This window comes from Monodon monoceros, unplaced genomic scaffold (assembly GCF_005190385.1).
Source record: "Monodon monoceros isolate NGI ecotype Baffin Bay Population unplaced genomic scaffold, NGI_Narwhal_1 Super_Scaffold_21, whole genome shotgun sequence".
Classification (NCBI taxonomy): Eukaryota; Metazoa; Chordata; class Mammalia; order Artiodactyla; family Monodontidae; genus Monodon; species Monodon monoceros.
This window is the reverse complement of record NW_021703778.1, coordinates 117,464,690-117,536,778: the sequence shown is the minus strand read 5'-3', so window position 1 is coordinate 117,536,778 and position 72,089 is coordinate 117,464,690.

Genomic DNA, 72,089 nt, shown 5'->3' with positions numbered 1-72,089 from the left:
ATATTTGTTTTTCTATTTCTGATTTACTTCACTCTGTATGACACTCTCTAGATCCATCCACGTCTCTACAAATGACACAATTTCGTTCCATTTTATGGCTGAGTAATATTCCATTGTATATATGTACCACATCTTCTTTATCCATTCATCTGTCAATGGGCATTTAGGTTGCTTTCATGACCTGGCTATTGTAAATAGTGCTGCAATGAACATTGGGGTGCATGTGTCTTTCTGAGTTGTGGTTTTCTCTGGGTATATGAGTAGTGGGATTGCTGGGTCATATGGTAATTCTATTTTTAGTTTTTTTAAGGAACCTCCATACTGTTCTCCATAGTGGCTGTATCAATTTACATTCCCACCAACAGTGTAAGAGGGTGCCCTTTTCTCCACACCCTCTCCAGCATTTGTCATTTGTAGATTTTCTTATGATGCCCATTCTAACTGGTGTGAGGTGATATCTCATTGTAGTTTTGATTTGCATTTCTCTAATAATTAGTGATGTTGAGCAGGTTTTCATGTGCTTCTTGACCATCTGTATGTTTTCTTTAGAGAAATGTCTATTTAGGTCTTCTGACTATTTTTGGATTGGGTTGTTTGTTTTTTTAATATTGAGCTGCATGAACTGTTTATATATTTTGGAGATTAATCCTTTGTCCATTGATTCATTTGCAATTATTTTCTCCCATTCTGAGGGGTGTCTTTTCATCTTGTTTATGGTTTCCTTTGCTGTGCAGAAGATTTTAATTTCATTAGGTCCCATTTGTTTATTTTTGTTTTTATTTCCATTACTCTAGGAGGTGGACCAAAAAAGAGCTTGCTGTGATTTATGTCAAAGAGTGTTCTTCCTATGTTTTCCTCTAAGAATTTTATAGTGTCCAATCTTACATTTAGGTCTCTAATCCATTTTGAGTTTATTTCTGTGTATGGTGTTAGGGAGTGTTCTAATTTCATTCTTTTACATGCAGCTGTCCAGTTTTCCCAGCTCCATTTAAAACTGTTTTCCCAGCACTCCCAAAACTATGTTGAATAATAGTGGTGAGAGTGGGCAAACTTTCCTTATTCCTGATCTTAGAGGAAATGGTTTCAGTTTTTTAACATTGAGGATGATAGCGGCTGTGGGTTTGTCATATATGGCCTTTATTCTGTTGAGGTAAGTTCCCTCAATGCCTACTTTCTGGAGGGTTTTTAATCATAAATGGGTGTTGAATTTTGTCGAAAGCTTTTTCTGCATCTATTGAGAGGATCATATGGTTTTTCTTCTTCAGTTTGTTAATGTGGTGGTGTATCACATTGATTGATTTGTGTATATTGAAGAATCCTTGCATCCCTGGTATAAATCCCTCTTGATCATGGTGTGTGATCTTTTAATGTGTTGTTGGATACTGTTTGCTAGTATATTGTTGAGGATTTTTGCATCTATATTCATCATTGATATTGGTCTGTAATTTTATTTTTTTGTAGTATCTTTGTCTGGTTTTGGTATCAGCGTGATAGTGGCCTCATAGAATGAGTTTGGGAGTGTTCCTTCCTTTGCAATTTTTTGGAAGAACTTGAGAAGGATCAGTGTTAGCCCTTCTCTAAATGTTTGATAGAAGTCACCTGTGAAGCCATCTGGTCCTGGACTTTTGTTTATTGGAAAATTTTTCATCACAGTTTCAATTTCATTACTTATGATTGATTTGTTCATATTTTCTATTTCTTCCTGGTTCAGTCTTGGAAGGTTATACCTTTCTCAGAATTTGTCCATTTCTTCCAGGCTGTCCATTTTATTTGCATAGAGTTGCTTGCAGTAGTCTCTTAGGATGCTTTGTATTTCAGGGATGTCTGTTGTAACTTCTCCTTTTTCATTTCTAATTTTATTGATTTGAGTCCTCTCCCTCTTTTTCTTGATTAGTCTGGCTAATGGTTTATCAATTTTGTTTATCTTCTCAAAGAACCAGCTTTAATTTTATTGATCTTTGCTATTGTTTTCTTTGTTTCTATTTCATTTATTTGAGCACTATCTTTCTTGATGATTACATTTCGAACAGATGGGAACCAGGTCTTTCTGAAAGACCTTCCTGGGTCTTAAAGCTGGCAAGAGGCTTATCAAGCTTTTAAACTATCATACATTTCAAAGAGCCAGAGAAAGACCTTAAGTTACAAGTTTTGTTTTAAGTGCTTTTTAAAAAAAGTGCTTTTAAGAAAAGGGAAAACAGGGCTTCCCTGGTGGCGCAGTGGTTGAGGGTCCGCCTGCCGATGCAGGGGTCACGGGTTCATACCCCGATCTAGGAAAATCCTACATTCCACAGAGCAGCTGGGCCGGTGAGCCATGGCCGCTGAGCCTGCGCGTCTGGAACCTGTGCTCCGCAACGGGAAAGGCCACAACAGTGAGAGGCCCGCTTACTGAAAAAAAAAAAAAAGAAAAGGGAAAACAGGAGTCCCTGCCTTATTTTCAATAGGGAGAATTTAGCTCTTATATTTAATTTTATTTGCCCTTCAAGTAGTTATCATTATCATTATTTTACACTTAAGAAACTCAAGCTTAAAATATCTAAATAATATACCCATCTCTACAGTTAACAAGTAACAGAGCTAATTTAATTGTCTGTATTAATTAGAAGTCTTTTACATGAAGGTAACAGAATCTCCTGTAAACTAAAGGGTATAAAAAGCAAATTTCATCATTAGGACATAAAGATTTATCACAAAACAATGGATATTTTCTTCCCCTTACACCCCCCAAAAAACTGAACAGATTCAAGACCTTCACTTTATCTCATGCCTCTTTTCTCTCTTCACATTTGTTTAATTCTTTATTCTGGATAATGGAGGTTTTTTTTCCCCTAAGCAAAGAGGTGGAAAATGTGGCTAACTCCTCAGTTCAACTATTAATAGCCCAGTCATCAGAGAGGCTGCTCTCCCTATGTTGCACTGTCCTTAATTCTCAGTCCTAAGGAAGGAAATAACTGGAGCACCTTGGGCATTAGCTGAAGTGGATGGTATTCTGTGATCTTCTAATCTCCCTGGGCTGAGGATGGTTTTCCCCAGGTACTAAGAGTCCTGCTGGTTGGCAGCCCTGTGTGGGATCTGATGAAAAGGGCTGCCTTACTCAAATCGTGACCCATTATGGGAACGGCCTGAATCCAAGATTAGTAGAGGTGAGGGTGTAAAGGCCTGGCCCCCCTCATTCCATATCCAGGAACATTCTAAAATCATATGCAGGCCTTCAAAGCTTTGCAGGTGAAGAGCTGAGTCCTTCACGTGATGGTATCTTCTTTCTCTTCCCAATTCTGCTTCTTCGTCTTCACCCACAGGGATCGATTACAGAAGCTCTTCCTAATAAACTTGGCACAAAAACATCCAACACAGAGTTGACAAAAATTCTCTCCTTAACTAACCTTTTAGTCAGAATCCTCTGAATCCTATTTTTGACTAGACCTCACCCTTGACTTCTGTCCTTGGCCTGTTAACCCAGTTTTAGCTATAATTCTGCCAGGTCAATGTAGCTAAAAACCCCCAACCTTGATACATATGATCAAATTCCTCATCCTCTCACTCTCAATATCTTATCAACCTTGCCTGCCCTCAGCAAGAGTCTTGTTAGGTCAGCTTAAGACAGAATAATCCTAAAGACAGATTTTTAAAATTGGACTTTATCTAGTAAAAGATTAAATGTTTACAAATCCAAGAGTGACATAATCAGAACCATGCTTCTAGCTTATTATATAAGTGGCATATGTAAAATGGCCCATATGAAGGAACAGTTTCATGATATACACCTACACACACACATACACACACACTTATATGAATATGTGGATATATACATATGTAGATTTTTAAAATTTATGGTGAACACATTCTGATATTAGAGTATTTAGATCCATAGAGCAAAATTATCCTAAATAGTTAAAAACTGAAATTGATGGTGATAAAATTCGATGACCTTAGTCTGATTTCACCAGTTGTACATGTGTATGTGTGTATGTGTATCAGTGTCTACATGCATTCTCTATGTAAATTTTTTATTGTGGTATAAAAACACAACATGAAAGTACCATCTTAATAATGCTGTATTGTGCACTTAAAAATCTGTTAACTATATGTAAAATGTTGCATAGCAGATCTCTAGAATTTATTCATGTTGCATAACTGAAACTTTATGCCCATGAATAGCAAGACCCCATGTCCCATTTCCCCCAGTCCTTGACAATTACCACTGTATCTATAAATTTGACTATTTTAGATACTTCACATAAGTGGAATCATACAGTGTTTGTTCTTCTGTCACTAGCTTATTTTGCTTAGCATAATATCTTCCTTGTCCACGCATATTGTCACATATTTCAGGATTTCCTTTTTTAAGGGTGAAAAATATTTTAGTATATGTGTGTGTGTGTGTATAATTTTACATTTTCCTTATCCATTTATCCACTGATGGAAACATAGGCTGTTTCCACAACTTGGCTATTTTGAGTAGTGTTGCAATGAACATGGGGCTGTTAATATCTCTGAGAGATCCTGATTAATTCCTTTAGAACCTGAATTGGGATTGCTGTTTCATAAGGTAGTTTTATTCACAGTGGCTGTATCATTTTGTATTCCCATTAAAGGTTTACAAGTGTTCTAATATCTCCAATTCCTCACCAACTCTTACTATCTTTTTTTTTTTTTGACAACATTCATCCTAACAGATGAACAGATGAAGTGGTATCACATTGTGGTTCTGACTGCATTTCCCTGAGTAATAGTTGTATTGACCATCTTTTATTATACCTATTGGCCTTTTGTACGTCTTCCTTGGAAAAATGTCTTTTCAGTTCCTTTGCCCATTTTTAAAATTGGGTTATTAGATTTTTTTCTGCTATTGAGTTGTACAAGTACATCATATATTTTGCAAATTAACCATTTATTAGATATATGTTTTGCAAATATTTTCTCTCTTTGCTTTGTATTCTGATTTCTTTTTCTGTGCAGAAGCATTTTTAAGCTTGATACAATCACACATATTTTGCTTCAGTTGCCTGTGATTTTGGTGTCATAGACATGAAATCATTGCCAAGAGCAATGCCATGAAATATTTCCCTTATGTTTTCTTCTAGGAGTTTTACTGTTTCAGGCCTTATGTTTAAGCATTTAATCCATTGTGTTGATTTTGTGTATGGTGTAAGATGAGGGTCCAAAAAAGATTTTTTTTGCACATGAATATCCAGTTTTCCAACACACTCTGTTGATGAGAATATTCTTTCCCCATTGTGCATTCTTTAGCTAGATTAACTAAGAAAAAAAAAAGAGATAAGACTCAATAAATAAAATCAGATTTTTAAAAAACTGATGTCATAGAAATAGAAGGGATTATAGAAGACTACTCTGAACAACTATGCCAACAAACTGGATAACCTCCTAGAATAGATAAATTCTTAGAAACATACAACCTACCAAGATTAAATCATGAATAACTAGAAAATCTGAAAGACTTACAACTAGTAAGTAATCCAAAATCTTCCAACAAAGAATATTCCAGGATCTGATGGCTTTGTGGGTAAATTCTATCAAACATTTAAAAAGGAAATAATGACTATCTTTTTAAAAATCTTCCAAAAATTTTAAAAGAACACTTCCAAACTCATTTCATGAGGCCAAAATGACCCTGATATCAAAGCCATATAAAGACACCACAAGGAAATAAAAACTATAGGTCAATATTCTGAATGAATATAGATCAAAAATTCCTCCACAAAATACCAGTAAACTAAATTCAACAGCACATTAAAAGGGTCATATACCTTTTAAGTAGAATTTATCCCTGAGATACAATGTTGATTCAACACACACAAATCAATTTTGTAATACATTAATAGAAAACAGGATAAAATCACATAATCAACTCAATAGATGCAGAAAAAGCATTTGAAAAAATATAACAACATTTCATGATAAAAACTCTCAACAACTCGGAATAAAGGAATACTGTCTTGAGATAATAAAAGCCGTATATGAAAAGCCTAAAACCAACATCATGCTTAGCAATGTAAAGCTGAAAGCATTTCCTCCAGTTTTAAGAACATAACAAAGATACCCATTCCCATCACTTCTATTCAACTTAGCATGGGAAATACCAGCCAGAGCAATTAGGCAAGAAAAAGATATAAAAGGCATCCAAATCAGAAAGGAAAGTATAAAATTGTCCTTGTTTGTAGGTGACTTGATCTTATATATAGACACCCTAAATAATCCCCAGCACCCCCCCAAAGAAAAAACTGTTAGAACTAATAAACAAATTCAGTAAAGTAGCAGGATAAAAAAAAATTAACATACAAAAATTGTTTGCATTTCTATACCAACAATGAGCTATCCGAAAAAGAAATTGGGAAAATCATCCCTTTTATGGTAGCAACAAATAGAATAAAATAGGAATAAACTTTATAAAGGAAGTGAAAGATGTACACTGAAAACTACAAAATATAGATGAAAGAATTTAAAGAAGGTACAAAAATACGGAAAGACATCCTAGAGTTCCAGTCCAAGATGGTAACATTGGAGGCTCCTTAACTCACTTTGTCCCATGTACACAGCAAATATACAGCCACACATGGATAAACAATCTCTATAAGAAATCCAGAAACTACCTGAGCAACTGCTGTGCATCAGGTAAACAAGAAATACCCACATCCAGTTGGGTAGGAAGGGCGAGACACATTCTTCCAATGAACCCCACCCCTAACCTAGTTGTGAGGGAACTCAAAACTCCAAGCTTCTCCCTGAGGAGCATAGGTTTTAGACCCATAATCTAGAACCACAGTTTTTAAGATTTCCACCTGAGAGATGGGCCCCTAAAACACCTAGCTCTGACAACCAAAGCGGCTTGTGTCCAAGAGGCCCACAAGGCTATAGAAAACAGTGAAATACTTCTTAACAGGCTATCAGGGACTTACTGTAGTTATCAACCCAGGGCTCAGCACAGAGGGAGAAGACAAAAACTCCCACCTGGGCTTCCCTGGTGGTACAGTGGTTAAGAATCTGCCTGCCAATGCAGGGGACACGGGTTCAAGCCCTGGTCCAGGAAGATCCCACATGCTGCAGAGCAACTAAGCCCATGTGTCACAACTACTGAGCATGAGTTCTAGAGCCCACAAGCCAAAACTACTGAGCCCAAGTGCCACAACTACTGAAGCCTGCACACCTAGAGCCCATGCTCTGTAACAAGAGAAGCCACTACAATGAGAAGCCCGCTCACTGCAACAAAGAGTAGCCCCTGCTCGCCGCAACTAGAGAAAAGCCTGCACATCAACAAAGACCCAAGGCAACCAAAAATAAAAATAAATTAATTAATTGAAAAAACTCCCATCTTTCAGTCTTTCCCTAAAAGTGGCCTATCTCTATACTTTAAAAGCTATTACCTGAGAGTGTGGCATCTTATTTTGTACAAATTTAGGGGTTGACTACAATCTTCCTCAGAGACTGGAAAGGCCTATGGATGTACTTTTCACATTCTTCCTCTGGCCTGCTCCAGGTGCTGATATCATCCTGGAAGGAGACTGTCCACACCAAGCCTGGCACCCTGACATTTGTGGCTCCTGTCTATAGGATGCACCCCTTAATCATCTGGCTCTAGTGGGCAACAGGGCTTGCATTTGTTGGTCCCATGGGATTATGGCAAAAAAGAAAGTTCTAAACCAGCTATCACCTCAGGGTTCAGTGCAGAGGCAGCAGTCAGAAATGCTCATCTCCTGGTCTTTTCCTCCTAAAAGAGACCTCCTTGCACACATTAAAAGCAGCTGCATGAGGGAAATGCTTCCAATTTTGCACACACCTAGGTTCTGACTGCCTTCCTCTCCAGAGATGGGAAGCTGGTGCTGTCTCCATGTTCTCCCTCTGGTCTGATAAATGTTACCAGGATCCCCCGGAAGAAATCTGTGCACACTTCTGGCACCCCAGCTTTTGTGACTGCCATCTAGAGAATGCACTCCTCAATCACCTGGCTTTGCTGGCCAGAGGGGCTTGTGTTCACTGGTACCACAAGTCTGTAAAAACAAACAGTTCTTAACTAACTCTTCCCCCATGGTTCAGCACAGAAGGAACAGACAGAAACTTCCATCTTCCAGTCTTTTCCTGAAAAAGACCTATTTGCATACTTTGAATCCTGTTGCCTGAGGGCGTGGCTTCTAATTTAGTACAGATCTAGGGACTGACTATGATTTTCCTTGGTTGCCCGGGAAGCAAGCAGACACCCTCTCCACACTCACCTTGTAGCCTTCTTCAAATCACCTACATTTCCACAGGAGTTTGTGTATGCATCTGTTGCTTATCATTTGCAGCTGCTACCCAAGGGAAAGACCCCTGGCTCTAATGGCAGTGAGACTGCATTAGCTTGTCTAACAAGACTTTAGCAAACAAATAAAGAAAAATTCTGAACAAGCAAGGGCTCATTACAAAAGGGACAGAAACACCCATCTCCCAGTCTTCCCTTGAAAGATTTCTTTGTATACTTTAAAAGCTGCTGCTTAAGGGTCTGGCTTCCAATGAAGCTGTAACAAGGGGCTGATGAGAAACTCCCCTTTGGGACACTGACAGGTCTTAGCACACCCTCAACTACTCAGAGTCACTAAAAACAAAGCAGTGACTTGGACAATCACATAGATTTGAGAGACAACAAAGAGATCAGGTCAGGCTGAACAGTAAGGTATATCTCCTATATAAAGCCACTCTGTTAAAAAAAGGAGAGTTGCTGTTTTATCTAATGACCAGAAACCAATACAGAGAATCAAGGAAAATGAAGAAATAGAGGACAATGATCCTAACAAATAAAATAAGATTAAATTCTAGAAAAAGACTTCAATGAAACAGAAATAAGTAATTTACCTTGATAAAGAGTTCAAAATAATGGTCATAAAGATGCTCACTGATATCAGGAGAACACTGCATGAACAAAGTGAGATTTCAACAAAGAAGCAGAAAATATAAGAAAGTATATTAATAGTTGAAGAATACAATAACTAAAAAATTCAATAAAGGGGTCCAACATAATAAATTACGTGGAAGAAAAGATCACCAAACACAGACAGGGCAGTGGACTTTATCTGCTCAGAAAAGAAAAAAATATGAATAAAAAAGAGTAAAGATAAAGTAAGGGACTTTGAGATATCAACAAACAGGCCAATATATGCATTACAGATAAAAGAGAAGAAGAGAGATAAAAGGGAGCAGAGATTACTCAAATAAGTAATGGCCGAAAACTTCCCTAGCCTGGAGAAAGAGATATCCAGATCAAGGATAACCAGAGTTACAATTAAGATGAATCTAAAGGTACACACACCAAGACACATTACAATGATATTGCCAAAATATAAAGACAAGGAGAGAATCTTAAAAGCAGCAAGAGAAAAAACACTTGTTACATACAAGGGAACCCCATTAAGACTATCAGCAAATTTTTCAACAGAAACTTTGCAGGCCAGAGGGAGTGTCATGATATATTTAAAGGACTGAAATGCAAACAACCAAACAAACAAACAAACAAAAAATACCACTGCCAAGCAAGAATACTCTTCCCAGTAAACCTATCTTTCAGCATTAAAAAATAGGTAAGGAATTTTCCTAATCATAGTTGAAGGATGTTATCGCCATGATGCCAGCCTTACAAGAAATGTTAAAGACAGGTATTCGACCTGAAATAAAAGACATGGATTAGTAGCAAGAAAACATACGAAAGTGTAAATCTCACTAATAAAGTAAATGCATAGTGAAATTCAGAATACCTCAATTCTGTAATGGTGGTGGGAGCTGATGCTCAGGCTTCGGAGGTTAGATCCCAGGGAGAGGACTGGGGTTGGCTGCGTGAACAGAGACTGAAGGGGGCTAGTGTGCCAAGCTAACTTGGAGGGAGTCCAGGAAAAAGTCTGGAACTGCCTAAGAGTCAAGAGACCATTGTTTCGAGGTGCACAAGGAGAGGAGATTCAGAGTACCACCTAAATGAGCTCCGGAGATGAGCGTGTGCCGGGGCTATCAGCACAGACACCAGAGATGGGCATGAAATGCTAAGGCTGCTGCTACAGCCACCAAGAAGCCTGTGTGCAAGCACAGGTAACTATCAACACCTCCCCTCCCGGGAGCCTGTGCAGTCCACCACTGCCAGGGTCCCATGATCCAGGGACAACTTCCCTGGGAGAACACATGTCATGCCTCAGGCTGTGGCAAAGTCATGCTGGTCTCTGCTGGCGCAGGCGCACCCTGCATTCCATACACCTCCTTCCCCCTCGGCCTGAGTGAGCCAGAGATGCCTAATCAGCTACTCCTTTAACCCGCTCCTTTCTGGGTGAAGAACAGATGCCATAGGGCGACCTACATGCCAAGGCCAGGGAAAATCCAAAGCTGAATCCCAGGAGCTGTGCAAACAAAGAAGAGAAAGGAACATTTCTCCATGCAGCTTCAGGAGAAGTGGAGTAAATCTCCACAATCAACTTGATGTACCTTGCACCTGTGGAATACCTGAATAGACAAATAATCATCCCAAAATTGAGGCAGTGGACATTGGGAGCAACTGTAGACTTGGGGTTTGCCTTATACGACTGATTAGTTTCTGATTTTTTATGTTTATATTAGTATAGTTTTAGCCCTTGTTATCATTTGTGGATTTGGTTATTGGTTCAGTAGCTCTCTTCTTGTTTTTTATTACTTTTTCATTTTAATAATTTTTTATTTTAATAACTTTATTTTATTTAATTAATTAATATTTTTCTCTTCATTCTTCTTTTCTACCTTTTCTTCTGAGCTGTGGGACAGCCAGGGTCCTGGTGCTCCAACCAGGTGTCAGGCCTGAGACTCTGAGGTGGGAAAACTGAGCTCAGGACACTGGACCACCAGAGACCTCCCAGCCCCATGTAATATCAATCAGTGAGAGTGCTCCCAGAGGTCTCCATCTCAACACTAAGACCCAGATCAACTCAAAGACCAGAAGGCTACAGTGCTGTACACCCCATGGCATACAACTAGCAAGATAGCAACACAACCTCATCCATTAGCAGAGAGGCTGGCTAAAATCATAATCAGTTCACAGACATCCCAAAACAAACCACCAGATGCAGTACTGCTCACCAGAAAGACAAGATCCACAAGAACACAGGCACCAGTTCCCTCCACCAGCAAGCCTACACAACCCACTGAAGCAACCTTACCCACTGGGTGCAGACACCAAAGGCAATGGGAACTATGAACATGCAGCCTGCGAAAAGAAGACCCCAAACACAGTAAGTTAAGCAAAATGAGAAGACAGAGAAATACACAGCAGTTGAATGAGCAAGGTAAAAACCCACCAGACCAAACAAATGAAGAGGAAATGGGCAGTCTACCTGAAAAAGAATTCAGAGTAATGATAGTAAAGATGATCCAAATCTTGGAAACAGAATGGAGAAAATACAAGAAACATTTAACAAGGACCTAGAAGAACTAAAGAGCAAAGAAACAATGATGAACAACACAATAAATGAAATTAAAAATTCTCTAGAGGGAATCAATAGCAGAATAACTGAGGCAGAAGAACGGATAAGTGATCTGGAAGATAAAAAAAATGGAAATAACTACTGCAGAGAAGAATAAAGAAAAAAGAATGAAAAGAATTGAGGATAGTCTAAGAGACCTCTGGGACAACATTAAAAGCACCAACATTTGAATTATAGGGGTCCCAGAAAAAGAATAGAAAAAGAAAGGGACTGAGAAAATATCTGAAGAGATTTTAGTTGAAATCTTCCCTAATAAGGGAAAGGAAATAGTCAATCAAGTCCAGAATGTGCAGAGAGTCCCATACAGGAAAAATCCAAGGAGAAACACTTGTCAAGACACATATTAATCAAACTATCAAAAATTAAATAAAAAGGAAATTATTAAAAGTATCAAGGGAAAAGCAACAATTAATATACAAGGGAATCCCCATAAGGTTAACAGTTGATACTTCAGCAGAAATTCTGCAAGGCAGAAGGGAGTGGTAGGACATATTTAAAGTAATGAAAGGGAAAAACCTACAACCAAGATTACTGTACCCAGCAAGGATCTCATTCAAATTCAATGGAGCAATTAAAACCTTTACAGACAAGCGAAAGCTAAGAGAATTCAGCACCACCAAGCCAGCTTTACAACAAATGCTAAAGGAACTTCTCTAGGCAGGAAACACAAGAGAAGAAAAGACCTACAATAAGAAACCCAAAACAATTAAGAAAATGGTAATAGGAACATATATATTGATAATTACCTTAAATGTAAATGGTTAAATGCTCCAACCAAAAGATATAGACGGGCTCAATGGATACAAAAACAAGACCCATATATATGCTGTCTACAGGAGACCCATTTCAGACCTAGGGACACATACAGACTGAAAGTGAGGGGATGGAAAAAGATACTCCATGCAAATGGAAAACAAAAGAAAGCTGAGGTAGCAATTGTCATATCAGACAAAATTGACTTTAAAATAAAGACTATTACAAGAGACAAAAAAGAACACTACTTAATGATCAAGGGATCAATCCAAGAAGAAGGTATAACAGTTGTAAATATTTATGCACCCAACATAGGAGCACTTCACCTCAATATATAAGGCAAATGCTAACAGCCATAAAAGGGGAAATGACCATAACACAATAATGGTAGGAGACTTTAACACACCACATTCACTAATGGACAGATCAACCAAAATGAAAATAAATAAAGAAACACCAGTTTTAAATGACACATTAAACAAGATGGACTTAACTGATATTTATAGGACAATCCATCCAAAAACAACTGAATACACTTACTTCTCAAGTACTCATGGAACATTCTCCAGGAGAGATCATATCTTTGGTCACAAAGCAAGCCTTGGTAAATTTAAGAAAATTGAAGTTGTAACAAGTATCTTTCCTGACCACAATGCTATGAGACTAGTATCAATTACAGGAAAATATCTATAAAAAATACAAACACATGGAGGCTAAATAATATACTACTAAATAACCAAGAGATCATTGAAGAAATCAAAGAGGAAATCAAAAAATATCTAGAAAAAATGATGATGAAAACACGACAACCCAAAACCTATGGGATGCAGCAAAAGAAGTTCTCAGAGGGAAGTTTATAGCAATAAAATCCTACCCCAAGAAACAAGAAAAATCTCAAAAAACAACCTAACATTACACCTAAAGCAATTAGAGAAAAAACAAAAAAAAATCCCAAAGTTAGCAGAAGAAATCATAAAGATCTAATCAGAAATAAATGAAAAAGAAATGAAGGTAACAGTAGCAAATATCAATAAAAACAAAAGCTGGTTCTTTGAGAAGATAAACAAAATTGATAAACCATTAGCCAGACTCATCAAGAAAAAAAGGAAGAAGACTCAAATCAACAGAATTAGAAATGATAAAGGAGAAGTAACAACTGACATGGCAGAAATACAAAGGATCATGAGAGATTCCTACAAGCACGTATATGCCAATAAAATGGACAACCTGGAAGAAATGGACAAATTCATAGACAAGCACAACCTTCCAGGACTGAACCAGGAAGAAATAGAAAATATAAACAGACCGATCACAAGCACTGAAATTGAGACTGTGATTAAAAATCTTCCAATGAACAAGAGCCCTGGACCAGATGGCTTCACAGTTGAATTCTATCAAACATTTAGAGAAGAGCTAACACTTATCCATCTCAAACTCTTCCAAAATATAGCAGAGGAGCGAACACTCCCCAACTCATTCTACGAGGCCACTATCACCGTGATACCAAAACAAGACAAAGATGTCACAAAAAAAGAAAACTACAGGCCAATATCACTAATGAACATATATGCAAAATCTTCAACAAAATACTAGCAAACAGAGTCCAACAGCACAGTAAAGAATCATACACCATGATCAAGTGGGGGTATCCCAGGAATGAAACAGTATTCAAAATACGCACCGATCAATGTGATACAACATATTAATAAACTGAAGGGTAAAAACCATGTGATCCTCTCAATATGTGCAGAAAAAGCTCTGAACAAAATTCAACACCCATTTATGATAAAAACTCTCCAGAAAGTAGGCATAGAGGGAACTTACCTCAACATAATACCATATATGGTATGGTATTATGGTATTATTACCATATATGACCATGTATGACAAACCCACAGCCAACATCATTCTCAATGGTGAAAAATTGAAACCATTACCACTAAAATCAGAAACAAGACAAGGTTGCCCACTCTCACCACTATTATTCAACGTATTTTTGGAAGTTTTAGCCACAACAATCAGAGAAAAAAAGAAATAAAAGGAATACAAATTGGAAAAGAAGTAAAGCTTCATCTGTTTGCAGATGACATGATATATACACAGAGAATCCCAAAGATGCTAGAAGAAAACTACTAGAGCTAATCATTGAATTTGGTAAAGTAGCAGGATACAAAGTTAATGCACAGAAATCTCTTGCATTCCTATACACTAATGATGAAAAATCTGAAAGGGCAATTAAGGAAACACTCCCATTTACCAAAGAATAAAATATGTAGGAATAAACCTACCTAGGGAGACAAAATACATGTATGCAGAAAACTATAAGACACTGATGAAAGAAATAAAGATGATACAAACAGATGGAGAGACATACCATGTTCTTGGATGGGCAGAATCAACATTGTGAAAATGACTATACTACCCAAAGCAATTTACAGTTTCAATGCAATCCCAATGAAACTACTAATGTCATTTTTCACAGAACTAGAACAAAAATTTTCACAATTTGTATGGAAAGACAAAAGACCTCGAAGAGCCAAAGCTATCTTGAGAAAGAAAAACACACCTGAAGGAATCAGGTTCTCTGACTTCAGACTACACTACAAAGCTACAGTAATCAAGACAGTATAGTACTGGCACAAAAACAGAAATATAGATCAATGGAACAGGATAAAATGCCCAGAGATAAACCCACATACATATGGTGACCTTATCTTTGATAAAGGAGGCAAGAATATACAACGGAGGAAAGACAGCCTCCTCAATAAATGGTGCTGAGAAAACTGGACAGCTACCTGTAAAAGAATGAAATTAAAACACTTCCTAACAGCATACACAAAAATAAATTCAAAATGGATTAAAGACCTTAATATAAGGCCAGATAGTATAAAACTCTTAGAGGAAAACACTCTATGACATAAATCACAGCAAGACCTTTTTGATCCACCTCCTAGAGAAATGGAAATAAAAACAAAAATAAACAAATGGGACCTAATGAAACTTAAAATCTTTTTCAAAACAAAGAAAATCAAAAACAAAACGAGAAGACAGCCCTCAGAATGAAAGAAAATATTTGCAAACGAAGCAACTGCCAAAGGATTAATGTCAAAATATACAAGCAGCTCATGCAGCTCAATATCAAAAACTAAACAATTCAACCCAAAAACGGTCAGAAGACGTAAATAGACATGTCTCCAAAGAAGATATACTGATTGCCAATAAAAACTGAAAGGATGTCCAACATCACTAATCATTAGAGAATTGCAAATCAAAACTACAATAAGATATCACCTCACACCAGTCAGAGAGGACGTCATCAAGAAATCTACAAACAGTAAATGTTGGAGAGGGTGTGGAGAAAAGGGAACCCTCTTACACTGTTGGTGGGAATGTAAATTGATACAGCCACTGTGGAAAACAGTATGGTGGTTCCTTAAAAACTAAAAATGGAAATACCATATGACCCAGCAATCCCACTACTAGGCATATACCCTGAGAAAACCATAATTCAAAAAGAGTCATGTACCACAATGTTCATTGCAGCACTATTTACAATAATCAGGACATGGAAACAACCTAAGTGTCCATCGACAGACGAATGGATAAAGAAGATGTGGTACATATATACAATGGGATATTACTCAGTTATAAAAAGAAATGAACTTGAGTTATTTGTATTGAGGTGGATGGACCTAGAGTTTGTCATACAGAGTGAAAATAAGTCAGAAAGAGCAAAATAAATACCGTATGCTGAAACATATATATGGAATATAAAAAAAAAAAAAAGGTTCTTAAGAACCTAGGGGCAGGACAGGAATAAAGATGCAGACATAGAGAATGGACTTGAGGACACGGGGATGGGGAAGAGTAAGCTGGGCCGAAGTGAGAGAGTGTCATGGACATATATACACTACCAAATGTAAAATATATAGCTAGTGGGAAGCAGCCGCATACCACAGAGAAATCATCTCCGTGCTTTGTGACCACCTAGAGGGGTGAGATAGGGAGGGTGGGAGGGAGACACAAGGGAGAGGAGATATGGGGATATATATGTATACATATAGCTGATTCACTTTGTTAAACAGCAGAAACTAATACAACATTGTAAAGCAATTATACTCCAATAAAGATGGTAAAAAAAAAATACACAGAGTGGCTGATGGATATAAAAAGAAGACCCAATTATATATTGTCTACAAAAGATTCACTTCAGCTCTAAGGACACACTGGACTAAAAGTGAAGGGATGGAAAAGATATTCCAAGCAAATGGAAACCAAAAGAAAGCTGAGATAGCTATAACTGTATCATTCAAAATAGATTTAGAGTCAAAGGCTATAATAAGAGACAAAGAAGGGCATTACATAATGATAAAGTAGTGAGTCCAACAAGAGAATATAACATTTGTAAATATGTATGTACCCAACACTGGAAAAATCAAATATATAGAGCAAATATTAACAAACCTGAAGGAAGAAGTAGACAGGAATACAGTAGTGGTAGGAGACTTCAATACCAAACTTTCAGTACTGTATAGGTCCCCAAACAGAAAATCAATAAGGAAACATTGGACTTCAACAGTACATTAGACCAGATGGACTTAATAGACATTAAAGTACACCCCATCCAACAGTAGCAGAATATACATTCTTCTCAAGTGCAAATCGATCATTCTCCAAGAGAGCTCATCTTTTAGGCCATCAAACAAGGTTTAATAATTTAAGAATACTTAAATCATATCAAGTATCTTTTCTGAACATAACTGTATGAAGCTAGAAATTAATTACAAGAAGGAAAACTGAAAATTCATAGATATGTGGAGATTAAACAACATTCTACCAAACCATCAATGGATGAAAAAACAAATTAAAAGAAAAATCACAAATATTTTTGATACAAATGAAAATGGAATTATAGTTTATAAAACCTAAATATTAAAAGACAACACTAAAATTAGAAAATCATTAAAGTGAATGACATATCAAATGTGCTGCTTCAAACTTATGGGGTACAGGTAAAGCTATACACACAGGGATATTTATAGCATTAAAGAAATAGAGGTATCCCTTGCTTTCCCAAAGTCTGCCTTAACCTACTTAGCTTTTATGTAATACGTATATTAGTAACAACTTTTTTCATAAAAGTGACAATCCTGTTTGAATTTCTTTCTACGAAAACAGATACTAATATGGAGCTTTCCTAATAACCAAGGAGCATAACGCAAACTTTCAGAAAGAGGGGATACTTTTCACTTTACACCTTTTCAGCTTACCAAACATTTCATGGGAGCACTCTACTTTCTAATAGTGGGGGAAACCTGTGTATTAGAAAAGAAGGCTTAACTCAGTGGAATAAATGTGCACCTCAATAAGCTGGTAAACAACTCTTAATGCATTATAAATATATAAATTAGAACAAAAAAAATAAGAATAAAAGAAATTAATAAAATTGAAAGCAAATGTCTCTTAAAGAAAATCATTTTAGTTACAACTAAATCTTTAAAAATATTTTTAAAATATTATAATAAGCTTTGTGAATACTGGTCACTAATAAAAAAAGGAACAAATGGCCATGTGATGAGTTAAAAAAAGGGATATCACTCTAGATTCCAAAGAAATTACATTGATAAGAAGAATATCTTTTAAAAAATTTTATGCTGATTTAACAACTTTGGTAAAATTCTACTTGCCAAACTGACATGAGACAAATTTAAAACCTGAAGGGCCATTTATGTAATAAAAGTGTATAGAAAAGTATGGGTTTTATTATGACTTATTATGTGAATCATAATTTACTAGTGAATTCTTCAAAGAATAGAGAATAGAAAATGATAGAACACTCCCAGTTAATTTATTAGATCAGCATAAATTTGATCTTAAATCCTGAAAATGCCAATTGGAAAACAATATAACAAAGACTGTAACAAGTTTCTCTATCTCCTGACCATAAATAAAAATAAACAGCATCTAAGCCCAATATAAGCAAACTGAATCCAGCAATACATCAAATGCATAACACATCTTGATTCAGTTACATTTTATCAAGGAAGGCTCAATTTATTTAATATTTTAAAATGCATTGTAATAATATATAGAATTAACAGAATAAAGGAGAACAATCAAGATTATCCCATGGTTATTTTATTTCTGATTATTTAAGAGTTATTTGATAAACACTTTCCATTTATGATTTTAAAAGCTTTAATCTGACCAGGAATATAAGGGAAATTATTCAGTCTCCTTTAAAATAATCTACAAAGACCTTAGAGCAAATATCTTTTATTTCTGAAATATTTGAAAGCTATCTTTGTGAAATCATAAAAGAAGGATGCTCAAGATCATGATTTTCATGAAATACTTTGCTAGAATAATAAATAATAATTGATGAATCATGTTCTAAAACTCTAAAAAGAAACTTTTGATATTGTTGAGATTAAAGAAAATGTGAATCTAAGTAGGGAATATGCCATGCTCATGGGTTTAAAGAAACACTATTGTAAAGCTGTCACTTCTCTCTGTATGAATATACAGATTCAGTGTGATCCCACCAAGATGTTGTTGATAATGTTCTGGGTTATTTTAGTGAAAATTGACAATATACTTCTAACATATATATGGAAATGTAAAGAGCCAAGAAGAGCCAAGGCAAGTATGGAAAAATCAAAGTTGGAGTAATCACGTATCAGAAATCTAGTACTATTATCAAACTACAGCAAGTAAAACAGTGTTGTAATAATAAAAGGAGGTACAGAAAGATCAATGCAACAAACTGTAGAATTCTGAAATAAACACACAAATATGTAGTCAACTGATTTGTATGTAAGCTGATGCTACAGAGCAGTGGGACAAAATTTTTTTCAATTAGTTCTGATTTAATTGGATATCCAGCTGGATAAAAATGAAGCTTGAATCTTACCTATGCCATATTAAAAAAATAAATTCCAGATGATGTTTTAACTATGAAAGATAACACAAAATCTTCCAGAAGATAATGATGAATACGTTCATTAACTTGAGGAGGGAAAACATCATTTAAACATGATGCAAAATTTATCTGCAATAAGAAGAAAAACCAGTAAATTGGAATACTGAATTATAAAGTTCTCTGTTAGTTAAAGAAGACCCCGACAGGGCTTCCCTGGTGGCGCAGTGGTTGAGAGTCCGCCTGCCGATGCAGGGGACACGGGTTCGTTCCCCGGTCCGGGAAGATCCCACATGCTGCGGAGCGGCTGGGCCCATGAGCCGTGGCCGCTGAACCTGTGCGTCCGGAGCCTGTGCTCCACAACGGGAGAGGCCACAACAGTGAGAGGCCTGCGTACCGGGAAAAAAAAAAAAAAAAAAAGACCCCGAGAAGGTTGAAAAGATAAGCCACAGTGCAGGATAAGTCTTTTGCAATACACATGGCCAACAAAAGCCTCAACATAAACAAATGTGCAAAAGACTAACAGGCCAGGAGGATATCTAGATGACTAACTTTATTAGTGATAATTAGTGATTAGAGAAATATAAATTAAACCATAGTGAGACACCCCTACTTACCCACTAGAATGGCAAAAAATTTTAAAGAGTGGTAAAAACCAAGTATTGTTGAGACTACGGAGAAGCAATTTTTTTGTATACTGCTGCTGGCAGTACAATTTGTTACAACCACTTTGGAAAAATTGCTTGGCAATATATATTAAACTTTAATACATACATATGCTATTACCCAGCAGTTCTCCTTTTGAAATATACCTTACAGAAATTGTTTACATGTGCACAACTTATCTACTGTGGTAGAAATCAAAACAGCTGTTACTTTTTAGAGGAAGACTTAAAAGAATTATTCTGGTGTCCAGTTGATATTCTATTTGTTGGGTGATAGTTATTTACTTTGTAACAATTCATTATACATTTGTCAAGAAAAAGGAGATTAAAACTTAAGAGACATTAAATAAATGCCGTGTGTGGAATTTGGGTCATAATTTGAACAAATCAGCTATTAAACATTTATTAGATAATCAGGGTAACTAGAATGATAACTAAATTTAAATATAGTAAAGAGATGTTAATTTTTAGAGAGTGAGAAGTGTACTATGTACTTTTAAGGTTTTTTTTTTAAACTTTTGGAGAGCATACTAAAATAATTCAGGTTGAAATCATGTGATGCTTGCATTTTCCAAAGTAATTCAGTTGAGGAGTTGGAGTGGGAGGGGGTAGAGAGGACAAAAGATAGGCCAAGAGTTGGTAATTGATGAAACTTCTTATTTATTTATTTAAAAACTTTATTTATTTAAAAACTTACTCTTATTTACAAGGAAGTTCATTATCACTCTATAATTTTATATGTTATTTTAAATATATCATAATAAATTAAAAACAAAACAAATATGAAGAAATGACATCAACAACAATAAAACTAAATTTTGGTAAATTATAATCTCAAATTTGTGCCTATCAGGAAAGTTTCCTAGGTAGAATTTTCCAAATGGAAAATTTACACTTGAGGGATTCTTTTTATTCTTATGGCTGTATTTCATACTTAATTCCATGTTTATTTTTTGGATATACTCAATATTTGTATAGAGTTAGGGTAGTCTGACAGACATACTGAAGAAGTTTGATATGCCAGTCAATAGTCTGTAGGCTTTGATTCAGACACTACTGCAGCCACCTTAAAGGGAGGAGTAAAAACTACTATTTTGTCAAGTCTCAAAGCAATGCATTCAAATATCATTAGCACTGGCTACAACAACTACCTGGCTACAGCAACTACCTGGCATATATTCCCTCGACTCTCGAGAAAAGGCATTCACAACTCAGGTTAGGCATTTAATCTTTTTATAGCAGCTCCAGAGACAGGGAACACTAAAGTGTGTTGTAATATTTTCTAAACCTCAGCCGCAAAAGCTGTCAAACCAGCATCCCTATGAGGATTCAGTTTACAGATAATCCTAACATGAATGGCAGATGCGTAGCCTCCCTTTGTGTCTCACTTGTTTAGTTGGGAACAACAGACCACCAATGTGAAAAATCATGAGAGAAAAATTCAAACTCTTATTTTGAACCAATAGATACAGAAAGGTACAATTACTTGAAACTGAAAAATGGGCAGATTTAGATTATGAAAGACAGATTGCTGATCCCTGAGAGAGAGATAAACAAAGCAGTGAAGTTCTTAAAAAAGAAAGACAGTGGGGAGAACCAGCAGAACTGGCCTTTGTTAGCAGAAGAGAGATTTCAGTAACTAGAGTAAAGAAGCAGATTATAAGAATAGATATATTTAAGACTGTGGAATTAATGGTGTGAAGATAATTTTCCATCTAGTTGCTTTTCTTTCCTCAATGATTTGTGAGGCTGAGAGTAACACAGACTGATAAAGTACCACACTGTACAGATTGTTTGCTTTCCCCCCTTCCCACTTCAGTCACTACTTAATGTATCTCAGAGTATGAGCTGTAACTCTAAGTTTGCAGGAAAAAAATGATGGGTGATATTCATATTAGGGTTGTAGGTAGGCTGTGCAGTGGAAAAGGCTTTATACTGCAAAAATCAATGCATCAGTAAGTTTTATTCTGTACGTTTTGCCTAAAAATGCAGAAGAACATTTTAAGACTACAAGTGCTGAGATAAACTAAAGGCAGGTGGCTTAGGGGTTCTGAAAATTACAGCACATACTATTGAAAAAACTGAAGGTTTATTTTTACAGGAATTTAGATCAAAAGAGAATGCAAGAACACTTTCATGAAAGAATATCTTTGTTCTAGCTGCCCTCATAGAGGTAACATTATCAGCCAGTGATGTGCGTTCAGTTGTATCAATTCACTGTTTGTATTGACATATATCTTCTTAAAAGTAGATAGAAATAAAATAACAACTATATTCAACATAAATAATTCATAAGCTTAAATCCAAATTTTTTCACCTAATCATTGGTTTAATCATTGGATTTTAGTTCAGCAAGTGACAGAGGAAATTTAGTCTGCCTTCTCATTAAACAGACGAAGAAACAAGGGTCGAGATGAGTGAATTTTACAGGTGCACAAAAGTAAAAGATGAAGTCTGAGGTCTAAGATTTTTTGAGCCTCACACTCATGTTCACTCCCAAACTACAATATTTAGTTCTAAAATGGAAAGAGAGGAAATGTATAGAGTTAAGACATTTTTATTCAATCTTCACCAGGAATCAAAACGTCTGGTGTTGTTCTTACTTGTTCTGCTCTAGTTTTGTACATCTTACAGAAGAGGAGAAACTCTTTTTTTAAAATAGTTTTATTGAGGTATACTTGATATACAAAGAAGTACAGCATATACTTAATGTGTACAATTTGATGAGTTTAGATATATGCAAACTCCTACGATATCATCATCACAATCAAGGTAATAGACCTAGCAATCATTTCCAAAAGTTCCCTGTATCTCTCTTATATTGTATATGGTAAGAACCCTCTTAATAGATCTTTAAGAACATAATACAGTATTGTTAAATACATGCAAAATGTTGTACAGCAGATGTCTAGAATTTATTCATCACGATAACTGAAACTGAAACACCCATTGAACGATGACTCCCTGTTTATTCCTACCCCAGCCCCTGAGTTCAACCTCTCTGCTTCTGAGTCTACTTTAGATACCTCATATAAATGGAATTATGAAGTATTTGTCCTTCTGTAACTTGCTTATTTCACTTAGCATAAAGTCCTCCAGGTTCATAATTGGTCCTACTTACTTAACTTTGCTCTTTCAAGTTCAATATAACATATTGTACAAATAAGGGTTATATTACACAACTAAATATTTGGATATATTACATAAGAATAATTGAAAAACTTCTTTAAAATATCCACATTTGTTTTACATCAGAATTGAAGTGTTTCAGTTGATAGTATTTCATTTTTGGAAAACACAATTTAATTCGAATTCTTACATCAATATTTCTAGCTTTTGTATAACATCCAAATACACTTTCAAAAAAATTCCCAAACTTCACGAATTTGATACTCTGTACCCTTTTAATATGTTTCTCTTTGCAAGTTTGTACTTATTATTTAGCTTATAAAAGTGAATCAATCATAGAAGAAAGACATAAACTATCACACTATTGAGATTTCAGGAAACTTAAATGCTTCACAAACAAGAAGTAATGAACTAAATTTCACAAGAAGTAGACTCTGCTAGAATTTCATTATCTTTTTGAAAAATACTTTTCTGTCTTCAGGGAGGAAAAAAGCATATTAGAAAAAAAAGCATTATGCTAAGTGAAATAAGACAGGTAGACAGACAAGTACCTTATGATCTCTCTTATAGCTGGAATCTAAATTTTAAAAAAAGGTCATAGATACAGATTGGTGGATACAAGAGGGAGAGTGGGGAGTGGGAGGTGGGAGAAATGAGCAAACTGGGTTTTTGGTTATTGTTTATCTCAACTGAATAAAATTTTAAAATATATGTATTAGTAAGCAGTGTCATAAGAATGACAAGATCAATTATAGAAATGGCAAGTATGGAACGAATTCCAGAACTTCCATTACTTCCAACAAATATTTATTCCCAGCACATTCAATGTGCCAGGCACTCTATCAGGTTTTGGGGACACAACAGTGAATAAAACAGAAGTTCTTTTTCCATAATGATTATTATATAGAGGAGGAAGAGAGACAATAATCAAAAATTAACTAAAATTATGGCTCCCCCAAACATATTAAGCATAATAAATTATTTCTTTACTCAATGGACACAGTACATAGTATTTAATCAGATAGCATTTGTAGTTAAATCATTGTAACACAATAAAATGCTTGAGCCTAGGTAACCTGCAGTTCTGACAAACATAGTCCTGCAGGTTTTCAGCATCCTTCAAATATACCTGGGTCCCGGCTATAGTGTTACATCATCAGGTGGCAGTTGTCCATTCCAGTTTAAATACTGATTGGGAAGACTCTGAGTGAGGTTACCTTATAATATATTCTTAAAGCATGAAAAATTTTTATGATGAAAAGTGGTACTATTAATAATTTTTTACCAAGACAACTAACATAATCCAGGATGCTATACAAATCTACCATCACTCTAATTCTTTCCTGAGATTGACTAGTATATCTAGAATAGCTGGTGTGATTCCAGAAATCTCTAAATCTCTTCAAGATGGGAAACCTATTTTGAGAGCCCTATCCCAGGAGATTAGGCCAGAGGAGTTTGGGGGCTATGGGGACTCAACAGATTTCCAAGGAAAGGTTGCCTGTCATTTTCCAGGTGGGTCTGTTTATTCTATTCATCAGTCCTCCACTTCGAAAACAGAGCTTCCCTGGTGGCCACAGTGGTTAAGAATCTGCCTGCCAATGCAGGGGACATAGGTTTGAGCTCCGGTCTGGGAAGATTCCACATGCCATGGAGCAACTAAGCCTGTGTGCCACAACTACTGAGCCTGTGCTCTAGAGCTCAGAAGCCACAACTACTGAACCCGTGTGCCACAACTACTACTATAAATAAATAAGTAAAAATTTGAAAAACCAAAAAAAAGAGAAAACAGACAAAAGTCAGTTGTCAAACTCTATTCACGCTACTTGAATTCACATTATTATAACATGTTATAGTATTATTAAATGTAATGGGAAAATACGGAAAAAGAAATCAATAAAGGAGATAGAGAGTTGTGTGGTCTAATATCAAATATTTTTGCCACACAAGAACTGCAGGAGGTGAGCAGTCCAGTCAGGTATCTGGAGACGTGTTTTCCAAGAAGATTGAGTAGTATAGGTGTGCAAGAAACAGAAAGGAGATTAATGTGCCTGGAGTGGAGGAAATTGGGGGAGAGAGGCAAGAGATAAGGGAAAGACTTGAGGAAAGTGAGGAAATGGGATTAGACCATGTAGAACACCAGGAGACAGTGTAAGATCTTTTATTTCTACTCTCAATATAATGCACAGGATTTTCAATAGAAGGGAACTATTTGGCTTTCTATTTAAAAATCATCATTCTAACTGCCATGTTGAAAAGAAACTCTATGGAGGCAAGAGAAGGTGGGAGATCAGTCAGCAGGCTAGAAATCATTAGAGTTTGGATGCATACATGTACTTCAGATTGTAATTATGCATACATATACACTACATTCACAAAACATAATTTTTATTATGTAAATTTTGAAAAATACAAAAGAGTATGGACAATAGAATGATGAACTCCCATGAGCCCATCACTCAGCTTCAATCATTAACAACGTACAGTTTTATTTCTGCCTCTTCAATTCCACATCCCTAGCCTCCATGGGATGATTTTAAAGCAAAGTACATCATATCATTCATCCATAAATACTTCAAAATATACCTCTAAATTTTAACATATCATTATCGCATCTAATTAATATTTATCAATGTCAGCAAATATTGTCAGCACTCAAAGTTTTCTAATAATCTCATGAGTGTGTTTTTTTTTTTATACTGGTTTGTTTAAATCCAGATCCAAATAATAAAATTCTGAATGTATTTTTAAGTGCAGTGATCTAAGAGGCCAGTCAGGTGGCAAAACCATACCTGAAGCCCTTAATCAGAGAAAATTTAGTATGAATAACTCCCAGCTAGACAGTGAAAAACCAGAAGGAAAAAAAGTGATTTCTATGGTATCACAGAAATGATACATGATGAGGCAGCTGCCACATGTAGAGCTGAGGCTACAAAAGGAAGCAGGTTGAAATTATTAAAATTTAGCATGCTGGGGGAAGAGCCTTGTATTAGTCTGTCTGGGCTATGGGCTACCATAACAAAATGCCACAGACTGCATGGCTTAAACACCAGGAATTTGTTTTCTTATAGTTCTAGAAGCTAAAAGTCTGAGATCAGGGTGACTACCTAATTGGTTCTGGTGAGAGTTTCCCCTTGTCTTGCAGATGTCTGCCTTCTGTAGTATGTTCACATTGCCTTTCCATGGAATGTGTTCATGGAAAAAGAGAGGGACTGATCTCCCTGGGGTCTCTTCTTACGAGGACTCTAATTCTATCAGATCATGGACCCCCTCCCCTTTATCATCTCATTTATCCTTCATTACTTCTTTAGAGGCTCCAGCTCCCAGTACAGCCACACTGGGGGTTAGGGATTCAACATATGACTTTTGAGGAGACACATAGTCCATAACAAGCCCCATGGAGCTGGAATCCAGACATCTGAGAAAGTGCTGCTCCACAATGGTTGCTTGTGTTTTTGAGCATGAAAGAGGGGTCCCTCTGTACTAAGATTCAGAATTTGAAGGAGAGTCTACTACTCCATTTGTGCTAGTGTCTCGGGAGGAGTCAGATGAATATAGTTCTGCATGTGTTAGAAAACCTGCAAACTGAAACTAACTGCAGTTACTACAATGACCTGTCACTGCTGGAGTGAAGTATTACTGACAGAAACAGGAAAGGAGTAAGAGCATTGTTCAGAATAGAGGGAACAAGTCCCTTCTTTTTCCTTTAGCTTTCCTGTCTCCCTCTAGTTCTTACTATTAGCAGAGACTAACAGGGAACAAGTTGGCAAATCAGAAATGTGATTTTCAGTGTTTTAGACCAACAGCAGAAAGCAGAATATGGAAAATTCTTTTTGGAGTTGAGATATCTATTAAATATTATACTTCTTTAGAGTTTAAGTCAGTTTGGATTCAAGTTTCCTTGTGGTAAAGTTTCCTAATGTGAGTAACCATACAGCTACTTTGTCAGGGACAGTCCACTTTACACTTGTTAGACTTCACATGCAGTTTGTGTTTCTGTTCACCATGAAACATGCCCAAGTTTGACTAAAAGCTATAAGATCATGCAACCAAACTGACACATGTGACTTTAGGCAATGATTTAATTTACTTAAACACTACTAGCCCAAAAGCAATTACTTAGAAAGAGTCCAAAAATAAAGTGTACTTTCTTTTGTTACATGTCTGCATCCAAGTGAATGATGTAATATTTAAATTGTAGGTTTTGTTTTGTAGTATTAGAAAAATTACAAATTTTACTCAAGTTTCACTTTAAGTAACAAAAATATTCTAGGTTGCTCTAAGCTACTTCCCCTTCTCCCTTCCTTTTGTATTGTCCTTGAAGTCCATACAGTAAGATTTACCTTAAAAAAAATCACAGACCATAATTTATAAATATGGTTGATGAAAATATCTTCAGAATTATAAAAGGGAGGGACAATTTTCCTTCATGGAAAACTGTGTGAAGGGGAGGTATCACTAAAAGTTTATTTCAAAAACTTGCCACAGACCTTCTGGAGTGTGAGGAAGAAAGGAAATGGTATCCACCTTAAATTAGAAGCCAAATGCCTAAAGCTTGCTGAAGCTGCCTACATGCACTAACAGAAGAGAGAGAGGGCTACATTAGGAAGGAGTTGCACTTTTCCCTACAACAGGTGAAGATGTTGGTTGTGGTTTACTTAAAAAGGGACTTCTAGGGGGGTAACATCAGAAATAAAGATAAAAACAAGATAAAAACTTAGGTTCTTCTTGACTTCCTCCCCATCACAAGAACAACTAACCACAACTAATCACAAGAACAACTAATCACAAGAACAAGAAACCACTGAGAACATTCTAGGACACAGGGATGAGTCCTATGCAACCCCCAGCACTTCAGAGATCAAGACAGAGTGTATTAGAAGGGTAAGAGATACGGCTTCTTATTAACTTAATTGCCCTTCCCTCAGGCAAGCACAGTACCACAGAGAGAGGTCTCCCCTGAGCCTCCAGTTTCTAACGGGAAAAGAGAACCTAGGGGGACAACCAGCCCCCTAACCCAGCATTGTGAATGGCTTTGTGGGAATCCGTACTCTGATCTGGCACTGCAGGGATTGCAGGGGGATCTGTGGGACTCAAGCACTGGGAATATGACTGTGATGAAGCAGAGGGGAGTGGCTTGTAACAACCAGCACCCAGATCTTGGCGTATTGAGTTCATACCTGCAGTGCCCAAGCAGTAATCTCAACCAGCAGCTTTGCTCATCTGCAGAACTGCATTGGGGTGCACTCCAACCAGGGAACTCAGCAGGGTGCAGATCTGCCTGATTTAGATCCTCAAACAAAGAATTTTGTGAACCCTAGAGCCCAGTTTACCTATGACTTATCGAAGAGCTGAATCACAGCCCCACTCACTGTGGATAGTGTCTTCCAGTCTCATCTGACCAGAAGACTGGAGATAACTCCTAGAAAATGTTCCACTGGCACTCAAGCTGAGAGGTGGACAAGCAGAGCTGAAGACCCCCAGAGTAAAGTCATTACACTTCCTGATTTCTAGCTACGCTATAAAGGTAGAGTCATCAAAACAGTATGGTACTGGCATGAAAGTAGACAAATGGAACAGAATCAAGGGTCCAGAAATAAACCCATGCATATACAGTCAACTCATATTTGACAAGGGAGCCAAAAATACTCAATGGAGAAAACACAGTCTCTTCAATAAATGGAGTTGGGATAATGGATATTCACATGTAAAAGAATGAAATTGACTCATAACTTATATCACTCACAAAGTTGAACTCAAAATGTATTAAAGACTTAAATGTAAGACCTGAAATCATGAAACTCCTAGAAGAAAAATGTGGGAATAAACTCCTTGACATGGGCTTTAATAGTGATTTTTTGGGGGTATGAAACCTAAAGCACAAGCAACTAAATCAAAAACAAATAAGGTTTCTGAACAGAAAAGAAACCATCAACAAAATGAAAAACACAATGTACGGAGTGGGAAAAACTATTTCCAACCATATATCTGAAAAGGAGTTAATTACTCAAAATATATTTATATTTACTTTATATTTATACTGTGTATTTATATATACCTATTAAAATATTTTATATTATTATATACTTATATATATATATATATACATATTTTATATGTATATATACTTTAGTATTCCTTCATCTCAATAGCAAAGAAACCAGTAACCTAATTAAAAAAAAACTTGGGCAAAGGACCTGAATAGACTTTTCTCCAAAGAAGAATACCCAAAAGCTTAACAGGTATCTGAAAAGATGCTCAATCACTAATCATTAGGGAAATGCAAACTAAAACCACAATGAGATATCATTCACACCCATTAGAATGGCCATCATTAAAAAGACCAGAGATAGCAAATGCTGGTGTGGATGTGGAAAGAAAGAACCCTTGTACACTGTTGGTAGAATTATAAATTGGTACAGCCACTATGGAAAACATCAATGGAGTAGCCTCAAAAAATTAAATATAGAACTACTTACTATATGATCCAGCAATTTTACTTCTGGGAATATATTCAAAGTAAATGAAAACACTAACTCAAAATGATACATGCACCCACATATTCATAGCAGCATTATTTATAATAGCCAAAACATAGAAACAATCTAAGTGTCCACCTATGGATTACTGGATAAAAAATTGTGACATATAAAATTCAGCCATACAAAAGAAATGAGGCAATCCTACCATCTGTGACAACATGAATAAACCCTGTAGGCATTATGCTAAGTGAAATAGGTCAGAGAAAGACAAATAAATGTGGTATGATCTCACTTATATGTGGAATCTAAAAAAAAAAAAAAAAAAGAGCTCATAGAACAGAAGACAGATTAGTTGTTACCAGCAGTGGGGGATAGGGGGTAAAGTGGTCAAAAGGTACAAACTTCCAATTATAAAATAAGTAAGTCTTGGGGATGTAATGCACAGCATGGAAAGTATAACTAATAATCCTGTATTGAATATTTGAAAGTTACTAGGAAAGTAGATCTTAAAAGTTCTTATTACAAGAAATAAAATGTAGCTATGCATTGTGATGGATGAACTAGACTTACTGTGATGATTATTTTTGCAGTATATACAAATATCAAATCATGTTGTACACCTGAAACTAATGTAATGTTATATGACAATTATACCTCATTTTTGAAAACTGAAGGAAAAATAAAGGCTTTCTCAAAAATTGAGAGAATGTGTTGCCACTAGACCTGCCTTGCAAGAAATGTTAAAAGAAATTCTTAAAACAGAAGAATAATATAGGTCAGAAAATCCAATCTACATAAAGAAAGGAAGAGCATGCATGAAGGAAAAAGTGAAGGTAAAATAAAACCTCTTCTTTTTCTTAACTGATATAACATAACAGTTTGTTCACCAAAATAACAGCAGTAACACATGCAATTACATATGTGTGTGTGTGTATATATATATGCTCATATATGCTTATATATAAGTGAAATAAATGCCAGAAATGATACAAGGGACAGAAGGCAGAAACTAGGATTATTTGGTTGTTATAAGGTATTCATACTACCTGTGAAGGGATTTAGGGATTTAGTATTATTGGAGACTTGGATTAGCTATAAATGTATATTGCAAATTCTAGGGCAAACATTTAAAAGAGTAAAAAAAAAAAAAAAAGTGTAACTAATATGCCAAGAAAGGGGAGAAAATAAAATAATATAAAATGCCTAATTTAAACCATAAAAAAACAGAAAAAGAGTGGAAGACAAAAATAGAAACAAAGATCACAGGCAATAATAATGGATATAGTAGATATCAATCCAACTAAATCAATATTCACTTTGAATGTCAATAGTCTAAATTAAGTCTAAATTAAAAACAGATTCTTAGAGTGGGTCAGAAAACATGCCCCAACTATAAGTTGAAATACACTTTATATATAAAGACATGTGTATATATATATATATATATATATATATATATACACACATATATATGGGTATATATATATATGTGTGTGTGTGTGTATGTATATATATGTATATGTATAAAGACAATGTAAGTGGATGGAGAAAAATATTCTATGCTAACAATAATCAAAACAAAGAATAATGTTAATTATGTTAATTTCAGACAGGCCAGACTTTAAAGTAAGAAACATTATCTGGGATAAAAAAGGGCATTACATAATGACAAAGGGACCAGTTCTCCAAAAAGACATTTCTTGACATGTGTGCACTTAACAACAGATTATCAAACTACTTGAGTCAAAAACTGATAGAAATGCAAGGAGTAATATATTAATCTACTATATATGAGGCTGAAATCAATAAGGACATAGTTGAACTCAACAACAACACCATTTATATTATCATGTTATAATAATATAAATTACTATGTTATATTATTATTATATTATACCCCAAATGAAATACTTAAGTATAACAAAATATTATAAGATCTAGATGAATAAAACTATAAAAGTGTGATGAATAAAATCAAAGAAGAACTAATAAATGGAGATACATTCATGTTCATGGATAGAAAGACAATATTGCCAAGATGTCAGTTCTTCCCAAATTGATCTATAGATTTAATACAATCCTGATCAAAATCCCATCAAGTCACTTTATCAATACAGAGTGTTTCCAAAGTATATGTGGAGAGGAAAAAGACCTATAATAACCAACACACTGTTGAAAATGAATAACAAAGTTGAAGGACTGATCCTATTTAACTTCAAGACTTATTATAAAGCTACAGTAATCAAGAGTGTGCTATTAACAAAAGAACTGACACATAGTTCAATGGAACAGAATAGAGAGTCCTGAAATAGACCTAAAATATGTAGTCAACTGACCTATGATGAAGGAGCAAAGGCAATACAATGAGGCAAAGACAGTTTCTAGCACAAATGGTGCTAGAGGGCTTCCCTGGTGGTGCAGGGGTTGAGAGTCCACCTGCCGATGCAGGGGACACGGGTTCGTGCCCCGGTCCGGAAAGATCCCACATGCCGTGGAGCGGCTGGGCCCATGAGCCATGGCCACTGAGCCTGCGCGTCCGGAGCCTGTGCTCCACAACGGGAGAGGCCACAACAGTGGGAGGCCCGCGTACCGCAAAGAAAAAAAAAAAAGTGGTGCTAGAACAACTGGACATCCACATGCCAAAAAAATTAATCTAGACACAGACCTCACACTCTTCACATAAGTTAACTTAAAATGGACCTTAAGCCTAAATGTAAAATGCAAAACTATAAAACTCCTATTAGATAAAATAGGAGAAGATCTTGATGACCTTGGATATAGGGATGACTTTTTAAGTACAACAGTAAAGACACAATACATGAAAGAAATAATTGATAAGCTGGAGTTGATTAAAATTAAAAATTTGTGTTCTGCAAAAGATAATATTAAGGGTATTAGAAGACAAGTCACAGACTGGAAGAAAATATTTGCAAGACACTTCTGATAAAACACTATTATCCAGAATATACAAAGAACATTTAAAACTCAACAATAAAAAAAAACCTGAATTAAAAAATGAGCCAAACACCTTAACAGACATTTCACCAAAGAAGATTACAGATGATAAATTAACACATGAAAATATGTTCCAAATCATATGTTACCAGGGAAATAAAAATTAAAACCATTAGATACCACTACATACCTATTTAATGTCCAAAATCCAGAATGCTGACAGCACCAAATGATGAAGATGTAGGGCAACAAGTACTCTCATACACTGCAGGTAAAAATGCAAAATAGTACAGTCACTTTGGAAAACAGTTTGATGGTTCATACAAAACTAAACATATTCTCACCATGTGATCCAGTGATCACACTCTTTGGTATTACCCAAAGGAGCTGAAAACTTATTTCTATACAAAAACTTGTACATAGATGTTTATAGTAACTTTAGTCATAATTGCCAAAACTTGGAAGTAACCAAGATGTCTTTCAGTAAGTAAATGGATAAATAAACTATGGTATATCCAGACAACAGAATAGCACTGAGTACTAAAAAGAAATGAACTATCAAGCCATGAAAAGACATGGAGGAACCTTAAATGCATATTTCTAAATGGATGAAGCCAATCTCAGAAGGCTACATACTATATGACTCCAAAGATAGGACATTCTGGAAAAGGCAAAACTGTGAAGACATTAAAAAGTCAGTAGTTTCTAGGTATAGGAGGGATGAGTAGGCAGAGAGCAGAGGATATCTAGGACATTGAAAATACTCTGTATGACATTATAATGATGGATACATGCCATTATACATTTGTTCAAACCCATAAAATGTACAATACCAAGAGTGAACCCTAATATAAACTATGGACTTTGGGTGATTATAACGTGTCAATGTAGGTTCATCCTTGGTAAAAATTATACCACTTTGGTGATTAACGTTCATAGCGGATGAGGCTATGTACACATGGGGAAAGGGGGTATATGGGAAATCTGTGTACCTTCCTCTCAATTTGCTGTAAACCTAAAATTGCTCTAAAAAATTAGTCTTAAAAATAAAGAAAAGGATTCCTAGTAACAATGAATTAATGCAACCAAATGGAGACCTGACAAATTCCAAGAGATAAATGAGGGAGTGGAAAGCAACCAATATGAGCCTTTAAAAGAGAACTATGGTATGTTGATTCTATATCCTAAAACTTTACTGAATTCACTTATTAGCTCTAATGGTATTTTTGTGGAGTCTTTAAAATATGAATAGACATATGATATAAACATGTCTTCAAAAAGAGATCATTTTTCTTTTTCCTTTTTGATTTTGATGTGTTTTGTCTCTTTTTCTTTTTGATGCCTAAATGATCTGCCTAGGACTTCCAGTACTTTACTGAATAGAATTGTTGAAAATGAGCATACCTGCCTATTTTCTGATCTTAAAGGAAAATCTTTTAGTTTTCACCAGTGAGTATGATGTGAGTTGTGGGATTTTCACATATGGCCTTTATTATATTGAGACAAATTTCTTCTGCACTGATTTGTTGATAGTTTCTGCCGTGGATGTGTGTGGAATTTTATCAAATGCTTTACCTTCATGTACTGATATGAATGTGTGATTTTTATCCTCCATTCTGCTAATGTGGTATATCATATTTATTGAGGTGCATATGGTGGACCATTCTTTCAATACAATAACAATAGATTATCTAAAAAAATAATCAAGAAAAAAATTCCATTTACAATAGCAATGAAAAATTAAATATTTAAGAATAAACTTAACCAAATGGGTGAAGAACTGATACACTGATAACCACATAAAACATTCATGAAAGAAATTTAACAAGACACAAGTAAATGGAAAGACATCCCGTATTCCTAATTTAGAAGAATTAATATTTCTTAAATGCTCATAGCACCCATAGCAGTCTACAGATTCGATGCAATCCTATCTAAATCATAGTGGCATTTTTACACAGTAAAACAATCCTAAAATTCATATAGAACCACTAAATTAAACACTCTAAGTAGTCACAGCAATTTTGAGTAAGAAGAACAAAGCTAGAGTCATCACACTTTCACATTTCAAAACATATTACAACCTGCAATAATCAAAACTGTTTGGTACTAGCATAAAAATAGACATATAGACCAATGGAAGAAAATAGAGAGCCCAGAAATAAATCTATGCATATACAATCAACTGATATTTAACAAGTGGCCAAGAATACACAATGGGGAAATGATAGTTTCCTCAAATGGTGTTGAAAAAACTAGACATCCACATTCAAAAGAATGAAATTGAGCCCTTTTCTTACACTATATACAAAATTCAATTCAAAATGATTAAAAACTTGAATATAAGACCTGAAACTCTAAAACTCCAGGAAGAAAACACAGGAAAAAATTTTTCTTGACCTTGACTTTGGTAATGATTTTTTGGATGTAACACCAAAAGCACCAGCAAACAAAAGCACAAATAGATGTGTGAAATTACATCAAACTGAAAAGCTTCTGCACAGTGCAATAAACAGTCAACAGAATGAAAAGGTAACCTATGGTTTGGGAGAAAATATTTGAAAACCATAACTAATAAAGGGTTAATATCTAAAATTTATAATTAATTCATACAACTCAATAGCAAAAAATCAAATAACCCTGTCAAAAATGAGCAAAGGACCTCAGAAAATTTTTCCAAGGAAGGTACACAAATGGCCAAGAGTTATAAGAAAATGTTTCAACATTACTAGTCAACAAGTAAATGCAAATTAAAAGTACAACGAGTTATCACCTCACACCTCTCAGGATGGCTGTTATAAAAAACAAAAGATAACAAGTGCTGGTGAGAATATGGAAGAAAAAAGAAAACTTGTACAGTCTTGGTGGAATATAATTTGGTGTAGCCACTATGGAAAACAATATGGAGATTCCTCAAAAAATGAAAAATAGACCTACCATATGATCCAGCAATCCCACTTTTTGGGTATTTATCCAAAGGAACTGAAATCAGAGTCTCAAAGATACGCCTGCATTCTTGTGTTCATTTCAGTATTATTCACAATAGCTAAGACATGGAAGCAATGTAAACATTCAAGGAAAGATGAATGGCTAAAGAAAATACATAGAATGGAATATTATTCAGCCATAAAAAAGGAAATTCTGCCATATGAGACAACATGGATGAACCTGAAAGACATTATGCTAAGTAAAATTAGCCAGACACAGAACAACTACTACATAATCCTACTTATATGGGGAATATAAAATAAACTATATGAGGAATATAAAATAATCAAACTCATGGATTCAAAGTAGAATGGTGCTTAGCAAGGGGAGGGGGAGGGGAAAACAGGTAGGTATTACTCAAAGGATACAAAGTTTCAGTTAGGCAAGATGAATAAGTTTCAGAGATCTACTGTCTACCATAATATCTATAGTTAAAAAATACTATGCTGTTTACTTAGGCATTTGCTAGGAGTGAAGATTTTACATTAACTCTACTTATCACAGAAAAAAATAAAGGCCCAAGGAAACTTTTGGAAGTGATGGATATGTTTATTAGCATTGATCATGGTGATTGTTTCATAGGTGTATATTTATTTCCAAATTTATCAAGTTGGATTCATTAAATGTACACAGCTTTTGTCTGTCAATCATATCTCAGTGTGGCTTAAAAAAGGGGAACATAAACATATAAATGTTTTAAAAATTAAAGAGAACTGCATATGACGTCTTCAAGGAGAGAGCAGAGAATATCTGAGGAAGGGTTTATCTCAGGAGAGAATGACCAGTAATTGTATGTCTACTATAACCGTAGACTTCAATGTAGGATCGTTACTGAACCAACCAAGTAAAAGTTCCTCACCATTCCTTCCACTTCCAGAGGCCAGAAATTCAGCTAATATGTGAAGATATCAATATGGAGAGCTAAGAAATCATGAAAAACCCAATCTCTTGCCCCTCCTTCTCCTGAGAAAACTGCTATGTGTGTTACTCCTGCATCAGGAGAAGAGAAAGGCTTTTAAGGTGCTTTGAGTTTTATATTTTAGTGAGATGGTGCTTTTTGATTATACAAATTATACTCCTCTTATTAAAACTAAAATTTATGCAGTAATTTTATTAACCCTTTACATACATTTTCTTATATTCTTAATTAATCTTTGCAGTAACCAGTGGGTTGATTCTATTATGAACTTTGTCTCATAAATAAACAAACTGAGCCTTTTTCAGGGCTTCATATGAATGGCAGAGTCAGAAACTGAATATCTGTCAAATTTTATACTCTTAATATTTTCCTGAATCCATATTTGTATTCATTTAATTTCTTAAGAAACAACAGTAACAAATATCTGCATTATCTAATGGATAATTCTGTGTATTAAGTTAGTAATATTCTATAATGAATTGCTTGTATCTTATGAAATAATTCCTTGTCTAACAAGAACTCACGTCCTGTTTTGTTGCTCTGAATATTTTTTTCATGTACTGGGGAGAAATGGTTTCAGGCGTTCACATTAGAGACACACATAAACAAATGTGCTTACTCTTCCTGCAATATTTCCAAAAGAATTCAAAATAAAAGTAGTTTATTTGTGAGAAAACATGAAAATGTCTTTATTAATACTTAAAATACACAAATTATTATATCTCATTCACATAATTTTGATCCAGTAACTCTTATTAAGTATGCATTTTTATAGGACACAATCTTAATCTGGAAGCAATTTTAGAAGATATCTTGATCAGTCTCCACTCATTGCATGAACCTATTCCTCAAGTTTGACAGATAGGAGGATAATGAAATAATGAATTACCTTTTGTCTAATATTTATGTGTTATAAAAATATTTTTTTACTGATAGAATATTCGATTTCCTTTTAATTCCATCCATTTTTACTGAACCCTGTCCTTGGAACCATCCATTCCTTTACTCATCTGATACATAATTATTGAGCTCACCATCCAGGCAACAAGTTTGATGAAGAGAATACAATGATGACCAAAACCAGAAATACTCCATGCTTAGGTGGAACTCAGAGGCTAGAGGTAAGGCAGATAATCAAATATGATTGCAGTAATGAATTTGGAGTTACAATTTTTAGAATGTACTGCAAAGTACATGATGCTATGAGATTGACTATTATGAGGTTTTCCTGAAAAAGTGAAATTCTTGCAAGTATTGAAAAGAAGCATTACACCTCTGTAGTATTTTCTTCAAATAGTCTGTATCTGCATGATACTGAAATAAATAACTTCAATCTGAATAAAGGGGATTAAGGAGTTTATGAATATGTGTGTATGTGTAATTACATTTGTGGGTATCATTTTGCCAATCAAGGTAACTTGCCCTTTAATTCTCCTTATCTATGCATAATAGAGAATATGTGGAGAGGGGTGTTGCTAGACAGAATTTACCAGTGAAATAATTTTCATAGCGTGCTGAGAAATAAGAATTCATAAAAGTGACTATTTTTTGTACCACACTTACAATCGGTTCTTAGTTTAGATCATGTTGCTAAATTTTTCTGCCTCAATAATTTGATGTTTATTTCATTTATGCTAGTCTTCTTGCTTTTTGTTATTTTGCTGGAATTTCAAGATTAAAAATCCACATAGTTTCTTTTTGTACTAAGAAACTTGAAAATAACTGAATAGCAGGATGATAGAAAACAACTGAGGAGGCACAGCATACATATTTCAGTGAAGAGTACAACTACAAGTAAATAAATTACAGTTACCTTAAAAATGGAAAGAATGATGACTTATGTATAGCAAAGGTAATACCAATTATTTTATTTTGTTGTGTGTTAATCTACACATAAGGGATCAACAGAACATAAATTTTAAGAAGTAGCTACTTGAAGCAAAATTGAGAAATGAAGCACCTGTTACCCTAATTCAGCAAAGTAATATATTATTTTCAAAGAAACTTGCAGATGATTGAGACCACTCGGTACTGAATTATCAGTATATGTACATAAAAATGCATTTAAAAGGACGCTACTTTACCATTGTCTGACAAATTTGATAAATGCAGGACAAAGTTGAACAAATTAGGCATAAAAATAAATTAAAGCAGCAGAATTTTAGATTAAAAGAGGCTCTAGAGATCACCTCATCCAACTCCCTTATTTTACAGATGAGGAAGCTGAGCCCAGAAATTTTAGACTACAGCTTTTGCGACGCTATGGAATTGGAAAAGAGCAAGATGAGAGAAGAAACCAAATTTTCCCAGGACAATGTTAGTTCTAGAAATCTAAACAAGTGAATTTGTTTAATTCGAAGGGATTAAGTTATCCGAAGTTATAATCTGCTAAAGCAAAACAGAGTACAAAATAGCACACAAACACACCCATTTGCCACTTGCAATGTTAAACTCGTTATCAACAGTTTTAGGGCTTACAATAAAAGCCAATAAATATTGGCTATACAAAGTCTTACCATGTCAAGAAATTGCCCAGATGTGGAATCATGCTGTAAAAACTAGATTTCTATAATCTTGTGATATGTCTATTTTTACATGTTGAAAAGAACTAAAGCAAGTTATGGAATATTTAATCAGTAAATATCTTCCCTAATTATCCTAGTAGTAGAGGATATGCATTTTTATAAGCATGATCAATTTATCACCATGATAAATTACATTAAACATTACTTCAGTTATCTTACTTCTTTTTTCCAGTGTATGTGCTCTGCTATAAAATATGTTTTTAGCAAACTCAGAATATTATATAATGTGGATATAATCAATATAGACCTAAATGATATAAATCTTTTTTTGGGGGGGGTACGCGGGCCTCTCACTGTTGTGGCCTCTCCCGTTGCGGAGCACAGGCTCCAGACGCACAGGTCCAGCGGCCATGGCTCACGGGCCCAGCAGCTCCGCGGCATGTGGTATCCTCCCGGACTGGGGCACGAACCCGCGTCCCCTGCATCGGCAGGCGGACTCCCAATCACTGCGCCACCAGGGAAGCCCGATATAAATCTTTTAATGTAAACTATTTTGATTAAATATCCTTAAGGAATAAGCTTCTCAGAGAGGAAGAAATTTTCCTCTACCCTCCTAGGTTTTTCTGGTTAGTCTAAGAATTAAATTGCCATTAGGCAGATTAACAGGGGAAAAACAAACAAAAGTTTAATAACATGTATACACAGGAGAGACCCATGAAAACTGAGTAACTTGCCAGAATGGCTGGAACCCTCACCTTAAAAATCATCTTCAGCTGAAGACAAAAGAGAATGTTGTCATAGTGGTTTGGGACATCAAAGGGGAGGTAGGCAATTGACAAGGAAATAGAAAAGCAAATGTTTGGTAAACGAGTATTTGCTGAGCCATGCAGAGGCAATGGGACACAGAGAGGAATTTCAACAAACAGGATTTGCTAGGTTCCCCCCTGTCTGCCACACCTAGTTCATACTGTAGTTATCCAGGGTGATAACCCCCTTCCAGGAGCAGGCCCTCCATCTACATTCTTTTAGGCAGTTAGGGATAAGGTCAAAGGTTCCTCTTGAGTCTTTAGGACCTTGATTGTTTTCAGCTCAAAATAATCTGCATGCCAAAGAGACATTTTGGGGAGGCAAGTTTTGCTCCCCTACAAACTTATCTCCAGCACAGATTCTCTAATACTAGGGACACGGTCAGTTACAACCAGGCCATTGCTTTGTCTACTTGTGTTTCACATTGGTCAAGGAGACCACAATGTTATCTCCATGTTGCTAATGCATATTTTTCCTATAAAGGGACAGCTTTAAACTTTAGTCTTAATTTCCTCTCTTCTTCTCCTCAGAGTGAAAGCAGCTCTTTTGTCCCTTCTCTGTTTGCTTATTTCTGTCCCCCTCTAGCCTTTAAAACCTAATTATAGGGGTGATATCACTAGGCAATTTAACCTAACTCCTCACTTATGCTTTCCTGAATGCACACCATGCATTATCTAACCTGTTGATTCTTTTCCTCGATAAAAAGAAACAAGAATGAAGAATTTAGTAGTTAAAGATCTCTACCCTCAACAGCCCCCTAAGGAATCCTGCAGGCAGATTACGTGGGCAAGATAACATCTGAATAGAGAGTCAGCCTGTCTGTCTGCAATGGAGAATGATGCAGAACCCAGCTTCCTGCCTCGATGATTCACTGTGTTGACTAAAAAAAAATTCACAACAAAAAGTTGAGAGTTCTTTTTTATTCAACAGAAATTTTTAGGACTTCAATCCCAGGAGGCAGCATCTCAAGTAACCCTGAGAGAACTGCTTCAAGGAGGCAAGGTGGGGAACCAGGATATACAGGAGTTTTGCAAAAAAGGGCAGGTAGTAGGAAAAAAAAGATTACTGTTAATAAAAGAAAACTAGATAACTCAAGTTAAGGAATTTAGTGCTTTTCTATGTATGGGAAGGTGCAAGTGTCTGGGCTCCCTGAAATCATTCCTTTGATATGCACCTCAGCTATCTGGGGCCAGTATACTGTGTTCTCACATCCTGATTTTCTTCAGGGCTCAGGTCGGGACTGGCTGAAGTCTGAAGGCTGCTAAATGGCAGGTATTCTTTTTCTTCCTGAGTTCTCTCAGGGCTCACCAGCCCAACATAGGCTAGTGGCTGTATGACTGTGACATCCTTTGTTTACTGATATGGCAGGCAGTATTCCATTTCTCAAATGAAATTCTTCCCCCTCCATTTTTCCCTTTAAAAATTGTCATGGCTGAGCAGAATCTTCAGAGTTGGTCTACCCTCTCCCCAGATTGTCAGCTTTTCTGATTAAAGCACCTGTCGTTTCTACTGACATTTGCCTCTCGAATTATTGGCTTTTGAGCAGTGAGCAGCCAAATCTGAGTTCAGTAAAAAGAGCATTTACAACTTGAAACAACATGATTCATGGCATACAACATATTCAAAACATATTCAAATACCAAATAAGAAAGCTATAATTGCCTGTAGTAGTCAGGATTCTCCAGAGAAACAGAAACACTAGGAGATACATAGAGCCATATCTCACTCTATATGTGTATTTTGTATATCTGTGAAAGAGAGAGAGGAAAAGGGAGGGAGGGAGACCTTTGTTTTCGTCCAAATTTGAAGGCAATCAGGCAGAAGTATTTTGTCATACTCAAAGGAGGGAGGTTTTTATTCTTCAGGCCTTCAACTGATTGGATGAGGCCCACCCACATAAAGGACAGCAATCAGTATTGCTCAATCTAGCAATTTAAATGCTAATCTTATCCAAAAAAAACCACCCATAGAAAATCTAAAAATAATTTTTGACCAAAGGTCTGTGTATCCCATGACCCAGACAAGTTGACACATAAAATTAACCATCATGCTGCTTAAAAGCCAAAGGTGGAAAAGGAAGACATGATACTGGAATTTCAACAGACCGTAGATACAGGAGACATTTCCAACATGAGAGCTCACCAATGGCTTTACGCTAAAAAATTATATATGGTCTAAAAAATTATATTATCTGTAGTGAAGAAAGTCTGAAATATATTTAGGATACATCCTCTTTGAAGGCTCAGGCACAAACACTTTTGCTGACTCTCATGTCCTACCAGGCCTTACCATCCCCAAGCAGACTGAGTTATGTTCACTTTGTATGGGCTTGTAGAACCCTTTGTAATTATCTTTAGTGTAGTATTTAACCACAGTTTTCAATTATTTTTTTGTCCATCTTCCCAAGGCAGTGAAAATACTGAGGGATGAAGGTGTGTTTTCCACCTTATATATTCCCAGTACCTAGTACATATAAGCACTCAAATACGGACTCAAGAATGAACCATTAGTAAATATATGTAAGGCACCATGCTAGACTTAAATTATTTAATGATACTTTATTTGACCTAATAGGACTCATAAAAATTAAAAATAGCTCTAAATGCATCAGGTTTTTGTGGATCAACAATAATTTTGCTGTTCAAAATTTAAATCAGAATTCTGAATATGATCTGGGTGTGAACGAAATCTCCTAAGATAACTCTAAACTGTCAAAGGCCTTACTCCTGTCTTTATCTTTGTAACTCACAACTTCAAGACAGAGTTTGACTTTTTTTGTAAACAGCCAAATAGTAACTAATTTAAGCTTTGTGGGCCATACCATGTCTGGTTGTCACAAGTACTAAACTCTGCCATTGTCGTGTGAAAGCAGCTATAGATAATAAATAAACAGAGGCATGTGGCTATGTTGCAGTAAAATTCTGTTTACAAAAACAGGTGGCAGTGGACAATATCTGGCCTATGGGCTGTAGAAATGCAACTTATGCTTTAAGTAATCCAAAAGCAACTGAGCATGAAGAAAATTTTACAATGTCCTTTGTTTTACAAATTAGAAACTATATTATTAAAAATATCCCAATAGCAAGGATGAGCTCACTTTCGTTTCTGCAGAAAGTAAACTTTGAGAAACACTGTCATATCACATCCTTTCTTTAACCAGAAAAATTAGTTGCCACCAATCTGGCTCTCATAGCACTTTGCACAGGCACTTGCAGAAGGTTGATGACACGGAAAAGGTGACTGAAAGTAATTAGAAACTAAAGATTCTGTCTCAAAGCTAAATTTACTGGTTTAGGGATTTCCCTGGTGGTCCAGTGGTAAAGAATCTTCCTTCCAACGCCCCAGAGGCAGGTTCAATCCCTGGTAGGAGAACTAAGATCCCACATGCCGCAGGGCAACTAAGTCCATGCGCCACAACTACTGAGCTCACGCACCTCAACTAGAAAGCCCATGTGCTGCAAACTAGAGAGCCCAAGCACTCTGGAGCCCGCGCACCACAGCTAGAGAAGAGAAAACCTGCACGCCACAACTAGAGAGAAGGCTGTGTGCTGCAACGAAAGATCCTACATACCACAACGAAGATCCCGTGTGCTGCAAATAAGACCCAAAGCAGCCAAAAAATAAATAAATTAATTAAATTTAATAAATATATAAATTTACTGGTCTAGTCATGGTTAATATAAATTTCTTTCCATGAGACTAAATTAAGATCTTTCTGTAAATTTGTGGCTAAATAGTTCAAAAACACCTAAATGCCAATTAAACTGTAAACTCAAGGAAGCATGACTATGACAATTACATTTAGTGAGTAAAATTCCAATGAATTGAAATGTACCAGGTTTGGAGACCTAAATGCTAGCAGAAAGGGGATGGTTAGTGAGGATACTGGGCAACATTAACCTGCATCAGGTAAGGGAGAAAATGTTTAGATGCTGTGATTTTTATTTTTCTATTCAACTGTAAAATCCCCTATTGATTCATAAAGAAAACATCCTTGTACAGCTTCAATTTCCTGTATCATGAAAAAATAAAAACTGATATCTCTAGCAATGGGCATAGCACATAAACAATATTCAATTAATGTTAATGATTAATAGCTTTTATAAATAGAAGAATGAAAAAATTAAATAAGATTTACTTTTTAACCTCTAAAATTCTGATATCTAAGATTATTTGAAAAGATTAAAAATGAAATCTATTAAGTTTTATCTTTCCACATTAGAATTTACAAAGGAGATTCACAATGCATTACATGGAACCACATGAAATCACTGATATTTGTGATCTTAAAAAATGGCAGTACCATGTGATTCAAGTTATAATCGTTAGAAATTCTCGAGATAACCTTACATGATGGGTACTGATCTCACTTGATAGACAAAGAAATTGATGCTGAATAGAAGGTGACTTGCCTAAGCCTACAGAGAAAGCTAGTGAGAGCACTGAAAAAAACAATATTTTATTATGTTAAATGTAACCGATACTGTAAACAGTGTATGCCAGGCACTTTTCTGACTATGAGTATATAGGAATAGATAAATTTAGCTTACCACCCTCCCTTATGTGAGACCATCAACTTCCACATTTTAGGAGTTTTTAAATCCCCCATTCAATTCTAGCTCTGAAGAAATTTTTTTCTAAATTTGTTACATGTGTATCTAAAGATTATCTGATGGAGACTTATTCCTATCCTTGCCAAACTTCAGTGCTTACACCTTTCAAACGTGAAGGGATATATTTAAAATTTGATGTCAGGATTTATGGTAAAGCAGTCCTTATTCACCTTTTATCACTGACCTACAGTGTACAAAAGTATCAACTTAAGGACTGACCAAGTAGATGGAAATTAAATCCGAAAATCATTAACATTTTCAACATGAGAAATGTGTTCTTTGTTGTAAGGTAAGAGTGTATGCCTATAAACTTCTATGGGATATTTTAGCTCAATTCACCATCCTTCCCCTCCCTGCTGTGTGTCTCAGGAGGCTGACCTCTATAGACTATTTGCCAGTAGACTCTGGCCTGTAGGAGGCTTGAGCAGAAGATGGAGAGAGAGAGAGGTTTTGGTATTTATTGCCTCAGAAACCTCCGCCACAGCCAACAAACATTGGACAGGTGGTTGTCTTACCTGTATCAAACACCACAGCTCTTTTTAGATGTCCCCAAGATTTCAGTACCCTCTGAGGTTGCTGTAACAGCTGCCTTCTCTTGCTTTGTCAGGATAGTGGTGGTAATAGCTTTACTCTTGCTAAATCCTGGGAGCATCATCAAAACTTATTAGCTCTCTTAACTCCACCAATACCTCATCACTTCTTAAAATTCTCTTTAATTACTCCTCTGACTATAACATAACATTTGTTTCTTGCCAGAATCTTATTAAGGAAAAACTTTTATACACACACACACGCATGCACACACATACGTATATAATAGTGAGTTCCCAAATTGACTTAATTTATGGTACTAATTCATCAAACTCAAAAGAAACTGAAATGTATAACCAGAATGTGTATTTACTAATTTACAGAGGAGGACATTTTCACTTACTGTCAAAAGAATGAATGGTTATATTTAGGAATTCAACTTTGTCAACATCCAATTTGAAACTAATAACTACTGCCGATTCAATCAGCACATGGTTTTCTTTTCAACCTTAAAAAATAATCCTCTTCTAAGTTTTTTTCTTTTTTTTAAACTTTTTTCATCTGTTTAGTTTTGGTAGGAGTAGGTGCTCAATAATTTGAGAAAGAAAGATAGGGACAAATGAAAATAGGAAATAGTTAAAATGTTGCTCATAGAATTAAGCGAAAAATAAGTGCTTTCATTTCTTTGAGAAGAGCATTTATATTCTTAATTTTTTAAGTGAATATTTTTCTCACATAGATTATTCTGTTCACAGCTATTAAGTAACTTTCTTCTTTATATAAAGACAAAATGATTTCCTAACAGTAATGAACCCAAATGATTGACCTATATCACAGTCATAGCCTCATAAGGAAAAGTCAAGTACTCTGCAAAGAGATACAATTACTTCTGCAACTGGAAGTAGGAATCCTTGCACAAAATTAATCTTGCTGTATAATCACCTAAAACCTGAGAGGATGAACAAGTACTTCATGTAAAAGAACAGGGAAAAGCAGAAAAGAGATATACAGTTATCATTTACCTTGTAGAACTAAAAGGAAGATGAAAAAGACTATATGTTTAACAAGCACTACTTCATCAAGGTAACATTTTAAAAATAGTGATGAGTATCCAGACACCAATACAGTTGGTGTTTGTGCTTGAACTTATTGACAAGAAAGATTAAAGTGTAGAGTAGTAAAACAGAGATCTTTGTAACTTTCAATAACACACAGGGGCTTTTGAAGTTTCTTATATCTCTGATTTGCAAGATGATGCTCAAAAGTAGCACAGAAAAATTGAAGGGATACATGAAGAAGATTGTGGTGTTATTTAATTTATTCACCCAAAAGATACTTACTGATCATGTATTGTCAGGCACTACACAAGCACTCATGATACAAAGATTAGTGATATTGCCCTCTTCATGAAGGAAACAAATGTGTAAAGAAGAATTATAATTCAAAATTATAAATACTATCATAAGAAAATGGCCAAACACTATTAGATTATGGAGAAGGTGACATTAGAGCTGGGACAAAAAGTTTGAGAATTTTCTGAACAATCATAGAAGATGTGTAATTTTGAAGAAATAAAATGGGAGAAGTTTACATTCAGGGTAATGGAAGTTTGGGAGCAAGAAATGAAAAGAAAGAGGTAGATTAGGTAAGATTATAAAACACCTGAAGGCCATGTTTTTGTTTATATTTTTAAAGCAATTTTTCTTTTTCCACAGGTCATAGCAATGAAATATTGAAAACAAATAGATGTTATAAACAATGTTCTGATATAGCTTTAAAAGATTCCACCCCCTTATATTTATGAATTTGTAAAATATCAAATAGCTGAAAGAGGTCACTGTATTATATATGAGTCAAATCCAAAGGATAAAATATAAGTGCTTCCAGTTATTTTACAGTTTCACTATAACTTAATTTTCATATCCAAAACTCTTCCTGTTTTCTCTCCACTCCTCTAGAAAAAAACATCTTTTTAATGAAAAGTATCTTTCTCTAATGGAAACAAACCAATCCTAGCAATTCTTTTAAAGTTTTCCATTTCACATTTCTTCTGTTTCCCCTTTATCTTCCTGCATAAGTATTTTTTCCTCTTCTTATTCCTCTATATTTAGTAATAAGTCTTAGATGGTCATTTTAATTATTCATTGGGTAATAAGAATGCATGAATGATTTTCAGAAGCAAATTAGTTAAGAGTGGGAGAAATGTACTAAGAGCTTCCAGGAATATTATTTTTTTATACATTGAATTGCTATTGCACATTCTAAATGCTATGAAAAAAATCAAGTTGACAGTTATTAGTTCTTTTCCTTACATTTTCCTATGTGAACAAACAGAGAAAGGAAAAACTAATAATGTGTATAGATTTCGAAAGAACCAGAAAACTTCCTATGGTAATATCTTGGGAATAACAAGAATGGTTTTGAGTGGACTTTATATATATATATATATATATATATATATATATATATATACACACACACACACACACACACACAAACATATATATACACACACACACACACACACACACATACATACATACAGCATGCTTAAATCATTTGCTTGATCACATTAGCTTTAGCTGATCCAGCCAGATGATTCTAAGACTGAATTTCCTTAACAATCAATTTAAATATGAGGATTGGGATGGTCTAGAATATACTAGGAATCAGACTTCAAGTAGTATGCCTAAGAGAAAATAGTTAAGAATGCAGCTACATTCTACCTGTTACTTAAATCATTGAAGTTTCTCATTAAGTTATTAGTTTCCCAAATGTTGTTAGTGGGTTTTAACTGAGATAAATGTTTTCCACCAACCAACATCCCACCACAGTCAGAGACATGCTAAAAAAAAAAAAAACCAGAGCTACTACTGGAAATGCACCAAATTATATCTCAGATAAAGTATAAATTTTAAATATTTTCTATTTTTACATACTTGACTTTTCTTGTTCCTTGACATTTGCTTTCACCCAATCTCACTCATATTCTCAAGTCTTGGTAATAACTCAGCAAGTAAACTAAAGAGTTAAAAACATCTTATCATGAATATTTCTTGTGATCTTTTATACAACTTTAGGACAAAGAAAAGGTAGCTAGGAGTTTTCATTGGTAATTCAGTTTTCTGAAGTTGTTATTCATTTTCAGAAGGGATGAGAAGAATAATACTCTTCTCCTACATTCTTTAATTGGTACCTCATCTCCACTATCAATAAGTGATATAAAAATAAACAACAAAAACTAAAACTGGGGAGAACAACCAGTTTGATAATCTACAATATTTGTTTCCTGTTTATGATCCTGAAAATTCTAACAGCTATTTTCCCTCCTTGAGATCCAGTAACAGTTGACATTTTGTTTTGAGTATTGTAAATACAAGATACATTAGATTTCCATAATCTCTAAGTATTTGCAGGCAGGGAACAATCAAATTACCTTTGGGAGTCAATGTATTTTCAAACAAATGCTTTGCCTATAGTAAATACAAGTTTCATACTACTTTCCATCACTACTACCAGAAATGTTCCTGTTAACATCTAGGCATGCCGACCTCCTTATGAATCTCCACCCTCCTTTCCCACCTTGCTTCATCTCCAACATATTGGCAATCTCATTTTTAGTACATATGTATTGTTTTCTTAACGTCTGTATTATTTAAGTTAATATTCTTTAATAACATTTTCACATGATGGAAATTAGGTTCCTAGAGCCTCACCTAAATCTTAATGCAATAATATTGCATAGTTAGAAGGTTGATAATTATTCTTATAACTGCATTTCAGTTTCCTCTCATTTATAGATTCGTATTTTTCAAGTACTTAAAATGAAATATTCTTCAACCTTAATGTATTGTTTTATGCATAATTATATTCTAGACTGAGAAATAATATGTTGAAGATAATCTAATAATAGTTCAATTTTTTTCTCTCCAAATGCCATTTCAGAAAATTGTACAATGTAAAATATTCTATTTTCTAACTGCATAAATATTTTTAGTGTAGACATTAACAACAGGTTACAAAAAACTAACTAAAATTGCCAAAGTAATTCATAATGGTATGCAAATTTCTCTAGTACTAAGAGCTTTTCCCTTTATTTTTCATACCAATGTCAAATATTGACATACTTCATGACAGTGATGTCACAGATTTGAAAGAATAATCAATAATCATACAATTTAGTTCTAGCAAACATAAAACAAATAACATAAAAGATGCTAATACTTTGCACTTTCTTCTGTCAATCAAATATTCTGACATTTTAACCATAGATTATACACATATTTACAACCCCTAACCTTGGGTAAATTACTCTCTCTGCTTTGTTCCTAAAGAGCTGTTAGAGATACTAAACATCAATGCTGATTTACTGAAAATTAAATCTATATAAATTCATTTCTTTTATGTATTTCTAATCCTAAGGCTGCAGGCTACCTCAAAAGTGGGTGTCTTAAAACAGTAGAAATTTATTGTCTCACAGTTCTAGAGGACAGATGTCCAAAATCAAGGTGCGAGATGGCAGGTTAGTTTCTTCTAAGGGCTTTGAGGGATAATATATTCTGTGCCTCTCCTATATGGTAGTTCCAGGCATTCTTTGGCTTATAGATGCATCACACCGATCCTTCATCTTTACATGATGTTCTCTCTGGATCTCTGTATTCACATGAACATCTTCTTATAAGGACACCAGTTACATTGGATTAGGGACCCACTCTAATATGACCTCATCTTAACTAATTATATCAGCAATGACCTTATTTCCAAGTAAATCACATTCTGAAGTACTGGAATTTAGAAGTTCAACATTTTTTGAGGGACAAAATCCAATCCATAAAACTGATTTACTGAATTTTAAATGTATCTTAATTCACTTCTTTTATATGTTTTACTAGAATTCTTATACTCTTGTCAAGTACCAAATCCAATTTGTCTATTCCTGGTTTTTAACAGGAAAAGTTACTTGGTTTTATAAAATAGTTAAATGTCATTTATTGCAAATCTCCTAAACTTCTCTATAGCCTACACCTCATTTTCTTCATAGTTAACCAATTGCCACATTGTCGTTCAGAGGAAGAAAACTACTCTTCCCTTCCAAGGATAATTTTTTCACCTGGACATTGACTCTATTCTTTCATAAACTCTCCAGGAGTTTAAGTCATCAATGATTTTTCCATATCTTTACCCTTTCTCTCTAAACTTCTACTTAGGCAAAAATCTCAGCTCTCCCAAAGTAATATCCCTTCAATATTTCTATTCTTTTGTAAAGTTTAACAGAAAAATTCTACTAAAAAGAATCTGTAACCACTACTCACCTTCCTCACTCACCAGATTTTGCTCAACAACTTAAAACGTCCACTGACCCCATCACTCTACTTACTGAGAGTTTTCTTTAAAGCATCACCATTCCTTGAAATGAAAAATGCAAAGGTTTTTTCCATATACTTCATCTTCCTGAAAATCTCCCTAGAAATTGCTGTTGAATAGTCCCTTTTCTAGATCTTGGGCATTATCATTATTCCTTTCTTATTGTTTCTTCTATATCCTTTGTTGACCCCTTTCACCTAATAAATGTTGGGTTTTTTTTAAGTTTTATCCTTGACCTTTTTCCTTATGTCACTAAACTCACTGCTTTTTTTTTTTTTTTCATGATTTTATTTAAGGACTCTACTGTATGTCAAAAAATGTCAAGTTTCTCAAGTTTGGAAACTTGAGACTGACTTCCTCTTTACCAAGATAACACTTCATGTTTTCTCTATTAATTTTCTATTTGCTTGTTTATCTTCACTTATTTTTTCTGTACAGGTCTGCTTCTTTACAAGAATGTAATCTTTTAAGATCTGGGTCTTCATATTATTCTTGTCTATGTACATTTCCAACAAAGAGTTTTACACAAAGTGGATACTTAAAAATATATGTCCTGAAATCTTTTGATAAAATTGTATATACTAATCACTGTTCCTAATCCTAACTTCACTTTAATAACATAGTAAAAAACAAAACAGGATAATTATATCTAAAACCAGCATATTAATTTTAATACTCTACTTTTCAGTGGAGAGCCTTCTTTTACTAAGCTGGATAACACTAAAATAGCCTTATCGATTGAAATTTTAAAACATAGGGTACTGCTCATAAAGTAAATATATGGCATGTAATTTATTTTTCAGCATATTATTATAAACACACAGGAAAATATATTTAACAAATTTTCCATAAATGACAAGTTAATTCAAACCTCGTTATGCATTTTTATACATTTTTTGTTAAATATGTAAAGAAAATATTGTATCTTATTTATACATTTTGAATAATTAAAATAAACTTTATAATTTAAGTTCTGATAAATTTTTCAGTAAGGGGAGTTTTGAAAATTTCTTTTACCCAGCATTTTTTAAATGCCTTTAAACCACAAAATACTATTTTAACTGGTCATCTCATTTATCACAGAAATAATATTTGCTGAAAGATATTGGATATGTTACTTTATATAAAAATCATAATACAATGTATATTCAACAAAATGGCTATTTCATATATACTGCAATGAATATTCCAGAAATTTATTTTATGTTATATAATTACAGCAATATGAATAAACTAATTCTCACAGGGCCAGTGAATTAATTTAATGTATAAGATTCCTTTGAACAACTGCTTTTTTGCCTGGATATATTATCTAATATTTTAAAGTATACTTCATTTCAGAAAAGCATGAGAATTGTATTTATGCCTTTATTCTTAGTATGCTTTCTGTCAGTTCCTACCTCAATTGTTACCACTTTTTATCCTGGTAACACTCACTCTCACACCCTATATCCAGGCATGATAAATAGTATCCTTAAGGCATATTAAGAGCATGTAGTAGTAACCCTTAAATGGGGCAAGCTCATTCCTTAAGAATTTACATTTAAGGTGGATCTGTAACAAAACTGAGAAATCAGGTCATTTGGAAATGAAGAATATCGCCATAGGAAGTCTTCCCCAATGTACATTAGTTAATGCCACATTTTTTATGAAGCAAAAATCTTTAATCTTTTTTTTTTTGCGCTACGCGGGCCTCTGACTGTTGTGGCCTCTCCCGTTGCGGAGCACAGGCTCCAGACGCGCAGGCTCAGTGTCCATGGCTCACGGGTCCAGCCGCTCCACGGCATACGCGGCACAAACCCGTGTCCCCTGTGCCTGCATCGGCAGGCGGACTCTCAACCACTGCTCCACCAGGGAAGCCCTTTTAATATTCTTAATATGGTTAAACATGGCAATTAGTCCCCCACACTTCTTTCTTTTCTCTCCCCACAGCCATAGGTATCAATTTGCAAAGAATTCCTAGGCACAGTCCACTAAGCAAAAAGAAGCAAACTTTTGACAAATCCATTTATGTAACAGTGTTACATGACTGAAATCATCCAGGTAACGCATTCTAAGGAAAATGAATCCAGAAGAGTGAACGCTAATGATTGCAAAATTAATTCCTTTGACTAAAAACAAACACACTGTAGGAAAACAGTAAAATAAATATTAAATCATTTTACAATCTAATTAAATCTCAACAAGATTTGCCGAGGCTATTGATGGTGTTATTAAATTGTCTCTGAAACTCTTATGCAAATTAGAGCTGAACCTGAACACAATATACTAATTCTGAACTGTATCCACATGAAACAGTTATAATACTCTAATAAAACAGAATTGAACTTTTGTAAGGTCTCTGTTAGGCAAGAGCACCATACTATATAAAATGCATTTGAGGAGATAAAAATTGTTCCGTTTGTGTGTGTGTGTGTGTGTGTGTGTGTGTGAATAAAAGCTTCTTAAGCACAGAGGCATTCATAAGCATTACATAATCCCATTCATCTCAAATTCTGCTTAAGTAATCGAACAATTAAACATAGAAGTACTATGTCTACTTTCATATAATCCCACTACCATTCTAAATGTAAGAGATTCCAATTATTTGTTAGCATAAAATCAACACACACACATACCCTAGTCAATGGTTCATTAATATTATTTAAAATTTTAGTTTTCTAATGGCCTTAAAATTTTATAGTCTTTCCTTACAAAGTCTCTAAGAGAATGACTGGATCATTACCCATTCTGTATGGGCCTGAGAACAGAAAGACAAAGAATAAGTGATTTTCTTTGATTCTTTAAGCAAGGAAAGCAAACTGGGAAATTGTTCACTCACTCAGAACTTCATGCCGTTTACCTTGTAATTGGCTGGTACTTCAGGAGATATTCATTTCAAAGTTTACAGTCAATGATTCGGGACTCAAAGCTTAATTTCCAAAAAACTGATTAGTAATCTAATATATTTCTTTTGCTTTTGGCTGATGATTGAGCATTATTTTCTTTTTCTTTCTTTTCTTTTTTTTTTTTTGAAACTACAGAAGTAAATCTGACTTAAAATGATTCAACTAACTTATAAAACATGTAGATACAGTTTATGTGTCTGTAGACAGAAGATTTAGCCTCAAATTTAAAACAATATTAAGTGTTGGGTTTTTTTTTAAATACTTGTTTTGTTTTTTAAAGCATTCGTCTCCATTAGACCAGAAATATAAAATTGCTTAAATAAGTTTTGGGGCTGAAGCAAGGTATTATCTGTTTGTACCCCAGACTGGCAAGAAAAATAGAGAACCAAAAGGATTATATATAAAAGCATTTAAAATTATATCTTATCATTTGTTTAAAATCATTTGACTGTTCAAAGTAAAAACAATCTATTATGTGTTTATAAGATATGTAAAATATGGAACAACAACAATCTCACAAAGTGTGTGTGGGGTAAAGGAATTACACTTGTTTCTTACATTGTTCATAAAGGAATATAATATTTGCAGATTGATCAGGACAAATTAAATATGCATAGTGTATTCTCCACAGACTAAAAATTCCAGGAAAGAGGTAAATGAGATATTTGTACACATGTTTTCATATATATAATATAAATGTGAGGCATATTTGTGTATATATAATGAATCCACCTAATGTATATAAACACATATATACATCGTGTATATATATATATATATACATACACACATTTATATAAATAAATAAAAATATATACAAATGAAAATGTATACATGCACACATATTTCCACATTAGGATGCAGAAACCTTTGGGGGGGCATTATTTTGCCTACGACACACACATACACATATATACAAATACATAGATGTACATATGTACGCAGGCAAACATACACGTATAGTTGGAAAGAGAAAGATTTGAAAGATACACATCATAATATTAATAGTGGGTGAATTTCTTATTTTGATGCAAAACCCATAGAAACACCAGGCATCAGGTAGAAATGTAGAAACTGACAAGCTCACCATAGATATTTATGGAAATGTGGTAGACAAGAATGGCTAAAACAATCTTAAAGACTTTAAGAATGTCGGAGGACTTATAATACCATATTCACCAATAGTAAGGCTATAATGTTTAAGATTGTGTCATAGTGGCATGGGATAGACAAATAAAGCAATGGAACAGAACTGTATACCATTTACACGTTAAGTTCAATGTCAAGGACATCAGCTGTTACCTCTCATGATACAGGAAATTCAAGCTGTAGAACAAAATTGTAAACCTAATACCATAAATAGTAGATTGGCAAAATAAACTATATTGTGTATATTATATCAGATTTTAAATAAAACTTTAAGGATGAAGCACATCTATAATCACAAATACAGAAAATGGTTTGTGGTATAGTATTGGAGAAGCAACAGTATATTTCAAGATAGTAATCAGTACTACACTAATGATACTATACTATGTGTGAACCTGTCATGTGTATGAACACATTGTGTTTAAAAGGTTGCTTATCAAAGTGTTAAAAGAGGTCAATTTAATTTTGAGTGATGAGATATCTGAGGCAGTTTTATTCCTATTGATAGTTTTGGTTTTGCTTGAACATTTTAAGTACGGATTATTTTTTAATCAGAAAAAAATTAAGAAAGCCTTCATTCTGGGTAAAAGCTTAGAGTTTTAATCATATTCTTTTAAAATAAGAAAGATTATTTTATTGATATAAGTATCACAAGTTGTTATAAATCAGTCAGAAGCTATTTGCACCATTTGTGACAGCACGGAACCAGTTTGGTCAGAATGTATTTGAAAAAGATAGAACTAGGTCAGGCTGCACCTGAGCTGACTAGAATCAGCTGGACCAGAGTTTACTTGCAAAGCACATAAAAGAAACACCAAGTTAAAATTATCACAGAAGTTGTCTAAGATCTGTGTATGTTGGAAAGCAGAGGAAAATATTCCACTCAGGAGAAGGAACAATGATATAAAGTAGGAAGTTTTAGAGAAGCTTTTAGTAAAACATATTTCAGTTTATATCATGTATGAAACCTCTAGTAGATTTTTTTAAACCTGCAGTTTTCATTAATGAAACAAAAGATTCAAGCTTACTAAGCATAAAAGCTAAATTCTGATTACAAACTTGGGTGCTTCTTTGTGAAGAGTGTTCACTATATTATTCTTATAACTGATATTGTAGACCTTATTTGAGCATAACTGTTGAATATTTATATAACAAGTCAATATGTTTATTTAGAGGAAGAATATGCAAATACTAGTCTCTGTCAATTCTATAATGTTTCTTACAGGGAGAAAAAAGTAGCAAACTTGCTTTGGTAGAAGTCTGGAGGAAAGTGATTTTACTAGTGATAAACACTCCAAAAGCAATCTCAGGACATTCTGATAAGCCAGAACTTTATTTAAAACATTGTGAAGGGTTATTTTAGGTTGTAGATAACAAGAAACAGTACAGAGATAGCATGAAAGTGATTCCAATTTCTGTTAATTTGAAACAGAAACATGATCTAATTTTTAGTAACAAATTCAATGAGATATTCATGTTGAATAAATAAATCTTCTGTGGTCTGAGTAAATGAAAAAAGTGCATTCTCATCTTTCCCTTAATTTAACTAGTCATTTTTATTCTGAGAAATAGAATTTGCACAAATGGAGTAAAAGTACTATACCCAACATCTGTTCAGGAACAGGTAATTCCACAGACAGACGACTCTGGGTAGCTATACAAAATATGGAAATATCTAAATAATTAATAATATCAATTTAGTAAAAATTACTTCTAAAATTCAAGTCCAAAATCACGTTATTCTCCATATTGTATATCTGCTTTACCTGCAAAAATAAAAATAATTTCACAATGTCCTTCTTTATGCATACATAACACATTTAAACCTCTCAAATGTAACACTTTATGTGAAGCTTTCTGGCTAAGCCAGAAAATAGATGAAACTTTTCAAATATAGTTTTATGCAAAAAAAAAAGGATCCTTATGTTCTCAGATTTCTTTATAGAGACAAACGATAACTGACATTACCATACTTCTGGGAAAATCTAAAACTGTAAGGGGTAAGAAATCTTGTTTGAATTAAAGATGATAAGTTACAAAATTTTTATTAAGCTCATATTTCATCTATATTCAGAAAACAAGATTAATGTAAGATCACTGCTCTTGAATGAAGCTGTCCTAATTAAGTGCAAAACAAGATTAAAATGGATAATAAATAACATTTACTCTGACCCTTCCTCGTCTATGGGGCCAAAAGTATCTGTTTGATTTATTTCTACCTTAATTCACTCAAATAAAAGTTATGTTAATACCTTTGAATTGAAAGGCAGTTCTTGCTAACACTTTCATTAATCATTGGATTAAAATCATGCAACCAATGGTACTGTGAGAAAAATAGTAAAATATATGCATTGAAAAACAGAAGATAAAATGAAATGGTATTTTTAAATATAAGAATGAATGGTAAGTTTTATCATTAAACCCCAGAGAAGAATGAGAATTAGCCTTTATTCTTATATCCATGATTATTTGTTGTTTCTAAATCTCAAGGCATTATAAGCCTCATTAATTTTTTTTTCAAGAGGATATGTGTTTTACTCAAACCAAAATATAATTTATATACTGCAAAGCATTTTCTTACACTCTATCAATAAATTCACTTTGGTAACATCTACCTGTGTTGAAAAGCCACTTAAAGAAATGAAAAATATTTCTGGTATGGCTAATGTTACATCATCCCTGATGTAGCCACTATGGAGGGTTTCACTCCAGCCTTTTTTTGGCTCACTCAGAGGCCAGTATCATGGTTTTCTCTGGGTGGCAGAGACACTCTGGATATGGGGGGTCCTTCTTCATGACTGTCTTGCAAATGTCTAAAATGGCCTTGCTGCTTTCCCCATTTAACAGTTACTATTTCCTGAACTCCTGTCGCTTGATGATTTTGCTAAATAAAAGTACAAAATTATGGGAATCCCTGAATGTTAATACATATTTAGATGCAAGCCTTTTGATTATATTCCCAAATATTCTTTCAACAAATCAGTCATAATTATATATTGTAGTCTGTATATACAGTTTTCAGACAGAACTCCAGGGAATTTTGGACAAAACAGAAATAACTAAGATTTAGGGATGAGGAACCAGAAATATTCATTTATACAGAGTTCTTTCAAATTTTAAGAAAGATTCGTTTAGGCAGTATATTTCATAGATGCAGCTCATAAATGTACTGAATACCTTCTCACTATGTGCTCATTACAAGAGGTCCAGTCACATGCCTACTCTCTAAAAGACTTGTCACCTATTTTCCATTCTTGCTCCTATTTTACCTTTCACACAAAATAATTAGTAGTATCATCTGCAATTCTTCTCAATGGGAGAATTTCACTTTACTACAATTTTTCAGGGTCACTGATGAGTGGTGCCATAGTGAAGTAGCTACACAGTTCCACTTATAGATGGCATATGGAAGAGATCCCTCTTTATACTAGGGCTGTTATTTTCCTCCTCCATTAACTGATCAGAGGCCATGAGTCTAGTTGACAGAGATATAGCAAAGCAGTAGAACTAGATACCATGTAAGTGAACTACAAATTTGTGCCTTCAGAGCCAGTTATAGCCTTCTATTTATGTATATTTTCCCTTTTATAATGAAATGTAATTACATACATCTAATTTGAGGTTTGATAAATTATATAAATCCCACTCATGATGGCATTTGGGGTTGCATAGTCCCTTAATAGCCATGGTCAGCCATTCAGATTTACTAGGGCCCAGGAGCAAGCAGGGGGATGTTTTTCACAGAGAAATTGGTAATAGACAACAGAGAACTTGGCCTTTTTCCAAAATTGAAAGGTCTGAACAGTATTTCTCTATTGAGGTTGTAGAGGCTCCACAGATCACCTTGGTCTGTCCCAGACACTTCTACTATCATTGCAGCTGATAGAAAAAGAGGTTCAATTTATTGGGCAACATGTACCACAGATCTGGGCTTCTTTAAAATGGGTTGTCTTACAAGTTGCCAGATAAATAATTGAAGTAGCTTGCCCTAATATGTTATTTGTAGCCAAAAATATTCAGAGGCCCAGCAACACGTCTCATTTTAGAAGATACATCCCAACATATCTCAGACCTTAAAAACTTCATTGATGATTTTCGTCAAACCTCCTTGAGGCATATCTTTTACATTCTGGCACACATGTCTTAATAAGGCAGATGGAATATTTGCAACTTCCTTCTTTCCAGGTCCAGCTAGCATATGTAATGGGTCAGCTTGTTATTGTGCAGTACATGAAGCTGACCAAGGAGTCTGGATTATGTTATGAAAGGGAGTAAAGTTACTCTGTGGTCACATCAAGGATAAATAGACTTCTGATTTTATATCACTTTCTTTACTGATTGAGGATGGAAATATAAAATCATTTTCCAGGTCAAAAGCTTTATATCAATACTAGAGACTGGGGGTCAACCATTAAATATATAAATCTGGAATCACAGCTGTAATTAGCATCAGCATCTCATGAAGTTTAAGATAACCTACTGTCATTTTCTATGATTACATTGGTTGTTACCCCAGGTAAACAAGTGAGGTAATATGGGCTGTGGTAGCAGTCACCACACCTGCATCTTTCAAGACTTGATGGTAGCACTAAATCTCTGCAATACCCCCAAATATGTAGAATTGCTTTTGGTTTACATACTGGAAGAATGGGGAAGTTCCAGTGGCTCCTATTTGCCCTTTCAAAAAGATTTGTAAAATCTCTTCTACAGGTCAGGGAATCACCTGTGGGGATTTTCTTTGTTACCAATTATTTCTCTTCACACTGTATTTTGATGCTGGTCAAAGAACCAAAAATTCAGCTGTAGTCTCACCAGAACAATATGAGATCTAGGGGTCTCTGAGAGGCTGGATACTATAAAACTCTTAGAGGAAAACATAGGCAGAAAACTCTCTGACATAAATAGTAACAAGATCTTTTTTGACCCAGCTCCTAGAGTAATGAAAATAAAAACAAAAATAAACAAATGGGACCTAATTAAACTTAAAAGCTTTTGCACAGCAAAGGAAGCCATAAACAAAACAAAAGGAAAACCCTCAGAATGGGAGAAAATATTTGCAAATGAAGTGACCAACAAGGGGTTAATCTCCACAATATAAAGGGATTAATCTCCATGATATACAAACAACTCATGCAGCTCAATGTAAAAAAACAAACAAAAAAAAACCAATCAAAAACTGGGTGGGAGATCTAAATAGACATTTCTCCAAAGAATACATACAGATGGACAAAAAGCACATGAAAAGATGCTCAACATAACTAATTATTAGAGAAATGCAAATCAAAACTACAATGAGGTATCACCTCACACCAGTCAGAATGGCCATCATCAAAAAATCTACAAATAATAAATGCTGGAGAGAGTGTGGAGAAAAAGGAACCTTCCTACACTGTTGGTGGGAATGTAAACTGGTACAACCATTATGGAGAACAGTATGGAGGTTCCTTAAAAAACTACAAATAGAGCTACCATATGACCCAGGAATCTCACTCCTGATCATATATCCAGAGGAAACCATAATTTGAAAAGATACATGCACCCCAATGTTCATTGCAGCATTATTTACAATAGCCAGGACATGGAAGCAACCTACATGTTCACTGACAGATGAGTAGATAAAGATGTGGTACATATGTATAATGGAATATTACTCAGCCATGAAAAAGAATGAAATAATGCCATTTACAGCAGCTTGAATGGACTTAGTCATACTGAGTGAAGTAAGTCAGACAAGGACAAATATCATATAATATCACTTATATGTGGAATCTAAAAACATGATACAAATGAACTTATTTACAAAAGAGAAATAGAGTCACAGATGTATAAAATAAACCTATGGTTACCACGGAGGACAGGGAGGGGGAGGGACAAATTGGGAGATTGGGATTGACATATACACATTACTATATATTAAATAGATAACTAACAAGGACCTACAGTATAGTACAGGGAACTCCACTCAGTACTCTGTAATGACCTACATGGGAAGAGAATCTAAAAAAAAGTAAGTGGATATATATGTATATATAACTGATTCACTTTGCTATACACCTGAAACTAACACAACATTGTAAATCAACTATATTCTACTTAAAAAAAAAAAGAGCAATATGAGATCAACTAGATTTAAGAATCCATTGCCTAAACTCCTTTAAGCTTCATTTTGAAGTTGGACCACAATGGTGAATTATGTCTCTAAGGATTATTATCGATTAAGAGCCAAAGTCAATTACCCACAAAAAGTCAGAATTTTTCTTTCCTAAGGGCACATTCATCCTAACAAGTGGCTGTGGATTACTGGAAAATTTACATGCACATACTTGTGGATTAATGGCAGTGTTGTATTTCAAAGAGGTAGATGTCCCAGAGCCCCATCCCCCATTATTGAAGAGCACAGTGCCTGTCAACTGTCCTGGGTTGACCACTGTGAATTTCCACTACAGTGTATTATCTCAGGATAGGTTTCTTCTATCAGAACTGGAATATGTTGCTTATAAATGTCAAATAAACACCTTTACAGGGTAATCCAGCTATTCCATCTCTAATCAAGTGAATATCACCACAGATTTTTGCATATAAAAACTCTGATCATCACTATTGTGGTAACTGTGCCCATCCTATCTCTGAATATAAACTGTGTCTACCTGGCTTCTACTCTTCCCTTATTCCATTCTCAGGGAGATAAGGAAATCCAACTCTACTGCAGCATTTCCATCATTTTGACCCTACACAGGACTTTCACTTTAGATATTTTCAAGAAGGCTGGTGACACACTCACCAATTTATTTCTGAAGGAAAGGATGGCTTGACATATCTACATTGGACTGTAGACTTTGGGTCAAACAACCTGTGCTTTCAGTAGTCAGCTACCACTAACTTAATTAGAATTATCACTTATCATTCACTGCTTGGTTAAGAATAATTTTATCATTACAAAAGCATGAATGTACTCAGGCCAAATAAACAGTGACATGATGGTGTATGTAAGAGTAGCAGGAGTTTGAAACATGGATTCTCATTCACTTAAGAATACAGATTGACTCAAGAGAATCATGATTCTATTTTCTAGGGTCTCAGACTGGTGGTTGAAGTTATATGCATCACTGACCTTGCTCAAGGATGTCCTGACATAATCACACTGGCCACAAATGAATAATATTGTATATTTCATAAGATCAATTCTTAATTGAGAAACACATTAGTTTGGACGAATTTTGTAAACAAGGTTTTCACTTGTAAAATTGTTCCATATAGCTAGAGGTTAATTTCTTGAAAAATATATATTTTGATGGAAGTTTTTCTTAAAAGCATTACAAGTTTCCTTGTTTTCTTACAAAGAATATGCTGAACATAATTTAAATATTTCTTCATGGCTACAAATACTAATGAATAAAAACTGTAACTTCTACAATTTTAACACAGCAGTGGTTCTCAAGTGTGATCCTCAGACCAGCAGCATTAGCAACTGGGAAATTTTTGAAAAGCTAAATCTTAGGCCCCACTTCAGATCTACTGACTGGAAAGCTCCCAGTGATTCTGATGCCCATGAAAGCAGGACACAGCTCTGTAGAACTGTTTATGCCTTTGCTAGAGCACAGGCTTTAGGGTCAGGCACATTTAGGTTTAAATGTGGATCCTGCTGATTCTTAACCATGTGATCTTGGGAAATTTATCTAACCTACCCAAAGCCCAAATTCCTCTTATGTAAACTCAGCTTTACAGAATTGTGAGGATAACATGAGCAATTAAATGTAAATGTGTTAATATAGTGCTTCACACAGTAACAGTTTAATGAATGTTTGCAATTTTTTAAAAAAATTATAACATACAGCTATTTTAACAATTCCATTCCCTGATAGTCATTTTATACAGACTTGTCCTCACTTTTTAATGTACATTTTAACATATACTTATCAAAATTCTACAATTTTATTTTTTTTAAATTTTACCATGCAGTTTCTATAAATGAAGAGCTAGACTGGAAAAATTTTAGTCCTGTAATATTTTGAGCTTACTCTTAGATAACTGAGATAGCCAGAAATCTTAACTCTTACCTATTTTTATATATAAAAAAAAGTCTTCATATAGAATATTCCATTTTATAGTTTGGTATTGTCCCAATTAGGCACATAGGAAAAACATCTTAAGAGAAACTTGATTTCTAAGTGTATGACAATAAAGAAGGATGGAATTCAATCTAAAACAAATTGCAGAATTATAATTGTTCTTTTACTACATTCTTCCATTTTCAAATGCCTGGGAAACTTACAAGGTTAAATAAAGAGAAATTATTTTGTAACAGCCAACACTTTTAATTAGGTTTCCCTAAGGCTTGCAGAGTTAAAGAACTTAGCAAACAAGTGTAAAACTGATTCTTTTTCAGTAGGTGGGAATAGAAAGATGTATTAGGTCTCAATGGTGAGAAGAAATTGAACTTCTTTGAAATAAAAACTAAGCAGATATTATTGTTTTGGTTGTTTTCTATCACTGAATGTCAAAAGAAAAGCCTTCCATCAGCAATTCTAAACTTTTAAATGGATTTTGAATCAGCTGTCCAACAAATACAGAAAGCAATACCTTCTGTAACCTTTCATAATTCCAGAGCTGGGAATTAATAGTCATTATTCCTTTTCATTCATGAATTAAAAGTCAACATATTAAATGTGAAGTATCAATAGTTCCAAAGATATCTTTTAATGATGCCTGTATTATATTGAACACTTAATAGGTCATTTAAAGAAAAGGATACATGGTATCACAAATTCATTCCATCAAACATATTATTTCAACTTATATTGAATTGATGTTGACTCAGAGAAAGTTGTATGTGGAAACCAAGTATGCGATAACATGTTTACTCTTTTTTCTTCTCTGGTCAATGTTGTTCTTATCTTCTATTTGGAAAAAAGATCAAGAAGAGACAGAGCAGGAAGGTGAAAACCATAAATGTGGTTATATTACCATTCGCATCTTTGGCTCCACGAAAATATCAAGACTAGACTCCTTTGCCATTACATAATTGGCACAAGCCAGTCTTTAAAAATCTATTTATAAAATTAGATTATTCTACTACTTAAGGCAATCACTCTTCTCTTTTGCCTCACACACTTTTTCAACTCTCTAGGGATTTTGTCCCATTACAGAATATTTTTTCTCTGGTATACTTAGTATAAAACAAAAATCACCCATATTTAAGTAGCCTTTGCTTGGCCTACTTACAGTCCCATTCAATTTATTTTCTTTTCCTTATAGCCATGCTTCTAAAAAAAGGAAAAAAGATTTTATTCTACCAATATTTTCTTAGCTTCCCACTCACTTAACCACTGCAATCAATCAATCATCAATCAACAGAAATCCACTAGAATTCCTTATCTGACAGTCAGCATAGGCTAACATTATGTTGCAGTAACAAATAATCACAAATACTCATTAGATTAAATTAACAATAGTTTAATTCTCACACAAAGCTGGTAGGGTCCCAGGTTGATGGAAGCTTCACCCATTTGTAAAAGTAGCTTCTCAACACAAACTTTTACAATGAATATATAAGAGCATGGAGAATCTTACTGGATTTTTTTAAGTGTATCAATCTAAAAGTGAGACTCGTATTTACCTTTTGTGGACAAAGCAAGTGGTGCCTTATTAAGAGGAAAGTGATACATTGAAGGGAAAATAACTTTAAACAAAAAGTAAAAAGTGATGATTTTGAAAATTCAACCACATGACAAACTACACTAATATTAAGAAATTCACTGTCAAAAAAGCATGTTCTAGAAAAAAGTCAAGGATGTGGCTGTACTACCTTTTGCAAGTACTTCAGAAAGATCAAAAGTACAGAGTATATAGTTATTTGAAAGGCTTGTTGGGAAGTTTAGTTTGAGGCTTTCCTGTTTCCTCAATCTAAGCAGGGATCTTAGGAAACTTGGGTCATTATCCCTCACTCACCTCAGTAAAAGCCAAAATAGAGATAATATGACCTAGGAAAGATTTTTTGTTTAATGGCATGGATCCCCATCACATACCAGGAGATGCACAAAGTTACTGAGAATTATAAAGCAACAGAAACACCGCCAGCTTGGATTGAAAGGGACAGAGACAGTACAAAATGAAAGGTCTTTGGACTCCAGAAATTCTACTTGAAGGAAATAGGATGATAAAACTATTCTGCTACAAAACCCCTCTATCTTTCATGAAAAAGGAAGGATGACTCAGAAGATGGAGCAGAGTACTCTGAGGGTGGAACCAAGAACCATAGAGGATTATTCCTAGGCCTCACAACCTAACAGGGTTTTCAAGACTGGATTTCAAAATGTTTGGGAACAGTGACTGCATTTTTCCTTCAATTTTCTCCCTTTTTGAGCCAGAATGTCTATAACTGTTTTCATATGCTTGCTCTGCCACTGCATTTTGGAAACACATAATCTGTTTCTTTAGTTTCACAGGTCAGGTCCAAAGATAGAATGGAATTATAATCAGAATGGATTATATCCAGAGCTTCACTCATACCTGCTTTAGAGGATTAGATAATAAAGCTTGGGAATTTAAAACTGGTAATAGTTAAGATTTCGGACTTTGAGTTGATGCTGTAATAGAGTAAGACTTTTGGGGCCTCTGGGTTAGGGTGAATATATTTTTCATGTGCTATAAATATGAATATTTGGGGGCCAGAGGGTGGACTGCAATAAGCAGGATAATGATTCCACGAAATGGCTATACACCTTAACCCCTGGAGTCAGTGAATACGTTACCTTACATGGCAAGAGGGACTTTGCAGATATAATTATGATTTTAATTTTAAATAGAGAGATTATCCTGGATTATCAGGTAAACTCGATATACCCACTTGGCCTCTAAGAAATGGAAGAACAGAAGTCAGAAAATATGTGAATATAGAGCAAGTAGCAGGAAAAAAAGTGGGAGAGGAACTAGAACCACTTCTCATGTTGAAGATGGAGGAAAGAAATCATGAGCCAAGGAATGTGAGTGGTCTTGAAAGCTGAGCACAGGCCTCACACTGACAGCCAGGAAGGAAATAGGACCTCAGTCCTGCAACCACATAGCATTGACTTCTGCAAACAACTTGAACTGCAAGGAAACAGATTCTCCCCTAGAGACTCCAGACAGGAATGCAGCCCAGCCAACACCTAGACTTTAGACTTTGGAAAATTATGTAAGATTTGTAGAAATGTGAGGTAATAAATTTGTGCAGTTTTAAGTGGTTAAGTTTGTGGTAATTTTTAAATGGCAGTAATAGAAAACTAATGCAAATATACACACACACACTCATTTCTGTGTATAGTATATATGCTTATACCTTCACATGTTCTTGTATATAGTAAATGTTTTCAGAACATTTTTAGTAAATGTTTCATCAGTAGTATATGATGAATAGCATTTTTACTATATCTGTTGTGAAAATATCTGTAGACTCTGAGGGTAGTAACTTGTGGAAGTGTCAGACAACTTTATTAGAAACATTGGAAGAAGTAGCCTCCTCAGATGCAGAGCGTTGATCACATTTAGGGTTATAGATAAGCTATCATTAATTCTCCAACACTTGGCCTCATCTCAATTCTTTCCTGTCTACCTCATAGAAAGTGTTACTCTAGCATTTGAACTTCTCACTTTCAATTAACTAATAATTTCACATTTTTGTATTTTAGAAAGGAATTTGAGTAAGAGGAAAATTAAAATGATGGTAGGGTGCAGAATAGTTTCTGAGTTCATCGTAAATATCACAAGAAACTGTATCAGTATAGAAACTGGTGACAATTTTTTAAATAACTCTTTATTTTAAACCATGTTAAATAATTGTCTTTTGTCTTTATAATTTATTTGAAGATTTTTGAAGTCCATTTGCACCAATTTACTTTACTAAACATGAAACTATGTGGTATTATTTTACTCAGAAATAAAGGTGCAAGATTATAAACTGTCAATCTTACTGTACACTCTTTAATGTGATTCTTTTAGAGGTATTTTCTTTTTATTATAACAGAGAATTGAAAGACAAAAGGCCAGTGGCAATCCATCACTAGTGTGAGAAAAATCCAGTAATAAGAAAACTGTAATAAAGTAAGAAAGCCTGAGAGCCTGGCTGTATAGTAATAAAGATAAAATAAATGGGCTTGAGAAAGATAAGAGTTATCTACTTTAGTAAGCAAGAAATGGTCACAACTGACAAGAGAAGATAACAGTCTACATGGAGAATTAGCCTCAAGTTTAACAAACGAGTAGAGGATTGAAAAAGTTTACACAACTGGAATAGAAATTACAAAGCCTATCTTCATTCTGTGTCAAAAGAAGAATAGTAATTGGCCTGGGATGCTTTGCCTAAGAATATATATTTTCAAATCAAAAGTGACAACTGAACAGCAGACATGCAGATACAATCTAATCAATGCTTTATTTAAAAACATTAATTTTGTTACAACACATTCATCTTTTCTTAAATAATCATTTGTAGATACTTTTGCTATATATGTGATTCTTTCTTTCATATTTCTTTGAACAACTGGTTTTGAAATAAATAGGTTTAAAAAAAATGTTTTTATCCAGATTTGGCCAAACTTACAATCTGATATACAACTATTAAATTTGCCAGTTTTAACCACTCTGCCCTAAAAATAATTGGAAAATGTCAACATATTAAAAAAAAAAAAGATTATCATGTATCCTTTATGTCAAAGAGATAAATTTTTATGTTTTACCAAAATTTTTCAAGGGATATTTTATAAAAAATAAAACTTTTCTTCCTGATAACAAACATATTTCACCTGTTGATGAAATAAACCTCTCCAGACGAAAAGAGGAAAAATAGCATAAAAAAAGTAAAAGTGAAACCGGTTTTCTGTCCTCATGATTAATATATTTCATTGTTGATGAGAGAATTATTTCCTGTAATAAAAGCTGTAATGTTTTAGGTTTTATGGATAATCGAAATGTACTTTGGATAATCTATTGTTCTGTACATATTAGGCCGCACAACAGAAAAATGATAGATTTGTCTGCCAACACACTACAGACAAGTTGGTTATTATATTCTGAGGAAATTGTCATCCAAGGGTGCTACCAATCTTTTAGAAGATTTTATTATCCTGTATTTAATGGTAAAAGGTAATTTTGACTGGGGAAACAGAATCTTCCCAGGTATTCATAGTGGACTGGCAAGAACTACTTTATTATTAAATATGAAAACTAATAGATATCATTTGATCAATTCTCGAGTACTGGAAATTATTAATTTTTATATACCAAATCACTGTTCTTCAAAATTATGGTTGTTGTTGTTATTATTATTCCAAGCATGAAGTCAAGTGAGTGATCCATTTACATAACCACATCTCCATTCATTGCTCTTCTAAGCTCTCATTCTGGCTCTTACATACCTGCTAAACCTGTCCATCTGGTCACAATGTTTGCCAGTTCATAGTTTGGTGATATGGTATATATCATTTGAAAAGGATTCTCTATATATTCCTTCAATGCAGATCCATAATCTCCTTCAAGAATTTGGTAAAAAATTCACTTCCTCTTTGTGACCTTATTTCCATAACTTTCCTTAATCATTCTCTATTCTGTAGCAGTAGATATTAATTAATATTTATCTCTGATGCCACTTGATACATTATTTTGGAAATCTTCCCTGTCGTTTCCACTAGTCATATTCCTTATTTTAGGTCTATTTTCAACTAACAATAAGCTCAAAATCATAATTACATTTCACTAATTATGATGACCTGTTTCCAAGTCCTCCATTTTTTTCTATTGATGTTAGATGGATGCTTTCAAAATATTGCTGGAACTGGGCATATCAATATGTTACACTATCTTCCAAGATCCTATGCAACACTTTAAAAATTTTACTCAGTCTATTAAATAATATTCTACTTAGTTAGATAACACTATCAGAAGGTATGTTCAACCTTTCATGTTTGTCAGTCACTGCTAGAATGAAATGCCCATAGTATTAGATACAGAAATGGAGGTCATATTCCCAAAAGCTAACGAAAACAAAAATTTATTTTGTTTAATGCTACTCTAATTTAGTTTTATAGGGTTCTCTGGGAGACAAATACTTTCATTTCTAGTTTATGATGACTTAAACTCAATTTTCTGAATGTTACAACTAGAATTAAACTTTTATCCCAGTATATATATATATATATATATATAAAAAATAGAAAAAATAAACAATATTTTGGAGGGCATCCAACAAGTGAAAACGTTCATGAAATGAGATGTCTATTTCTATCTTGTTTATAAATTCCTGCACCCTAGTATATGTTATAAAGGTGACCATTTTTTATGTATTTATTTTAAGCTTAGTATTGGGCCATTACAATTTTTAAGTAGTTCAGTAATTAAGACTTTCTATTACCAAGATTTTCAATTTGGAATTCTAATATGGTAGTGTGAATTGTAAAGCATTATTAACATGTATCAAGCTCAAAATAAATGTATGTAATTTATAGCTCAAAATAAATGTGTTATATTATTCACAGATGTTGCAAAAATTAAACTTGTAATATATCAAAACTCTGCTTTTTCATGTTTACTACAATGCTTTCTAAACCTCAGCCAGGCCAACCCACTTATCAACTGTTCCACATATTTTTTAGAACATGTTGACATACTGTTTTGTAACTGTTGCTTTTATTTAATATATGTAAAAGATAGTCTTATATCCAAGTGTGTGGAAAAAGAAAAAATACCAATTCAGCTGTCTTTCAGAAAATGTAGAAGTTTAACCAATTTGTCATTTGCTGGGCTATTTCCACTGTAGATCAGAAAATTGCAGTAAACACAAAATATTCTGAGAAACTTACATTTACAGAGTTTATCAAAAAATGAGTGTCAACTGACAAGAGTGACAACACAGAATGGTTTATACTTTCCATTTCAACTTGAATGAAATTGAGCAGAGACTTCTTGGAAGAAAAATTTGGTTTCATTATAGTTGTACATACTAATAATCATTGAGAATTTAGCTATCACATATATTACAGGGCACTTATTCAGTGTAAGTGGCAGTAAGGTAGATATGTAACTCCAGGAAACAGATTGTCCAAGAGTGAATCCATGAAATATAATAAATAAAATCTGGCTTGTGATTTTAGACAGTAAACACATGCAATATATCAGGAACTAAAACATTTCACAAAAGAATTCAAAATTGAGAATTATTATGGAATTACATAAAAATTAGAAAAAGCTTTTGGGACCATTGATAGAATAACGGCAAATTTTTATTTTAATAGTACTGATATGTTGCTATTGTTCAGTACCATTTAGACTTATGCATATACCAAAATACATGACAGAATCATATATTTAAGTGAAGAAAAGGGAAAAGGTTTAATTACTAAAATCAGAGAGGTCTGGGTTCAAATCTCAACTCGTATATAAATTTGGGAACTTGGGCAAGTGGTTTCTCTTTTATTAGTCTCAATTTTCTATTCTTAAAATAAGAGTTATAGCAACTACCTCACATTTATGAACATGAAAATTAATACACTGTATATGGAGACTATTATATAGTGTACACAATCAGAAATTTTAAAATACTGTCTCTTTCCTTATTTAACAATTAATCTCCTGAGCACTCTCTCACCTCTAGGCAATTTCTCATTTCTTTTTCCATGATCCAGTTCACATCAAGCAGTTGGTAAGTTTCACAGTATGTTTCCTTGTCCCTTGGTCTCTGCACAAGCTCTTGCCTTTGTGAGAGACTGGAGAGGGAGCAGTTTGGGGTGCAGGTGCTGGAACTTTGTCTCTGAATTCAAATTCTGGCTGTACAATTATTGACAAATAATTAATCTCTGTGGACCATAGTTTATCATATGCTTGCCACATTAGTTGAGTGTGGATTAAACAAGATAACTGTATATAAATTATATGTAAAATGCTAATAATAGCAGTTCACATATAATTTATATGTATAATTTATATGTATACTTGATAAGTGGGCAATAAAGGTAACTTTTAGTATTTTTAATAAATGCTGGTATTTTATTTGCATGACACTTGAGATCCTAATGTGCTCTTTAACATACACATATGTTTATAAAGTTGGGTATTATAAAGTGAATTTTAACTTCAACAGTTCCACTTCTGCTTCTACTCATTCGGTGCCCATTTTTTACCATGGCTCTTTTTCTCTCTTCACTATGTTTAATTTTTTCCTCTCTACTTGGTCCTTGTTCCTTGCTTTTTTAAAAATTTAATTTATTTTAATTGAGTAACATTGATTTATAACATATGTTTCATTTTATTTGTACTTTTGTATACCTTACAAAGTGCCATCACCATACAGTCTACCCCTTTACCCATTTCACCTTCCCCCTTGCCTTTCCCCTCTGGTAACCATTAATCTGTTCTCTGTATCTAAGTGTGTGTCTGGTTTGTTCATTTTTTAAAATAGTTTTTTAATATTCCACATATGAGGGAATTCATATGGTATCTGTCTTTCTCTGTCTATATCACTTAGCCTAATGCCATCAAGGTTCACCCATGTTGTTGCAAATGGGAAGGTTTCATGTTTTTCATGGCTGAGTAGCATTCCATTATATAATTATATACATATACCACATCTTCTTTATTCATTCATCGGTTTATGGGCACTTAGGTTGTTTCCATATTTGGCTATTGGAAATAATGCTGTAATGAACATGGGGGTGTGAATATCTTTTCAGATTAGTGTTTTCATATTCTTTGGATAAATACCCAGAAGTGGAATAGTTGGATCATACGGTAGTTCTACTCTTAATTTTTTGAGGAATCTTTATACTGTCTTCCACAGTGACTGCACCAATTTACATTCCCAGCAACAGTGTATAAGTGTTCCTTTCCTCCACATCCTCACCAACATTTGTTCTTGCCTTTTTGATAATACCACTCTAACAGGTAGGAGGTGATATTGTGGTTTTGATTTGTATTTCCCTAATAACTAGTGATGTTGAACATCTTTGCATGTACCTATTGGCCATCTGTATTTCTTCTTTGGAAAAAATGCTTATTCAGCTCCTATTCCCATTTTTTAATCAGGTTGATTTTTTGTTGTTTTTGAGTTGTGTGAGTTCTATATATACTTTGGATATTAATCCCTTATTGGATATCAAGTATCTTCTCCCATTCAGTAGGTTGTCTCTTCATTTTATTGATGTTTCCTTTGCTGGGTAGAAGAATTTAGTTTGATGTAATCCTATTTGTTTATTTTTGCTTTTGTTTCCTTTGCCTGAGGAGACATATCTATAAAGATATTGCTAAGACTGGGGTGAAAGAGCATACTGCCCATGTTTTCTTCTAGCAATTTTATGATTTCAGGTCTTACAATCAAGTCTTTAATCCAGTTTGAGTTCATCTTTGTGTATGGTGTGAGACAGTGGTCTAGTTTCTTGTTTTGCATGTGACTGTCCAGTTTTCCCAGCACTATTTATTGAAGAGACTATCTTATCTCCATTGTATGTTCTTTTCTCCTTTGTCATAAATTAATTGTCATATGTGTGTAGGTTTATTCTGGGCTCTCAGTTCTTTTCCATTGATCTATGTATCTGTTTTTCTGCTAGTTACAAGCTGTTTCGATTATTATGGTTTTGCAGGTATAGTTTAAAATCAGGGAGTGTCATACCTCCAGCTTTGTTCTTTTTTCTCAGGATTGCTTTGGCCATTGGAGGTCTTTAGTGGTTCCATATAAATTTTAGAATTTTTTGTTCTATTTCTGTGAAAAATGTTCTTGAGGGCATGATAGGATTGCATTGAATCTGTAGATTGCTTTAGGTAATAATGACATTTTAACTGTTAATTCTTTCAACTCACGAGCACAGAATATCCTTTTGTGTCTTCTTCAATTTCATTCAACAGTATCTTATGGTTTTCAGTGTACAGGTCTCCCACCTTCTTGGTTAAATTTATTCCTAG